This window comes from Carassius carassius, chromosome 50, assembly GCF_963082965.1.
Source record: "Carassius carassius chromosome 50, fCarCar2.1, whole genome shotgun sequence".
NCBI lineage: Eukaryota > Metazoa > Chordata > Actinopteri > Cypriniformes > Cyprinidae > Carassius > Carassius carassius.
In genome coordinates, this window is record NC_081804.1 from 12396901 (window position 1) to 12465144 (window position 68244).

At 40.5% G+C, this 68244-nt stretch overlaps 2 protein-coding genes and 1 pseudogene across 2 annotated transcripts; all 3 read left to right on the top strand.

Annotated features, from left to right (window-relative positions):
- The first annotated feature begins 12014 nt into the window (after positions 1-12014).
- Positions 12015-44317, top strand: LOC132133512 (proprotein convertase subtilisin/kexin type 5-like). The gene is made up of 16 exons (XM_059546368.1): positions 12015-12245; positions 16312-16515; positions 17687-17755; positions 17947-17989; positions 21566-21711; positions 22913-23107; positions 23380-23466; positions 23622-23817; positions 24727-24950; positions 25200-25442; positions 26474-26719; positions 26934-27132; positions 27453-27658; positions 28124-28224; positions 28409-28580; positions 43655-44317. The coding sequence occupies exons 1-16, from the start codon at positions 12071-12073 to the stop codon at positions 44053-44055; spliced, it is 2907 nt and encodes a 968-aa protein (XP_059402351.1). The 5' UTR covers positions 12015-12070; the 3' UTR covers positions 44056-44317.
- A 226-nt stretch (positions 44318-44543) lies between these two features.
- On the top strand, positions 44544-45724 carry LOC132133349 (beta-1,3-galactosyl-O-glycosyl-glycoprotein beta-1,6-N-acetylglucosaminyltransferase 3-like; annotated as a pseudogene).
- Positions 45725-50957: 5233 nt separating this feature from the next.
- On the top strand, positions 50958-52444 carry LOC132133401 (beta-1,3-galactosyl-O-glycosyl-glycoprotein beta-1,6-N-acetylglucosaminyltransferase 3-like). The gene has a single exon (XM_059546199.1). The coding sequence runs from the start codon at positions 51029-51031 to the stop codon at positions 52331-52333; it is 1305 nt and encodes a 434-aa protein (XP_059402182.1). The 5' UTR covers positions 50958-51028; the 3' UTR covers positions 52334-52444.
- The last annotated feature ends 15800 nt before the right edge of the window (positions 52445-68244 follow it).

Consider the following 68244-nt stretch of genomic DNA (forward strand, 5'->3'; position numbering starts at 1 on the left):
GAATTTTCACTGTCACTTATGTGTCTCAGCGTGGCTTTCTTCCAGATACAATTGACATTGTCTCACTCTTCCTTTAGAGAAGAGCCCAAACATCCTTATCCTTCACCCATCCTTCATCCTCCTCTTTTTCGCCCTTCCGTTCTCTTATGCTATTGAGAGATGCTTTCAGTCTCATCGGATTGTTTTAATTCATGTCCTACTTCTGCCTAGTTGAAGTATGCAGAAATCCTCCAAATGTAGTGGAATGGCCTACTTACTTCCAGTGAATATAATATAGAAAGAATATGAAGTTCACCCAACTGCTCCTCGCTCATTAGATCTGAATGCAGTTTTGCAGTACAGTATATTGATCTGTACTCTAGGCTGAATTCACTGAGAAATAAAGCTTGTCACCCTTGTTTTTTCCATTTTGAGGATATTCACAAAAATGCATTAATTTACAGGCTAAAATAAATGCAACGAAAAATGCAATATATGATATATTGCACTACTGTTAAAAAGTTGATGTATCTTTTAAAAAAAAAGAAAACAGTAATATTGTGAATTTTAATTAAAAAATAATTCCATTACTCTTTTTCAATTTCTTCTAGCCAATAACTCCAACCTTCAGTCTCATACAGTCCTTCATAACTCATTCTAATATGCTAGGATGTGATGTAAGCCGGTCCACAGCGATGTCATTTGTGCGCGCCATTCAACAACGTTAACAAATTAAGAAAAACATTAACAACAGGAGGATGGAGGACGCTGTGATCGGAGCTGTGTTTTTGTTGTGTCTCATGGATTTCACAATAATGGACATAGAATGTCAACGTATACTTAAAGTGATTTAAAGAACAGAAATGAGGACTAAGAATCTGCAACTGGCAACTGGCAAAAGTGTGCAGAGCGAGCTGTCGCCATCTTGGCAGCGCGTCAAAAAAAATCACTTATATTAAATACAGACCTTTTATTAACATAACGAATAAAAATACCACCATGTATAGGCTAAAAAAAAAAAAAATAAATAAAAAAAAAAAAAAAAACACGGCACACCGTGGACCCAAACAAAGAAGACCCATGAACATTTATTACCCAGCCAATATTAGAACATTTTTAAAATGAATAAGAAAATAAAATAGGCCTAAATAAATTACACAAAGTTTAAATAAGATAAAACCATATAAATAAGAAACAAATATAAAATAAAAACTTAAACTTACTAAATAAAAACACTATAAATTGGCATTTATTAACAGTGCTTTCAGAGTTTTTTTTCTTTTGGATTGTGGCTCGACGTCGGCTTCCTCCTCATTTGTTCTCCTTCTTCTCTCACGGGGTGCGTTGACTGCTCTTTCATACCGAGGATGACCATTTCTTGGTCTCTTCAACATTCGGGTCGCAGTCATCCCGGTAGCACGGGTCCAGGAATATTGTCTTGCGCATGAGCTGCCGGCTTGCTTCTGGCAGAGCTTCATATTTCTTGTCTAAAGGCGGTCACACACGGATGAGAAGCGATGTGCCGCATCTAGGACATCTCGAGGCATCGAACACCGGATGCGCAAATTCTATACGCACAAGCTCAATTTACAGCTAATTTAATATAAAACTTTGCAGATGGCGCTCTGTGGTGTGGCAGGTAGCTGGGCGCCGCAGACAGACGCTGAATGTCGCCGCCGGTGTGCATACACTAGTAGAAAGCAATGTGTATGAATTTTAAAGACGTAGTGCTGCGCTTCTCGTCTGGTGTGCGACCCACTTAAAATAGATATGATTCCAGCTTTCAGGTTGGCTGTCACTTGTCTGTCCTCATTCGATGGGGCCAATGTGTCGTCTTTAATGAGACGCAGCACAGGGAGAAGAGATGATGCAGTTATGCTGATCTGTGATGTGACTCTTGGCACGCAGCATTGTAGCTGCGTTCAGTTTTTAATTATTGTGTATGCTCTCTTTTAACTAAATTATTTATAATAATTATTATTTTTACTTAATTCAAATAAATATTTTAAGAAAAAAACTAATACTTAAAAAAATCAAAATGACAGTGAGGATGGTGTCACGGTGGGAAAGTAAACCGGTAACACTGTCAACACCGTCTATCGCGGCAAGCCTACTCAGGAGTAGGAGCTAATTTGGTTCTCAAAAAAGGCAGTCCGGTACTAAAATTGCACCTAGTTCCTGCGGTGCGAACACGCCCAAAAGTGGGTAGTTCCACAATTAGTTCTGGTACTATGAAAAGGTTCCTGCAGTGCGAAAGGCCATAATGTATTAAAGCTATGGAGACTCAGCCTTTGTTGTCTAAACTTTGCCACATGGACTGTTGGGTAATAGTACACAAGCATTCCAAAAAGACGAAATATGCATTTTCCAACTAGGGGGTGCTGTTGATCTGATCAGGCACAGAACTGCAGTATTACATCAAAAGATGTCCTATGACAAATTAATATTTTAACATTTATGAGTATTGCTAAGCACTTCAAAACTGAGTGAAAATTTAAAAATCACACATTCCATCCAACATGGCTGACTTCCTGTTGAGTGGAGTCAGATAAAACCTAAGGAATTTTTGCTACATGACGTCACCAATGCCAATACTGAATTTTGTCCACATTGGAGAAACTTCATCCCAACCACAGCCTGCATCTGGTGGCTCTATAGAGCCCCTTGACCAAGCCAAAGCATAAGCACTACATCATTTTCACATTTTTCACAGATCTGATGTGTCAGTTTCATGAGTTTTCAAGTAAGACAAAGGCCTCAAAAATGGGTGAAAATGAGAAAGATAATAATGAGAATAATAATAATAGTGAAAAAACGTGCCAAAACAATAGGGCTTTAGTAGAGGCCTGCACTGAAGCATTGAGTGTGAATTGAGCAAGCATAGTATGCATAGATGCCATAAAGGGGTCACTCATGAGCATCCTTCTGCAACAGAAAATGACAAATAGGACACCCCATGGTCTTCTGGAGGCCATTAGATAGCCATTAGCTAGTAAAAGTCAAGATAAATGATGTTCACAACTCAATTCCTTTCCAAAAATGTAGGAAAATGGCCATTACAAACTAGGATAGAGGTAAAATAAGGTGACCTCAACTGAAAGGGAAAGAGTAATTACATTTTGCTGGAATTTTCATTGCAATAACTTGCAACAATGACTCTTCCCAAAATTACACATTCATTTACCACAAAGGGCACATTTTAGCTGTCCTTTCAAAGATAATCTAACACCACCCCTTTGCAAACTTCAGCTATTATTCATAAAACAGATGAGCTGATGTCAAATAAAGACAAAAGTAAAAAACAGCCTCTTACAAAGTGCCTTTACTAATCCACATTTAGGAGACACACATAGAGTTGTTGATAATATAAGCACTGTTATTGCTAGCATGTGTGGCCATCACTTAAACCAAACGGAAACGTAGAGCAAGTTGCTTACTACATCGCAAAGTCTACTAAAGCTAGAGACAACAATCTAAATATGAACGACTATAGTAGCAAAATGGATGAAATTAAAGGTTCAACTTCTCAATTTTACTTTGGTAACTCTTTAACAGCTAGCACAACCCACTATTAACATAACGTAAGTGAATTTTATCTTTGAGACAAAGCAGCATGAAGACTAACTAACACATACTAAACCTCTTTGGCAACATAACAGAATTATTTAGTTCTGAAATCATTGGGAGTGAATGAAATAGCCTACTCCTTAAAATTCATGCTGATGTGATGACATATGCTAAAAACATTAATATTGCAACATCATGTAAAACACAGGGTCCACTTGTGACATCAAGTATTCAAAGTTCATTAATGGTAAGTTAAAAATCATTAAAGCCCCATTCATATTTTACTCCTGCAGCTGTTCCTGAAGTACAATGAAATCAATGCTAATTTTGTTTCATACACAAATGAAAACATCTTGTAGATTCCTGTAAATGCATCAGTGTTTGAGTCACACGAGTCAAATGAGAGTAAACTGTTGAACTGCAAAACCATCAGCAAGTTCATTTTCCAGATCCACACAGAATATAACATTTTCAAATTTTCTGGAGAAAAATCTGTTAATTATATTTACATAAGAAAAAAAAAACGTAAATTCTGAGAATTGCATTTTGCAAACGAGCTACAAATATTTACATTTGATTAAAATTTTAAATAAAATATTATAAAATATATTCAAACCATTATTTAAAACCTTTTGCAAAAACCCTTGCAATTATACGGAGGAAACGCAAACACAAATTATAAATGATGTTTAATTCTGTGTAAATTTGCATACCTTTGCAAATAAATATTTTTTTACAAATCTAAATATTTTAATATATCAAAATATTATTTAAAGGGCATGTGAAAATTAACCCTTTCTAAATGGAATTATTATGAGGAAATACACAATATAAATTGTAAATGAGAATTCAATTTTGATAATGCATATTTCTTCATTTAATTTTAGGTCAATCAAATTAAATGTATAATAAAATTTAAAAAAAAAATCTCACAATTCAAACCTTTTCTACTCACAATTCTGAGTTTATATCTCACAAATTCTGAAGTCAGAATTGCGAGATATAAACTCAGAACTGTGAGATAAAAAGTTGCAATTACCTTTTGGGGGGGTGGGGGTGCTCAAAATAAACCAAAACAAAAGTCAGAACTGCAATATTTAATCAATTCTGCGGAAGACATGAGAAATAAGCGAAGAGTTGTGAGGGGGAAAAAAGTCAGTTTATATCTTATGATTTTACTTTTTTTTTCAGAATTGGTTAGTTAAAAGGTTATATCAATTAATTTTTGTTTCTCTCAGAATTGTGAATTTAAATCTTTTTGTTCTTTCAGAATTACTAGAAACAAATTCTGAATCAGAAAGACATTATCATAAGAAGAAAAAAAAAATACAGCAGAAACTGGCTTCCATAAAAATGAGTGTACATTTTTTAGATCCATCAAAAAGCATCTACATCATCACAAGACACCAAACAAATTCATAACCTCTACCTTCAAAGGTCAAAGCATCTGGTCTCAGAACCGTGACCTTCAGTAACCCTGTCCTCATACCTCCATCATAAGAACTTCTCACCCTGTCCATCTCCAGCATGTTCTTCAGCCTCACGCCAGCCCGTCCTGACCTGACCCAGCTTCTTTAGGACTGAGGGGCATATTTAACTTGTCAGGTTCTCCATCTGATAGCTGCTGTTCCTGGTCCAGTCTCTGAGCTGTCAGCCAGATTCCTCACCACACTTTCTGTCTGTCTGACTTACTGACTGTCAGTCACATCTGAAGGTTGACTATCCCTTCGGCTTATGAGAACAAGCTGATCTTTCTTAAGGACATCTCTACTAGGTTTATATATATTTATCTATAATTGTATATATAATTCGTTTTTAGATTCTATTTTTTTTCATAGTGCATTACCTGCATTTTACTGTTGCATCATTGTCTGTGAATATTAGAAAGATATGTTAGTATTTCCATTTTGCACAAAGGCTTTTCCTAACCACAAATGAGTCTTCGTTATACTTCACCGACTCTTTTTTTCGTATTAGTGTTTTTTATTTTATTTTTATTTTTTTTATAGTAATAGGATAATTTCTAAAGAATATGTTCACCAGTCTTTTTGATACACTGAAAGTGAATGAGGACTGGGGTCGTCAAGCTCCAAAATGACATGCAATTTTAATTTTTGGTTGAACAATTCCTTTCACGAGATCTGCGTGTACTTGCTGATTTCCCCTGGGATGACGTGGGATTAAAAACACTGATGGAGGCCCTGCTCCAACTCGCTCTCAGAATTACCTCATTCAGGACATCCCATCGAAAGTTTTAGATTCAGTAACAAATACTTATACAAACAGATCAGTCTCAGATCAGATAGACTCTAAATTGATGCCTCCAATTATTTCCATAAATAGGAGTGAAAACAAGAATTTCATGCAATTAAGAACTATAAAATCATAAATCAAAGGTCCAATATCAACACTAAGCAGGTGCCAAATGAGTGTAAAATAAGCTTTATGATGAAGTTTCTGTGTTGCTTGTGGCCATGAAATTACACTGGCAAGCATTTTCTTGATTTGTCTGGAGTATCTGCATGGCCTGACTATCAGAATGAACGTTAACACCCGAGATTAGAGTCAAAGAATGTGAACGAGACAGATCTCAGGAAATTAAAGTCATCGCAGACTGACCCGTCCCATCTAGAAAAGCACTCTCTGACTTGCATAACCCTTTCTGATGTTCTCCCTCCTCCCGCTGTCTTTTCAATCCCTTCATTCCCTACTGGACAACAATCCCTTTCGCCCTCTGGGTGACCTCTTCTCTGCCTGTGGACAGACCACTTAACATCGCTTCCCCACCTGTGGAGCGGCAGAGGGAGTGGGGAACACTTCAAAGCCCCTTGCAGTGATTGAGCACTGATTGCTATGGGCCACTCATTTCACCTCATCTCAAGGACTAAAACTTCTGGAGAATGGATAAGATGGAATGCTGCGTAAAAAAACAGGCAGCTTCTACCTTTGATGGGATGAGCTTCCTTTGTAAGCCTATTTGAGCAATGCTGAAATGGTCCTGGCAACATTTACATAGCCAAACAATCAAAGAAAGAGGAAAATATATTACAGTTCTCCAAAAGTTAAATGCAGAATACAACTATATTTAACCTGCTTTCATGTTGATATTCTTAATATAGTCTAGTCTAAAAACGTGGAGGTTGTTATAGAATTACAGCTTAGGAAAAAAGCAGTATTGAGAGTGAGGAGTCACGTGCCGATTTGGGTTGATTTGGGAGGGGTCTGAGCCGGTCGGCCATGATGGTATGACACGCTATCGGTTGCCAGGGGCAACACCTTCAGAACTTCACAGAGGCGCGACTAAACATTCCAGAGCTCTTTAATTTTTGCGCATTTATCTACGAATATGAGAAAGAAAAGAAACAAAGTAAAGCAATGCAGAAAGATAAGGCGAAAGAAAGAGGACCTTACAGGAACAAGCTCACACCAGGCGCAAAACAGCGGTATTTGGAGAAGCTCTCAGGCATTAAAAATATCGACACATACGAGCTCCCTGCAGAGGCACAGAGACCTGGACCATTTACCTCCATGCACACATATGGAAATTGTGAATGATCTTGTTTACGGTGTAAGTCACCTTGCATTCACGCCGTTAATGGCTTTAATCTAACCAGGGCGTTTACATCTTGCAATCACACATTTAACTACCCTAGATAACCCAGAACTGGTTTGTCCACTTTGCAGTCCCCAACACAAAAACCTGGTACAGTATGTGTCATTGGGCAAAAATCAACTTATAACTAAACATACATAGCTTTAGCCTACATCAAAACATGTTGGAAAATTTGTGTACATTGAACATCTAGTTACAATCTAATGTTTACGAAACCGTCGTAGTTATTTAAGTTACTTTGTCATTTTGGTCAAGTGTCTGCTAAATGCAATGTGTAATTACAACACGCTAAAACGCATGTGAATAAACTTACTTTGGCCAGTACAATGCTGTTTTCACCACTTGGAGGCTTGTAGAGGACCACATTCTGCACTCAGCCACAGCAGAAAGCCTCGTAACTTTCCAAAGACTTGTGGCTTTTAAACTCCTGCATTGTGTAGTAACACACCAAAAACAAGATAATTCACAATGTCCATATATGTGCGTGGAGATAAATGGTCCAGGTCTCTGTGCCGCTGCAGAGAGCTTGTATGGGTCGATATTTTGGATGCCTGGGAGCTTCTCCAAATACTGCTGTTTTGCGCTTGGTTTAACCTAAAAAAAACTGTATTCCATTGTTCCTATGTTTTTCATATGTATCGTGTGAGGTACTGGAGCAGTTTTTAACGCAGCAGTAACTTCCAGGCATGGTAAAACAGTGCGGAATTGCGAGAACCTCCTCTACTACCGAGTTAACAACACACGTAAACAATCCTGTTTCGCCGCCGGTGTCCTGCCAACATGGCGGAGACTGTGATATCGAGGGGAGGGGCTCTGTGCTATGACGACAACTCCTCACTCTCAATACGAAATTTTCCCTCACTCTTGATTACATTTACATTTGTTATTGGCAGATTCTTCGCTACTGCAGGGACTTTTCTACTAAAGTGCATACAATGTGTTTATGCCAATTAGTAGTTCACCGAAAATAAAATTTGTCTTGATTCGCCAAGTTTGTCTATTTAAATGCAGGGAGAAATTAGGCCTGTTCACACCAAGGATGATAAATATAACAATAAACATGTAATCTTGAAAAAATGTTCTAAACATTAAAGAGTCCACTCCACAACTATAACAATAACGAACAACACAGAGGAACAATATCATTGGAACTACTTTCAAAATGTCTGTTTTTCCAGCTAATGAAAAGATAAAGAAAATTCCAGCTGATCATAATTCACAGGACTTTAAATAGTTTGAGCATTTAAAGCGACAGGTGACAAAACTTTACACTAAGGAAAATCGGTTATTTTAAGAACTGATCACTGAAAGATTCATTGTTCTTTCAAGAACAGTTCGCTAAAAGGTTCACCTCTGTCCACGTCCCACTAGATGTGACCCACCAGCCTTAAAAACCTCAAAAGCCATACAAAAATGTATCAAAGTCTGTGATCTCTTTTAAAATAATACTGAATTTTATGACTGATCTCAGTAACCTCAGCTCTGCTCATAAAAGTGCTTACAACATGGACAGAATTCCATGTAGCAACCGATCGTCACCACTGATAAGCTACTTCTAAATATTGTAGAAACTAAATTTTCTGTAAAGTTGCTTTGCAATGATTTGTATCGTAAAAAGCGCTATATACAAATAAACGTATTTATCGGTTGACAAATGTTGTCCCCTGATGCCCCGTCGCACATAGGCCCTCAGTGGCTTCACCGGCCGAGGTCTCTGCTTTGTTGCCTTGCCCTGAACATCCCATCTGTCTTTAAATCATCCACCTTTTTCTTGCAGACTGGGTCAATAGGTGCATGTAACATTGTATGACAGCAGCTGAAGCTATCAAGTCAAGGTCATACGTGTTCTTGAGTAACATTTAATAAGATGAAACGACCAAAAGAGAGGCAGTCTGCCTGAAAGAGTTTGGCTTGTATTATGTGAATGTGGAATGCTGTCGCATTTCTTGCGTTTCGGAGGGACCTGTTTGGCCTTTTCATAAATTTCTCCTCAGGGATCAATAAAATATCTCTCTGTCTATTAGCTATTTCCTCATGCTTTGAGTTTAACCTTAAGTACCTAGTGGGATTTATCTTGTGGGTGCCATTTGATGCTAAAACAATTGGACAAGTGATAGCCTCAACTGAAACTTCCTGACTAATGACCACAAGCACAAAGTTTAAGCTCTGTTACACAAGTCAGGGGTCAAATGTCAAAAATCAAAGATACAGTATCAGATTTTACAAACGTGATCTTTTAGCCTACTACAAACATGACCAAGCCACAATATCCCATAAGTCTGGCCTTTAAAGTGGTAAAGTGGCTTATTGTTATTAGTATTAGAAGCAGTAGTAGTAGTATAGCCCTGGTCATGTGATCTCAAATGGCCCGCACTGTGTTGATAAAATCAAGAGTTTTTGTTGGAAATGGATCTGAATAGAGTGGTGTTTCTCTTCCTTAAACGATTAAACAATATTTTAAACAATTCAACAATTCTCACAGCCTATATTTCCTATCTCAGGAATAAAAACAAAGTAGATCGGTTTCAATTTTAGGAGTACAATTCTGTAATTTAAATTGTGGAAGCGGAATGGTCTCTGTGAGATAATAAAAAATTAAAAAAAAATAAATAAATCCCAGAATATTTATTTATTTGGTAAATACTAAATAGCCACTATGTGACCTGAAACTAACTAACCATACATTATTCTTTATCTACCTTAATTTACTTTAAATCATTATGTCATCTAGAAGTTACATCCGCCTGGTTGAGAACCATGAATCTAGAGTATCTAGCTCATAATTTTACTGATATTTCCAAAACAGTGCATTTCTTAACATCTAAAACTAAATTACTGAGTGCACCTTTAAGCTCAATAAAAAAATAAATAAAAAACTGAGTCCATCAGCCTGGCTTGGGACCTAAACACACCATTGGTGGATAGCTAGTAGACTGTCTGCAGGTACCTTCAGCCCACACCATCTATAAAGTAGGCTACATATTAAAAGCATCTATAGACTGAATAACCAAACCAAATAACCTCTGACACACATAAACCAAGGCATGATGATTTCTGCTGGGGACTTGTGCATATAGAGGCAGTGAACAAGAAAGCATCCACCATCATCCTTCTCTCACATCAAATATTACATATTTGAACATTATTTTGCAATCCATAAACGGATTTTTCTGTTCAGCCTGTTACGCAACAGTCCCAGCCCATACTGATATATAGTCATATAATGTGTCTACAGACAAAGAAAATTCAATCCTCAATCATATCGCAATTCATTGGATGATTATGCGCCGACAAGACGCCCTTACCTCAAATCCACCAAAAGAATCGGCCATTTATTATCCCACCCAAGATCCTTTGTTCAAACTGGACTCGACTGGGAAAATAAATAAATAAATAAAAACACTGTATACCCGCTAGATGCGTCTTATAGCGGTCCGGACACGTACAGAAGACAGGTGCACCTGCCACGGGTGCGCAGCGATTCCTACAGCTTCTTGTTGCACACTGATGCTCCTTATGCAAGCAGGCTATCATTCAAGATGCGTCTTACCGTTTCTCAGTGAGCCCTTAGTGTATTCCTCATCGTCCATATAGCATACGTTCGAGAATGGCTTTAAAATCATATGCCCAGCCCGTTGTGTTCTTTCACATCCTCATGTCATTCACTGATGCAGCAGTGGCAGCGAAGACACGCCCACCTCATATCTTACCCCCTCTTGAATGACGTAAAGGAGCAACAGACTCCGCCCACAGCCTGCTCTCACGCCTATTGAAAGACGTTATAAATGAGCTACAGACTCCGCCCACGGTTGGAAATCACAGTCTGTTGGTGTCACACACTTTTTTTGTTTTGTTTTATATGCATGTCTATTATACGACATTGTTTTAGATGAAAACAAAAGGCTATCATAATACTGTTTTTAATATTTGTTACATAACATAAATAATATCGATAAACTGTTTTTTGATAAAAGATTTTTATTTATTTATTTATTGAATGTCAATCAACAGATTAGCATAGATTGGTTGATCATTTACATTGCAATTATTCAGTTGTGTCATTCTGATTAAAAATGTTCAATAAGAAGTAGCCTATCTGTTGGATAGTTTTATTATTATTATATGTTTTATTGTATCATTTCATTTATTACTTTAATAGCCTATTATTATTATTATTATTATTATTATTAGACATTCAGACTAAAAGTCATGTAAAAAAAAAAAAAAAAACAATATGGAAATTTTTCATAATGCCACGACGCTCGATTTAACCGGAACATATGGTATTTTCCCGAAAAACAGAAAATGCTATTTCTTCTAAAACAACGGAGTGCCTGTTGTTCGGACTGATATATAAGCAATAGCGCACACTCTGGCTCCCTCTGCTGCTCATTTGTCTTTATAGGTTTGCACAGAGCTCGCGAGACACTGTCAATCGGGATCCTTCAAAACATAGTTTTCTTTGAAATCCAGAGAATTGTTTTATTATTAACAAAAACACCATAATAATATCATAATTATATTTTACCACTGTATATAACGATGCACACATTATGAAATAATTTGCATTGATTACTGCTGTTCTTTGATAAATTATAGATATGCTTGATCAAAATGTTACGAGGTAGAATATAGCCTACGTATATAAGCACCAGATAACTTTTTTGCGTTTGTGCATTTGTGCATAACAGTACCCTTCTCCTTTGTATCACATGGAGCAGAGCAATAGGTGGACCCCGAAGGCCTGTTGACCAATCCCCTTATTGAAAGCAACTTGTTGGGCAAGTTTTGTTCTTTAGACGCTCGTTATCATTGGCAGCGCAGGACTGCGCCACTACACTGAATGAAATGTGTGTGTGAGTGTGTGCATGCATTGCGAATAGATGCACTGTATCTACAACATCGCGAACGATGTACTCTTTATTTTATTTGATCTTTATTGTCGGTGTTATTCAAGCCAGATCGCCTGTGGTGTCCTCCTGTCCCAGCGGACATTTCTTACTAAAAAATCAGTGCGTTTTCTGTCATCCCACCTGCACGGAGTGTAAGGGTCACGAGCTATTCGAGTGCACCGCTTGTGGTTTAGGTGAGTGGTAGTTCACTATCATAATCTGTAGTTTAACACTTTAAGTATCTATTGGATCAAACAGGTGCCTCCATTGTAACAAATCGTATCCCGCTGCCAGTGCGCATGCGCAGTAGAACAACTTTATAGCGATGTGATGTTTTCAGAAGGTTACGGAAATTATGAAATTCAAACTATAGCAAGATATATATCAGTAAAAAAAAAGCTTATGTGTGGAGTTGTTTGTAAGTCTGCATTGACGCTAAGAATGCTGTGAGTAAACAGGGACACTGCAAAAGAACCATTCAATCAGCTATGCGTTATTACGGCCTGGAAGTCAAAATACATCAAGCGTTTTCGCCTGTTTTGGTCATTGGGTGGTACGATTCTGTAGCAGCATTGTGCAGGATCACAAAGGGGTTTTCCGAGAGACAATTAGGAAGACATACCTCCCAGTCCTCCGTGCACAGCTGCCGCGGTGAAACAATGAAGCCGCTCACCCTATTCATCAATGTGACAAAGAGCGCTTCACCTCAAAAGAGAGTTTGTTTAGTGACATCAAACATGAAAGTGTCTTGCGCACTTTTAATTAGAGGAAGAGTTGAAATTAAGGTCCACTCCATAAATGAATCTGTTATGATTTTGAACAGTAATCGATGTCACTGGAGAAGCTGTAACAGTAGGCTAGACTTTGCCAAACATGCCAGTGGGAAAAGGTGAGACCACTTAACTAAAGTATGAAATCTTTTCTGTTGCTAACAAAAATATGTTCTAAGAACGTTTTGCTAACGTTCCCATTAAGGTTTAAAAACGTTATTTCTAAATGTTGTCTTTAAATGCTTTTCTTGGCTATTTCGAATTTTTGAGAATTTGACATTATGGGAGAGCTCCATTTGATCATTTTGCTAACTTTATGGAAATGTTACTTTTAAAAGTTTTCTGAAAGTTCTAAAACAAGTAGCCTCTGCAAGCATCTGCTGTGTACAAACATCTGATAAACGTCGGCATTTACATCTGCAAGACATATTTTTTAGAGTGTTATCTGCAATAGTCTATAGGACGATTCCTATCAGATGTCAAATAGACGTTTAGAAGATGTCTGTAAGATTTTTAGAATGTATGTAAAACTGATATCTTAGAGACATCTATCGGATGTTTGTACACAGCAGATGCTTTCCAGATGAAGCCATCTTTAACAGACATCTCGCAGACGTACCACACGTACACTATCTGGGGACGTTTAAATATTAGAGAAACTTGTAAATAAACTATCACAGAAAAATCGCTAAATGAATGATGTTTACATTTTTTGAGAACATTAAAGACTTGACAACTTCACACAAATGCTCTATTAAGGTTATGTGAAGAACAATTGTTTATTACTAAACCTTTTCAAACTTTGAAAGAACATTAGCCAAACATGTTATAAGGTCATTTTTTGTCATACAGCATCACAGTCCGATAACTTCTTCCCTTAACACTTGACGGTAGCCATTGACTTCCATAGCATGAAAAAATACTATGGAAGTCAATGGCTACTGCCAACTGTTTGTTTACCAACATTCTTTAAAATATCTTTTTTTGTGTGTGTGTCGAAACAGATTTGGAACAACTTGAGTGTGAGTAAGTGATTTTGGGGATGAACTGTCCCTTTAAAGTTAAGTGCAGGAAGTTTTCCTTCTTTGTTCCATCAGATAAATCAGTACATCATCTGGGGATTTGAAGAGCACTTCCTATTATTGGAATTTGTTTAGTGTGAACACACTACTACTACACTACTACTTTCTACTACAAAATGGTATAGGAAAGTTAAAAAAATATGTGAATTGGTATACACCTTGTCTGTATTATTATTATTATTTTTTGTGGAATTCTGGGAAGTTAAAGGGATAGTTCAACCGGAAATTAAAATCCATTTCATACAATGATGGTTCCAATTAACCTCATCTGTCAAGCTTCAAAGTAGAATGAATGAAACACTATAAAAATATCATGAAAATATTCCATATGTTAATTATTCACCAAACTAACATTCCACTGTCGCATATAAATAACAGCGTGCAGGTTTGGAATGGCATCAGAACCATTACTTCAGTAGAACAGAATAAGCAAACTCTGGTCTTCAGCAAACCAAGCCACTCTTTTGAATTCTGTTTAGTAGGCGTGTGTGGTTGCCATCCCTCCTTTTCAACCATCTCAAAGAAGAGAGCTGTAAATCTTAATCTCTCTCTCCGCAGCCCGAGGTGGTTGAACGGAGAGGCCTTGCATCCACCAGTGTGCGACAACTACAACACTGCCAAAAGTGCCTGTTCCCTCTCCGTAGCCCTTGTTTATAGGTCCCAGTCTTGGCAAAACCTGTCAGCCAGATCCCTGTTTCTATTTAAAGAAGATCTCATGATAGACACAAGCAGATGTTGATACCCAAGTTTCAGATTTAGTGATTGTTTGCGGAAAGAGTAATGTGGCTTCTAATCTTTCAGTGCATTTAACAAAACTTGCCAAGAGCAAGTCCTGGTTTTATTTCATGCCAAAATCATTTTCTTCAGTCAGAGCTTGTTTGGCTGTTGCAATGAAAAAGTAGTTTGGATTTATTTATTTGTTGAAAGATGCCTCTTATGTTCACAGAGGCTGCATTAATTTGATCCAAAATACACTATAACAGCAATATTGTGAAAAAGTATTTCAATTTAAAGTAAAAGTTTTTATAGAAAGAGCTATACATTTTTTTTCAGGATTCTTTGATGATAGAAAATGCAATAGAAATTTCAAAAGAACAGAATTTATTTGAAACATTTAGTTATTAAACTGTAATGCCTCATTGGTGAATGAAAGCATTAATTTCATAAAACAAACAAATAAATAAATGATTTATAAATACAGTATAGGTATGTGACCCTGGACCACATGTTTTTGGAAATTGCGATTTATACATCATCTTGAAAGCTGAATAAATAAGCTTTCCAGTTATGTAAGGTTTGTTAGGCAATATGACAATATTTGGCCGAGATACAACTATTTCAATATCTGGACTCTGGGGGTGCAAAAAAAAAATCTAAATATTGAGAAAATCACCTCTAAAATTGTCTAAATGAAGTTCTTAGCAATGCATATTACTAATCAAAAATTACGTTTTAATATATTTACAGTAGGAAATTTACTATAAAGATCTTTACTTAATATCCTAATGATTTTTGACATAAAAGAAAAGTCACACACACACACACACACACACACACACATTTATGTGTGTGTGTGTGTGTGTGTATATATATATATATATATATATTACAGTAGTGACAACTGGAATTTATTGTCATGAAAATAATTTCTAAATAAACATGCTTATGCTTTCATGACATTCACCCTTGGTTGCTATTGTTGGAATAACTCCAATGTCATAATATTACCTGCTTTGAAAACATGCTGTGATTTATTAAAAGGAAGTGAGTGATACATATAACCTGCAAGTTAGAAAGGACATATAAATAAATTCCTCGCAAACTGAACATTTTTGTACTCTTGGTTTGGTTTCTTATATATATATATATATATATATATTAGTACAGACCAAAAGTTTGGACACACCTTCTCATTCAAAGAGTTTTCTTTATTTTCATGACTATGAAAATTGTAGATTCACTGAAGGCATCAAAACTATGAATTAACACATGTGGAATTATATATGGAATTATATACATAACAAAAAAGTGTGAAACAACTGAAAATATGTCATATTCTAGGTTCTTCAAAGCAGCCACCTTTTGCTTTGATTACTGCTTTGCACACTCTTGGCATTCTCTTGATGAGCTTCAAGAGGTAGTCACCTGAAATGGTCTTCCAACAGTCTTGAAGGAGTTCCCCGAGAGATGCTTAGCACTTGTTGGCCCTTTTGCCTTCTGTCTGCGGTCCAGCTCACCCCTAAACCATCTCGATTGGGTTCAGGTCCGGTGACTGTGGAGGCCATGTCATCTGGCGCAGTAGAAGTTATCTCCTCTGTATATATGTATCTCCTCTGATCAGTGGAAAATTATTTAAATAAAGGTCATTTGGAGTCCCCATGCTAAATGCATTTTGTGTGTGATTTCAGATGAGGAGGGGAAGGAGCGTTTCCTGTATCAGGGTCACTGCAGACTACACTGCCCTCGAGAGTTTTATGCGGACCGAGAGCAATACACCTGCGTCCCATGTTTGCCTAACTGTGAGATCTGTGCTGATGCCAAAGTTTGTGCCAAGTGCAGAGAAGGCTACAATCTTCTGAGCGGCGTCTGTCTGGCAGTTTTGTGTGGCCTTGGTGAGTTTATCTTTCTATAAATTTATCGACAGGCTGGTTTATATTAAAGAATAAAGCGCTGCAGTGATGACATTTTTGTAGGCAGACCTGCTGTTGTCATCACCCTGGTTCCCTTTTAACAGGATTTTTCCATTACCTGTGAAACATGAACTCTTCCACCCACAAAAGTTTATGATTCTTATGGATTTCAGTCATAATCTTCACAAATGAACACAGCTTTTCTGAATGTTGAAGCACTAAAAAGGATATAAATGAACTTCATCAAGGTTGCATAACTTCAACATCTCCACCTTTAAGCCTCCATCAATGCTTTCAGTCTCTTTTAATAAATAAATAAATGAATTAATAAATCCCAAATACTTTTCTGAGAGTTTCTTGGTTTTGGCCTGTAAAAATATATGATCCCTGCAGCACTCCATGCATGTAACTACTTGAAAGAGCAGTCCGTGTTTTCAAGATGCAATTTTATGACGTGGTAGTCTGTCACCTTACATACAAACATACTTACTCTTCTTCTACTCACTCAAAACTATTTACTCCTTCTTCACAAAAAAAGTACATACTTTTAGGGCTTAGAATAATAGGCGAATTGAGATGCATTACAAGTGCAAGATGTAAAATTAAACTACCATGATTACAGTTAAATTAAATAAAAGACACATTTAATATAACCAAATTCTTCATATATTTACATATATATTAATACAATACACTGCAAAATCATTGTTTTTTTCATTAACTATTCAGTCTTGAGATTTTGAGCTATTTGTACTTGTAGAGTAGTGAAAAAAACATCCAAAATATACATTTAAGTGTTCATATTAACATTAAACTTGATTTGAGTATGTAAGTTTAATTAATGGACATTTTCACAAAAGAAATAAAAAATCTCCACTTAGATTTAGACTCCACTTTAAGATTTAGCGCTTACATATACTGTACCAAATGTTCCAGTTTTTTCCTGTGTATATTTGAAAATGTTTATATTGTTGTTTGCTCACCAATCATTTGCCTTATTCATGCAACACATGTATTAATAAAAAATATGGTAGTTATGAATGTATGCCTGTAACTATTGTATAACTTCTTAACAATCATGAAACATGCAAAGACACACACACACACACACACACACACACATGATACTTACAGACATTTTCTTGAACCACAGGTCAGGTTCAGGATCTGGATACGCGAGAATGTATAGACTGCGGTATTGGCTGTAAAACATGTTCTGCAGGTAAATTACAGATTATATGTTTCATTATTTTAGCAGTGCCATTTATTTATGTAATATTATGGTTGTTTGTTACTGTTTATTAATACTTGCAGCCAATTGTTTTCCAGTTGTTTGTTATGTACTTGTTTTATGCTTAGCAGTGACAAAAAAATTTGTTTTTATAGTCATTACCTGTTTTGTGTCCTCGACAGATGATCCAGAGGTTTGCCACAGCTGCACAGACGGCTACTTCTTGTAAGTCTGTACTGTATTTGAGGAATCGGTTCATTCCGATTGCTATAAAATTTAATTTGCTGAAAATGTACTCACTCTCAGGCCATCCAAGACGAAGAGGAGTTTCTTCATAGGAACAGATAGGAATAAATGTAGCATTACATCACTTGTTCACCAATGGATCCTCTTCAGTGAATGGGTGCCATCAGAATAAGAGTCCAAACAGCTGCTAAAAACACTGGGGAAAGCAATATTATGAACAGATGACTTGTATTTCAAGTTAAAAACTTCAGTGATGAATACAGCTTTTCAATTCACAAGATGTTAATTGATTGACTGGAGTGGAGCGGTGTGGATTATTGTGATGTTTTTATCAGCTGACTGGACTCTCATTTTGACGGCACCCATTCACCGCAGAGGATCCTTTGGTGAGCAAGTGATGTAATGCTAAATTCCTCCAAATCTGTTCCTATGAAGAAACAAACTCATCTACATATTGGATGGCCTGAATGGGAGTACATTTTCAGCAAACTTTCATTTTTAGCTGAACTATTCCTTTAAGGCTGTCTTTTGGAGCATATTGCAGAGATACTATGAAGAGAACAGAGGTTTGATTATGTGTTGTGGCCTCCAGCTATTGTGTGCATCAGATTTCACTTTTAGTTAAGTCTCACAGCCGGTTACCTGAGATTCACGCTGCTCTACATAGAGGCACCTCTTATGAGTTTTTCCCTCTACTCACCCAATCTGTCTTCTTTTTCTCTCTCCTCACTAATTTGAGCCTATCTCCTCTTCGCTCGGTTGAAACTGAAGGACTTTCTTTGCTCAGAGGTTTGGAGTGTCTTGTACGAGATTCCTGACTAATGAAAGTCCACTCAGAGAGGAAAAGAGCAATGTTAATCCCCTCCAAACATTCCTCATGCTTTCATTATGCCTGCGCTATTGCCATGGCAGCTGTTGTCCTCCGTCTCACTCAAACGTCTTGCTTAAGTGTTGAGTTCCAAAGTGAGGCACCTCTGTTTCTCAGATGGAGAACTTGATCAGCCATGCTTATCGACTGCTTAACTACAACAAGATATGGTTTACCATAGTGCAAACGTGCGATTTATGTAGTTTTATTCAATTTATCTTCACATTAAAATTGATTTATTTAGATTGTATTTATTATGACTTACGTTAAGATTGATTAACACCTGCAGTACTAGTTAGACATTTCAAGACACCTAGTTACTATTTTTGCTACTATGTTCCACAATTTAAAACCCTCAAAATACCTATCTCAAAATCTGTACTAGTTGTCCAGAATACAACTCGGCACACTCATCCTAAAGAAATAAAAAAAAATAACAAAAATAAAGTTAAAATACATTAAAATTTTAGTTTTGTACAGAAATTCATTCATAAGTTTTACTAATTTTAATGAGCAAACATTTGACTGTGACTGTATTAATAGCTTTTATATGTTTTATTTTCATGATTTTTTTTTTTTTTTTAATTTTTTACAAGGCTAGAGTGTAAAAGGGGACATTGAAATTATTTGAAATATGATTTGGGTAATATATGTGCTACCAGTCAAATGTTTTGGGGTTAGAATTTTTTTTTTAATGGTTTTAAAAGAACTCACAAAATGTATTGTTTACATGATTTATTTATTTATTTATTTTAAACATTCATTTAACAACAATTTTTTTACATTAAAAAACAGTAACATTGTAAAATATTGTTAAGATTTTACATAACTGTTCCCTTATACACACACACACACTCACACACACACACACACACACACACACACACACACACATATATATATATATATATATATATTTAATTCCGTAATGTCTTCTGTGTCACATGATCTTTCATAAATCATTATAATATGCTGATTTGATCAAGAATCATTTATTATATATATATATATATATATATATATATATATATATATATATATATATATATATATATATATACACACATATGCTTTTCAGGATTATTTGATGAATAGAAAAGGAAAAAATATATATTTTAAATAGATTTTTTTGTAACGTTATAAAGGTCTTTACTGTCATTTTAGATACTTTTAATGTGTGATTGCTGAGTAAAAGTCTTAAAAATATTTTTCTAATACACAGTATTTATTAAAAGTTTTTTTTTATTAAATGTAAGTTGCCAGTGAGTTAATTAATTTTGGTCTAAATACAGGACCAAACACTTTAGTCCAGTCTGAGTTTCTAACAATTTTTGATGGAAGGGAAAAATATAGAAAATATCTGTCCATATTGTGCCTGAAATATCAATTTGTCAGTTTTTATAACTTCTTCTCAAGCAGCTTTGATAGTGTTCTAAAGCTTATGCTGTCATTCCTGCAGTTGTTTAGCAACACAGCAGGAGTTTCTTCTTTTTGATAAGGAGAGACCAATGTGCCATTATATTATCTCTACAATTGTTCCTCATTTTCTCTCTTCCTTTAATATAAAAGCTCTCTTATAACTTTACTGGATAATTGTTAGTCAGTCCTCATAAACACTGCAGTCAATCAGAAATCAGAAGACTGTGTTACTCCCAAAAGGTCTAAACAACATTAAAAGAATCATGATAGAATTATGACAACAGACTGTAAACTGTTCTATTCCGAACTCATGATTTAACATATTGAATGCTGCAGGCAGGTGTGCTTTGGTTTTGGGATGGGTTTGATTCCTCTGTTGTGGTTTGGCTTCTCTGGTTACTCTTCACTCAGACTCTCTCTGTCAAAGCACTGAAACCAATTGCCCCGGGCTCACAGAATCTCAGCCGGCATTATATTCCTCACCTTGAAGCGGGAGCTTGTGACTCAGAGCGTATTTGATACAAAAGATGCTCTGAAGCTGCTCTAAAGTCTTTGTAAGCAAGTTTTCAAATAGCTCCAAGTGATAGGAAGGATATTGATATTGCTCCAAGTGATAGTGAGGCAACTAAAGAGTTTTGAACAAACACCTTTACAGTTCAGCCAGCTACTACATTTTCTAACTTTTCATTGTTGGATTTAAATTAATTCATTAGCTTTCAGTTAATTCATCATCATCACATTGTTTCCAGAGTTGAAAATTTCTGTGAAAAATATCATAATGTTGCAAAAATATTTAGCAAATTAAAAAGTGTCCACTGCATGTGTTAATGAGAATGAAACTGGCAGAGAAACTGGCACAAATCGAAATAAAAAAAGTGAGAGAATTGTGGCACTTTTAATAAACGTTTTTTTTCAGTGAACATTTATTTAATTTCAAGTAACATTTTTATTTATAGTTATAGTTTTAGTTACCAATAAGAATTAAAAAAAAAAATGGCTGCCAATGGTCCTGGCTGTACAATCTCAGCAAAGTACTTAGGATTTCAGTCTTTTTATGCTTTCTCCACAACCACACCCACAACTGACCTGCAAGACTGCATAAAGGCATCTGTTTGCCACATTACTTGGCTTGCATAATTCTTTTAGTGAACACAGAAAAAAGCTCAAATAGCTTCAAAGTTCTGTAATGACTCATCCAAGCATGTAAAACAGCCCTCAGTTTAGCCTCAATATGTGACAAGCCTATTGTATGTTATCTCTGTGTGAAGATACAGACAGCAGTGTCGTCAGCACTGTCCCCAGAGGACCTACGAGGACCGCGGGAAAGGACTGTGTATCAGCTGCCCAGAGCCGTGTGTGGACTGCTGGAGCGATAGTCTGTGTCTCACATGCCAGTCTGGATACTTCCTGAACAGTGCGTACACTACTTCCTCTGAACGCCTCGCTAAAGGTCACTATCATTTTCCTGTTAGCCATAGTGGTTTCAGTCTCATTACTTTGGTTTGTTAAGTCTAGGCTAAAGCTACAATTTAAATTGAATACTACTTTTTTAGATTTATCCAGTCGTAGAAAGCTAAATGATCTAGAGATGCTTGTGAAAACCCCCACAAAACTCTAATGGGTCACTTATAATGAAACTTAAATGTTTTGTTGTCATGCCAGTATTTATTAACCTATAAGTATTAGCAATTTTGAATATAATGTTTATAGGTGAAGTACTTTCCATAACACCATACATAAATGCAAAAAAAAAAAAAAAAAAAAAAAAAAAACCTTCCTTTGCCATTGGTTGACCAAACAGAAAAAAAGAAGAAAAAAAAACAAAACCTAGAATTGCTAGTTTCAGAATTATAAGAATTGCTTTTCAATGTCTTTAATCTCTGAATAGTGAGTTTAAACTCAGAATTGCAAGATAAATTCTGAATTGTGAGATGACAATCATTTATTTATATACAATTAACAACAACTAAAACCACACACAACAAAATCAAAACAAAGAGACAAAAACAATTAAAATTGTAGTCGAGTACCACAAAAGAAAGTGCTTCAGTATAATAAAAACAGTACTGTACAATGGAAAATTCTACAAGAATTAAATGCTTTATCAACAGATTTTTTTTTAAACTTGGATTTACTTAGATAAGGTCAAAATAAACGTTATTTTTTTATTTTAAATATCCACGAATTTACTGAAATTTTTAAATAAATATGTATATATCACAGAAAGGATATTGTGCAGAGAAGCACTGTTTCCCCTCAATCGTTTGAATGGGAAATAGAAATGCAAATATAGTTAATGCAAAACCTTGCACAGGTTAGCACTGTGATTCTGATCTGAGATCAGGTTCATTCATGCAAATTAATGTTCATGTTTTTGATTTATACACCTACTTATTCCTACTACATTAATATACTATGAAATATCACAGCTGTTTTATCACCTGTTAACAGCGACCGTTTTTTTGCATGTTCTCTAATGCTTAACAAGGCTGCATTTATTTGATCAAAAATAGAGTAAAAACAGTAATATTGTGAAATATTACAACTAAAAATAATTTGATGTAAATCACAACACTAAAGATAAGAGGATAAACACTTCTTTTTGCATGAAAAAGATGGCACCTGCGTGAAGGAGTGCCCAGCAGACACATTTAAAGACTCCAGAGGGTGGCGCTGTCTGGCCTGTCACAGCTCCTGTCTGACCTGCCACGGCCCTGGACTGAGGGACTGTGACAGATGCAGTGGCTGGAGCCGCCCAGTTTACGGGAAGTGCCCGGTGATCAGCTGCCCGGAAGGCCAATATGTTGATGGTGAGAATGCCTGCCATTTAATATAATAACAATAAACAAGATAAGTCTACCTTCTGTTGCAAACTTGCTGTTTAGGATTTGCTTATGTCTGTTATAGTTTGTGTAATACTGTCCTCTGGTGAATATGTGGTAGTAATACACACTTAAAACATTAATGACTTATGGCCTGCAATTGTGTGATTGTCTTTCAATCTCTGTAAAAACTGCTTTGGAACTCTAAATGAAAAGTTTAGATAAAATAATCATGTCTTTTATTTACATTTTTTTATTAGTGGAAAGTCGCACTTGCAGTTACTGTGATAGATCCTGCCTGACATGTTATGGTTCAGAGGCTCAGAACTGCATCACATGTGCTACTGGTAACGTATAGGTTAGCTTTCCTTTCCCTCCCACCTGATAAACAGACTGTCAAATTTCCCTTTTAATGAGTTCCTGCTTCAAAAGAACTTTCTGAATAAATAAGATATTTATCTCCTTAATAGGTTCTTCGCACCTCTGTTTGCTTTCTCAACAGGATACATGTTGGAGCAGGAGGCTGTGTGCGCAGAGCGCTGTCCTCTGGGATTCTATGGGAACAGCTCCAGTCTGCTGTGTGAGAGGTGTTCTGCTAACTGCGAGGCCTGTGAGAGCGGAGACGAGTGTGTGAGCTGTAAGACGGACACTTACCAGCTCTATCTGTTCCAGGGCAGCTGCTGGTCAGAGTGTCCAGAGTGAGTCAGCTATGGCTGGAACTCCAAAAACATGCTTTAGTGAGGACCCAAAAATATTTGGACATTTAAAATATATTTATAACATAATATAATTGACGGTATATACACTACTGGTCAAAGGTTTTGGGGTCAGATTTAAATTAATCAAAGAATTCTAAAAAAAAAAAAAATCATGGTTTCCACAAAAATATTAAGCTGCACAACATTTTCATCATGGCCAATATAAATAAATGTTACTTTATTTACATGATCTGAAAGATCATGTCACACTGAAGGCTGAAGTATGATGCTGAAAACTGAGCTTCGACATCACAGAAATAAATTACATTTTATATATATTAAAATATAATTGTATTTTGCTAAATTAATGCAGCACTGGTGAGCATAAGGGACTTTAAAAAAAGAAAGAAAGAAAGAAAGAAAGAAACAACCCCAATGATATATAAACTACTATATATATAATCAAATTAATATACATTAATACCTAGAAATACACCTAGAGATTTCAGTTTGAAATTTTATATTAAAAAATATTTATATTTTATGGATGCTAAATATTGCACCGGTTTGAGATTTGACTTTGAAACCTTTAATATTGTTGAAATATCTACTATGCAATAAATTAAAAAGTCTTGAATATGTGTAGATAAATAAGACAGAGGTAAATATAGATGACATCAATGATTATTTCTACTATTGATGTAAGAAAACATTGCTATATAGCATACGTTTATACATTTTTTGTTTAGTGTTTTTGAAATACGGAAAGACCATTTGAAAATGCATCCCTAAAAATGACTGTAAACTGACTTTCAAATGACTTTCAGTGGTTTTTAGTCCTGGCATTCATGAGGATATGTTAATGAACACAAGAGGGAAACAAACGTGTTTGTCTTGGGTTTCTTGCAGAGGGTATTTTGAGACAGAGCTGGGGACATGCGAACCCTGCGATGAACTCTGTTTGACCTGTGATGGTATAAGCACACAGTGCCTTTCGTGTCGAGAAGGCCTTCATCTGGCCAATGGCCAGTGCAAGCAAAACTGCACACCCATGAGCTACGTGGCAGAAGATGGCACATGCAGACGCTGTGCTCCTCACTGTGACGTGTGCATCGATTTGTCCACCTGTACAAGTGAGTGATTGTTACTGCTGGCATTGTTTAACTATTAACAGATACAGCTAAAGAGCACTGAAGACCTATCAGTGACACTAACAAGAAAAATATTGAATTTCTTTTCCCTGTTATATTATCTTGTGTACAATCTATTAATGAGGAAGTATGTGAGAACACATTCAAATTTGGATTAGTTTTGAATTTCAGTGGATAATTGATTACAGTGAATTTGTAATCTAATAGCATTGTGTAACTATGGTGTTTCAGGATGCAGTTTTCTCTATTTGCTTTTAAACGGGGCATGCAAGGCTGTCTGTCCGAAGGGCTACTTTGAAGACTTAGATCAGGGGGTCTGTGTGAGCTGCCATCACACCTGTGCCACCTGCTCTGGACCCCTCTCTGATGACTGCGAGACCTGCTCTGCCCTCAACCTAAAACTCTACGAGGGCACGTGCTTGGAGGAGTGCCCAGCGGGAACTTATTACCAGACCTCTGATAAGGAATGCCAGGGTGAAGTATTAACCACTAACACACAAAACCAGTATAATCCTGGACAGTATGGCCTGGGTTCACAAATGGGGCTTAGTTTAAGCATATCATTACATGTGTGCATCTTGACACAGAATTACGTCACTGACATATTTTAAGATATTTCGTAGTGAGATATTTTCAGTTGAGATGGCTCAAACATGTCTTGACTTGTCTGTGAAACCGGCGGTATAAGTTCCACATTCCAGTTTTGCACATAGTTTAGGGTTTGCGCATAGTGTGTGCCATTTAAATTTCACAGTATGTGCATAACCCAATTTTTCTAATCGTGCATACTTTGTTCCAGGGGTTCCCCTAGGGGGCACCAGCACCCATTAAGAAGGCATGTGTGTGAGCACCTCTTTATTCAGAATTGTACACTTGAGTAAACCACCTGTGAATGTGAGATTTTACAAATCTTTAGTAAAGAAGGGGCAATATGACTAGTCTCTCAGCTAATCAGGGGACCGACACAGATCCTCAGTGACTATGGTTACGGCAGACTTTAGTGAGATTGAGTTCCAGATTACCAGTGAAATGGTAGATATAGTGGGGTGCATATCCTACAACAGGGGTGTCAAAAACCAGAGCCCCTGCAAAGTTTAGATTAAGCACACCTGATCCAACTAATCTTCAGACTTATTTGAAAACTTACATGGGCTCCAGCTCTCCAGGAATAGAGTTTGACACCCCTGTCCTACAAGGTTGAAAACACTCAGGACTCAGCGAGTTAAAAGACACTTCACTCATAACTTCTAAAGATCACTCATAACTTCTGGAGACTGCAGACAGTGGACCAGGATGAAACTTTTTTTAATGCCCATGCACACTTTCATGCACAATTTCAAATGGAATATACTTTGAAAGGCTAAAAGCATACAATAAGAGTCTGCATCAAAAGTATACTTGTTATTTGATTATTTATTTGGTTAATAACTGAACACAGATTGATTATTGTGGCTGAAGAGTGAATATATTATGTGTCATTTATATGTCCCATATTGGCTCCGTAGAGTGTCACCAGACCTGTGCATACTGTGAGGGTCCAGATCCCATCCAGTGTCTGCAGTGTGAAAAGGGTCTGGTTCTGGATCCCAATACCATGATGTGTGGGGTTACTGGGGTTTCGGACTGCCCACCCAGAACATTCCTCCAAAACAACCAGTTCACTTGCCAAGCATGTCATCGGCTCTGCCAGTCCTGCGAAGGGCCGGGACCCTCTGACTGCCAGACCTGCGCCCTGCTCAACTACCTCCACAGTACGAAATGATCTGAACTCACATCAGTGCATTTCTTTTGTATACTTCTGCTGTTAAGAAAACAATGAAATTGATTGTGAGGTTTGTAATTATTAATACTGATTTAAAGTGTTCATCAGTTGTGGGTTATCTTTTAAATCCCTCTCTTGGTTCTAAAGCATTGTTGAAAGGGAAAACCTGTAACTGGTTTAATGGGAACCTGTTTGTATTCCAGACGGTTCGTGCGTAAGCAAATGTCCTGCGGGAACTTACAGTGCCCATGAGGAGGCTGATGGGGTAGAGCTGGGTTTCTGTATGCCCTGCGATCATGTGTGTGCCACTTGTTCCGGGGCGTCTCCCAGAGACTGTCTGAGCTGTGCACCAGGCTACCTTCATCTGCTCTCTCATCTTTGCGTTAGCCACTGTCCCACAGGGTAAGATCTTCCTACACACACACACACACACACACACACACACACACACACGGACACACATTATCCATTGGTAATCAAGAGCTTAGTTAATAGAAAAGCACTAGTGTTTGATAAAACTGTAGCTTCCCAAACTTCTCTTAAAATAGTCAAAGACCTGAGTATATTTAACAAGGGTCAAATTTAATGTCCAGATGAAATGGCAAGGCCTGTGGTGCGCGGTCAGCAGAAGTAATAACTACAGATCCATTACCAGTAATTTACTGTCTTCTCTTCACTGTCTGTAATAACAAGACATGCATTTATTTCACTTGATGTGCCAGGTACTACAGCACAGGGGAGCGCTGCGAGAAGTGTGACCGCTCCTGTGAGCAGTGCTCAGGTCCAGGGCCGGACACCTGCAGGGTGTGCACACCTCCTCTGCTAGACCTGCAGGGTACCAGGCAGTGTGTGGATCAATGTCCGCAGCACTTTTATGAGAGCGGGCACAGCTGCAGACAGTGCCACACCAGCTGCAAGTCCTGCACAGGTGCTTCTGTTATCATTTTTTTCTTCTTCACATTTTATAAGCTTCCGTAATATTGTTGTTTCATCATTCTAGTCATTATAGGCCTCCCTTGTTTTATCATGAAATGTTATTGCAGACAAATATATTTGGTTCTGTTTGCTGACTGATCAATATAATGCTTCGCTGCTTCATCTAAAATCCATGGTATGAGATAGCAATGAAATAACATCTGTTGACTTGGCTGCCAAGGAGGTATATAATAAATCTCTAAGGAAGTTGTCTGGCTGGCACAGGATTCCCGGAGAAACACAATTTGAAATCTAGTATTAAGTAGGCCCCTGATGTTAATTTAATTCCAATCCAAAAGGAATATTCTGGGTTCAATACAAATAAAGATCAAACAGAAAAGGCAAAACGTTGATCTCTTTGAAAGAAACAGTTGGTGCCTCACCCTTTCTCATCTGAAAGTCTCTGTTTTTTTTGCAGATAACACTCCCCAGGGCTGTGTGACGTGTGACTGGGGCAGTGTCCTGCAGGATGGGGTGTGTTACCCTCGCTGTGAAGAGAGCCGATATTACTCACAGGGTGTAAGTACTGATGACAGTGTGTGTGTGTGTGTGTGGAAGTTTGTGCTGTTATTTATAGTAGCACCTGATCAGTTACTGCTATTTTTGTCAAACATTAACATTATTAATATTTCGGTCCAAATGTTCATTCAGTAGTGTAAACAGCAAGATTTCACTTTGCATGTGTCTTTGTCAATGGCATTAGGGAGTTTGTGAACCCTGTGACGAGTCCTGTAAACATTGTTCTGGTGCCGGACCCCAGAGCTGTCTCACCTGTCACCCAGGTTTCGCCCTACATGCCCCTGAGAGTCAGTGCTTGCTCTGCTGCCAGTCTGGGGAGAGGAACAGGAAGTGTTGTCTTTGTGATTCAGCCTCAGGTAGTTTTTACTTTAAGCCTTCAAATGGGTTCTATACATTCAATGAGACATATTTTTGAAGGATAGCTTACCCAAAAATGTAAATTTGCAGAAAATATGCACAATCTCAGCCATCCAGATGTAGATGAGTTTGTTTCTTCATCAGAGCAGATTTGGAGAAATGTAACATCACATCACTTTCTCACCAATGGATCCTCAGAAGTGAATGGGTGCCGTTAGAATGAGAGACTAAAGAACTGATAAAAACATCACAATAATCCACACGACTCCAGTCCATCCATTAACTCTAAATCTTATGAAGTAAAAAGCTGCTTGTTTGGATTACTTGTGGATTATTGTGATGTTTTTATCAGCTGTTTGGACTCTCATTCTGACGGAACCCATTCACTGCACTGGATAAATTGGTGATCAAGAGATATAATTCTACATTTCTCCAAATCAGTTCTGATGAAGAAACAAACTCATCTACAGTAAATATTGGATGGCCTGATGGCAATGTGCCTAATGTTGTTGTTGTTTTTTTTTCTTGCTGGGCAAAACTTTTCTCTATTGGGTGGACATTTTGGCCACCTGACCAAAACGTTATGTATACCAGACCTGTACAGCTCACACACACAAAAATTGTGTAACTTTTAACATTAATGTACAATTGTCTTTGATTTGACCCTTGATGTAACTAAACAATGCACATTTTAGGTTACCTGACGATAAAAAAAAAAACTACAGCGTCTCATTTGCCTCACATAGACATTTGCCTGTATTTGGTAATGTGATATATAACAGTAATGAATATGCACAATTAGGGCTGTCGTGGTTATGAAATTTCCCCTGCGGTTATTATGGTTGGCTCAATAGCGCGATATGCGGTATTACCGCCATTTTTTTTTTACATACCTAATTTATCCTGATTTTGCTGCATACAAAGCTCTATCGTTGAGTTATGTAGCATATATTGTTGCTTTTTTAAACTGACAGAGAGACACGTTTTAAAACATTTTTGTTTATTGTTAAATGCCAAACAGCAACAAGATGCGTTTTCCAATATTTTTTTTTAAAGAAATCAAAGAGTTCTAACATGTAGGCTATTACACGTATTTGCGCGTGACTTTGGACAGCAGCGGAAATCTAGACTGATTATCGTGCCACCACTGGCCCACCAGGACAGTGGATTCACGTTGGAGTCGATGCACTCCTCATGCAGATAGCATGTGAGCTCGTTATCTGCTCACGCTCTCTTGGGTATGGGCACTGACGCGGAGGTTGTCCGTGACTTCAGCAGGTATGCTTGTTACTTTCACGGCTGTATTTTACAGATTTCGCAAAGGCTTCAGCTACTCCTAACTGTCGGCCGGTCTCAGCTGTTCTTTTTGATGTTGCTCCGCGACCTGATGCTTGAGGGGGCAGCTGCGCTGGATGACAGGGGACACTCTAAAACACTTACCGTGAAAAACGCTTAACATGGCTTAATGTACTAAGACAGTGATATTAACAGACCAAACTCACTAAAAATCATACTAATAAAGTTGCTATCTATAAAAAAAAAAATCAGATGATCCCTGAATATGAATGCAACTCGTTTAATAACATACTGTAAAGTATTTTCCTCCCATAGAAAACCGTTATAAGAAAACGCTTAATGTACTAAGACAGTGATTTTTAAAAACCAAACTCACTAAACATTATAATAATAAAGTATACGATGTACAAAAACAAAAAAACAAAAAAAAAAACAGGTGATCCCTGAATATGGGTTGGAATATGAATGCAAGTCGTTTAATAACATGTTAAGCCTTATGGTTTTCTGTGAGAGGAAAAGGCTTAACGTGTTATTAAACGCGTTGAATTCATATTCAGGGATCATCTGATTTTTTGTAGATAGAATACTTTATTAATATGATGTTTAGTGAGTATGGTCTGTTAATATCACTGTATTAGTACATTAAACCACGTTAAGCATTTTTCACGTTAAGCGTTTTAGAATGTCCCGATGACATCAAATTAGATGTATTACCGCGTCACAGGAACCTTTTTGCAGCAAATTTTGCATATTGCCTCATCTATATTCGCTGGCTCGCACTTTTCATTGGCTTGAAAGCCAAAATGTTCCCATACTGGCGACGTGACATTAGGTTTTGGGACCAGATCGAGCGCCCCCCCTAGCACGCGAGAAAATTACAGTCGTAACCATATTGTATCATTAATTTATTTAACATTGAATGCACAGTGACAAATTGAAAAAAACAAGAAGGCCACAGCCTCATAAAAAAATAAAAAACACTGAACATGCAGTTGCCATGGTTTCTGCGGTTGCTATCTTTCCTCTGCAGTTTGCTTGTCAATAGCGCGGTATTACAATATTGCGGTTATCGCGACAGCCCTATGCACAATATTGTTATTGTGGGCGCTTCTAGAAACCATGTATAGTTATACATTATAAGTTATTCAGAATTTGGGATGCATTTTAAGAATTCTTTTACCATCAAGTGGTCAAAATGCACAACAAGCTGTATGCTGCTTGAAAGAGTGTGTGTGTTCTGATGTAAACACATTAAAGCACATTTACTCTCTGTCAGCAGATGGCGCTAAACTGCAGAAAATGCAGCCGTTACCCTGAAACCCCATAAATAAAGCAGCTGCTACTTTCTAGTATTTAAATTATTTAAATAGCCGTTCAGATTTGTGCATTTGCTGTGGAGTTCATTCTACTGAAATATTTAGACTTAATAGGATATTTATTTTCAAACTTTTTTTTTACATTTTAATCTGGACTACAGCATGCCCTAGATATTGTTTGAAAGTGTTTTGATTCTTTATTTTTCGTTCACACTTTACATTAGCGCTTCATTAGTTAACATTAGTTAATTCATTATAATATAAATTGCCAATGAAAATTTCTTCTGAACATTCATAAATCTTAGGTATTCCAAATATATTTAAAGGGTTAGTTCGCCCAATTTGTAAAATTATGTCATTAATAACTCACCCTCATGTTGTTCCAAACCCGTAAGACCTCAGTTTATTTTTGGAATACAGTTTAAGATATTTTAGATTAAGTCCCTCCATTGAAGCTGTGTGTACGGTATACTGTCCATGTCCAGAAAGGTAAGAAAAACATCATCAAAGTAGTCCATGTGACATCAGAGGGTCAGTTAGAATTTTTTGAAGCATCGAAAATACATTTTGGTCCAAAACTAGCAAAAACTACAACATTATTCAGCATTGTCTTCTCTTCCGTGTCTGTTGTAAGACAGTTCAAAACAAAGCAGTTTGTCATATCTGGTTCGCGAATGAATCATTCGATGTAACCGGATCTTTTTGAGCCAGTTCACCAAATCGAACTGAATCATTTTAAACGGTTCGTGTCTCCAATACACATTAATCCACAAATGACTTAAGCTGTTAATTTGTTTAATGTGACTGACACTCCCTCTGAGTTAAAACAAACCAATATCCCGGAGTAATTCATGGAAGTTCTCTTAGAGAGTTCTCTCGTACTGCGTCTTAGCTAAGACGCTACGGGAAAAGTCTCTTTTCACGAAATACTTCGCGCCCATCATGCCACTTCCCGCCGAAACGGGTGTGGCTCAACCCTATAAAAGGAGCTCGAAAAGGCTGACTCCCCTGATTTTTCATCTCTTCAGCGAAGCTCACGCATCGCTGGATCACGGAGGAAGCAAGCGCCGTCTGAGAGGCATATCAGCGGGACGAGCCATTCTGAAGCTGCTTGCCTTCACCGCCCTTCCACTGCCGTTCCTGCTGCGCTGTCCGGCGCCTATATCCTTTCAATTCTGTTATATCCAGCTGTTCTTTATGCGTGTGTGTGTGTTCGCCCTGCGACACACACTCGTAAAAGAGCTTGCGCCTTTTTTAAGATGCCTTCCTGCGGCTCGTCAGAGCCCCACTCAGCGAGGGAGACCGGTACGTCATCTGTGTCTCTTGCCTGGGTGAAGATCATGCAGCGCTCGCGCTCGCTGACGGCGGATGCCCTCACTGCGAGCTGTTGCCATGGTGACTCTGAGGACTCGCTTGGCCTTTTCTCTGAGCCTGCATTCTCCGCTGCGCTGAGGCGCCGCACTCTGCTAGCTTCGGGCAGTGATGGCTGGGCGAGCTCCGAGGATCTCGCACCTTCTGCTCAGAAGCCCAGCAAACGAGCTGACATCGAGAAGGAGCCGAGGCGAGTGCTCACGCTGGCCGCGACGAGTCTCGGCCTCGAGTGGTCTGCACCAACGCCCCCCCTCTTGTTCCCGGCTGGATGGTAGTTTACTTTCGGATGAGCGTACTTCTCAAAGCCCGCCTCATTTCTTCCTGAGCTTCACGAAGAGGTGGCGAAGGCTTGGAACGCTCCATATTCAGCGCGAACTCGTTCGTCTGTCTCACTAGCATTCTCCACACTGGATGATGCTAAAAACAGGAATTACCAGTCACTTCCGCCGGTGGATAAGGCGATAGCGACGAACCTTTGTCCGCCCTCTGCTGGACGGCGGACGAAAGCGGTGTTGCCATCTAAAGCCTGCTGCATGACGTCACCTCTGCTCACGCGAATCTTCTGCTGCTGAGCAGGCTGCGTCTGCACTGCACATGATGGCTGCTTCATCGAAGCGCCGGTGTACTAGTTCCGCTGTGGCCGAGCTCTCACACAAGCGCGCCGCTGTTTTAGTTCCAGGAATTGTGACTGTCTCAGCGTTTTCTGCAACGCGCAAGCCTGCACAGTTGCCCGCTTGCCTGCACACAAAAGCCGTTATCACAACAGCTTCAGCAACGCAGCTCGAGACCCCCGTTCTCGCTCTACCGGCCGTCGCCCCGCGCCGCGGGGACCGCGGCAGAGGATTACGGTGAGGCCGGGAGCCCCGAAGCCATCCTAGGAAAGCGCCGGTGTACGAGTCGCCGCGGCCGAACTCTCACCTAAGCGCGCCGCTGTTTCAGTTCCAGGGATTGTGACTGTTTCAGCGTCTTTTGCAATGTGCAAGCCTGTACGGTGGCCAGATATTTCCAGATAACCAGATATTTCCCGAAAAAGGTGTAATTTCTGGTGTCCCGGCCACGGCCGATGGTGCTATAAATGTAGTGATGATGCCCACTGCTCAGTGCCCATCTCCACATATAAGCACAGCCCTTCACACAGGGCTCGCGCCCATGAAAGCGACTCAATTCGATCGTGCGCACTGCATAGTAAACGTGCCCACTCCTCAGTGCCCACAATCACTATGTCACACGCGTCATGTGGTTTCTGTAAAAACCAAACCCGTGCACGTTCGTCCGGCCATGGCCGATGGTGCTATAAATGTAGTGACGATGCCCACTGCTCAGTGCCCATCTCCACATATAAGCACAGCCCTTCACAGGGCTCGCGCCCATAAAAGCGACTCAGGTCGATCGCGCGCACTGCATAGTAAACGTGCCCACTCCTCAGTGCCCACAATCACTATGTCACACGCGTCATGTGGTTTCTGTTAAAACGAAACCCGTGCACGTTCGTCCGGCCACAGCCGATGGTGCTATAAATGTAGTGACGATGCCCACTCCTCAGTGCCCATCTCCGCATGTAAGCACAGCCCTGCACACAGGGCTCGCACCTATAAGATCGACTCAGATCGGTCACGCGCTCCACATAGTAAACGTGCCCACTCCTCAGTGCCCACAAACACTATGTTACACACGGCGCGTGGTTTCTGTAAAAACGAAACACGTTCACGTACACTCTGCCCAGGCAGACAGCGAGTCAAAAGCAGTAAATGTGCACACTTGCAGCCCACAGTTACTCGCAGACCCGCTCAGCCCTCCCTCCCTCGAGAAACTCGGTCTCAGTGTCAACTGGACGAAGAGTTACTGAACCCCAGTCAGACGATACTGTTTTGGGTTTAGTTCTGGACTCACGTTCCATGACGGCGCGGCTGTCACCACAGCGCGCGTTGGGCATTCAGCGCGCGGCGAGTTCTCTCCGCTTAGGCGCGACCGTTTCGCTCAGAGAATGTCAGAGGATGCTGGGTCTCATGGCCTCAGCATCTCCGGTTCTGCAGTTGGGCCTGCTCCGCATGCGCCCCCTGAAGCTCTGGCTGAAAGTGCAGGTACCGCGTCGACTGCGTCTCAGGGTCAATCAGGGCTGTGTTACAGCCCTGAAACCCTGGACAGCAAACGAACGGTACCAATCAGGTGTAAGCCTGGGGACTTCCTCGAAAGTGAAGATGGTGTCGACGGACGCCTCCACTTCGGGATGGGGAGTGCTGCTCGAGGGCAGACCGTCCTTTGGCCTGTGGTCAGAACGGGAAAGGCTCCAACATATCAACTGTCTGGAAATGCTGGCAGTGGAGAACGCGCTGATGCGCTTTTGTCCCCGAATCAAGGGACACCACGTCTTAGTCCGTTCGGACAACATGTCTGTGGTGTCCTACAGAAATCGCCAGGGCGGTCTCGGGTCCCGAAACAGACAGGCAGACAGGCTGTCCAGAACCAACATTCCCACGGGCAAATGGTCTCTACACCCGCAAACACTCCGGCTGTTGTGGGAGAGATTTGGCAGGGCGGAGGTGGACCTCTTCGCGTCCCACGAAAACGCTCACTGCCCCGCGTTCTTTTCCAAGGACGAAAGCGCGCTGTCACGGAGATGGCCGTGCTGCCCGCTTTATGCTTTCCCTCCCGTCTCCCTCCTTCCGCAGGTGATAGAACGGGTGAGAGAAACGAGATGTTCAATACTGCTTGTAGCACCTTTTTGGAAGAACCAACCATGGTTCCCAGATTTGATGCAATTAGCAGACATCACCCGTGGCCAGTGCCGTTGAGGAGGGACCTCCTCTCGCAGGCCAGGGGCTTGATTTGGCACCCATCAACCAGAGTTGTGGTCCCTCCATGTGTGGGCGCTCAACGGTTACCCGCTGATCTCTCAGTGGGAGTGCTAAATACCATCACTCAGGCTAGAGCTCCGTCGACACGACGGCTGTATGCCTCAAAGTGGTCGGTGTTCTCCAGCTGGTGCACGGCTCGGGGATGTTCACCCCTTAGTTGTGAGGTGACGGAGGTTCTCTCCTTCCTACAGGAGCTGTTGGATAAGGGCAGAGCCCCATCCACGCTCAAAGTTTATGTGGGGGCCATCGCAGCGTTTTCTGAACAGCGCTCGGTCAGTCAATAGGAAGGAACGGTTTGGTCATCCGCTTCCTTAGAGGAGCTAGGAGGCTGAATCCTCCCAGACCTCCGTCAGTCCCTATATGGGACCTCGCGGCGGTTTTGGAGGCCATAAAGGGTCCCCCTTCTGAGCCCATCCAATCGATTAGCCTCCAGCATCTGTCGTTCAAGACAGTATTCTTGTTGGCCCTCGCTTCAGTGAAGCGTGTGGGTGACCTGCAAGCGCTCTCGGTGAGCCTGTCGTGCTTGGAGTTTGGGCCTAATGACTCAAGGGCCATACTCAAACCTAGGCACGGTTATGTGCCGAAGTCCCTCAACACGCCGTTTCGGGCTCAGGTTATTGCCTTGTCTGCCCTGTCGGTGTCAGGAGAGGATGGAGACTCGAGTCTTCTTTGCCCTGTTAGGGTTTTAAGAGCTTATGTGTCTCGCTCCGCTGTCTTTCGACAGACTGAGCAGCTGTTTGTCTCGTTCAGTGGACGTTCCAAGGGAATGGCTGTTTCGAGACAGACTCTATCCAGATGGATAGTTGACGCCATAGCGTTAGCTTACGCTTCCAGGGGCCTTCAGTGCCCACTGGGCGTCAGAGAACACTCCACAAGGGGCGTCGCCTCGTCGTGGGCGTGGTCTACTGGGATCTCCTTGTAGGATATATGTATGGCGGCAGGTTGGGCCTCGCCGTCTGCATTTATCAGGTTCTATAACCTGGAGGTTCCCGCCTTGCAAGCAAGGCTGCTGTCGGTATAGCCGAATCAGGGCCCTGATGGGAATTCTGAGTTTGTGAGCATTATGCGCTGCCGACTGTTATATGGGCAGTATTGCGTAAGACCCGCATTGCCACATTGGTCAGGCCTTGCCTCGACTGTGTGATGTTATATTGCCGCATCTACGGGTGCTGCTAGATATGGGACGGAGGGCTCCTCCCCTTTCCTGTCCTAGACTCTCTGTGAGTCCCTCGGGTGACTGTGCACTGTAAATACTGGGCGATGCTTCAGGTTTATTGGTGTGTGATCCCTGCGCGCACGGCGTTTTACATGGGGTTCCCGTAGCGCCTTAGCTAAGACGCAGTACGAGAGAACTCTCGTAAGAGAACGTACTCGGTTACTAACGTAACCTCAGTTTTCTCTAGAAGAGGGAACGAGTACTGCGTTCTCTGCCGTGCGTACGATTCACTCTGGTTCACTTCGGCGATGAAATAAATCAGGTGAGTCCGCCTTTTCGAGCTCCTTTTATAGGGTTGAGCCACACCTGTTTCGGCGGGAAGTGGCGTGATGGGCGCGAAGCGTCCTAATTGGTCTGATATTGCATCAGCCTGCGCTCGATAGGCTGTGCACTTGCTGCAGAGCAGCCAATGAGCGAGCGAGCCGTTTCGCCTATGGCTGTGTACTGCTGCAAATGCGCTTTACAAAAATTCAAAATTAAGGATAATTTTTTGCTTCAGTATTTCGTGAAAAGAGACTTTTCCCGTAGCGTCTTAGCTAAGACGCAGTACTCGTTCCCTCTTCTAGAGAGAACCGAGGTTACGTTAGTAACCGAGTACGTTTTTTTAAACATTAGTTTCTTATTTAATTGGTTCATTGGTTTAATTTTTTATTTATTTAAACTTTTTGTCATTTATTTATTTTATTTGACATCAAGGTGTATGCCATCCCTCCAAGCTTTTTTACTCGTTTTGCTAAAAAACATTCTAGGTTTCTTATTTATTTTGTTATACATTATACATGTTTAATTAGGTATACAAAATGGAAATAATGTAAGTTATTTGTTATTTTATACTAGGCATAGCCTGCCCTATAGCATGGTATATTTTATTTGTTTTGTTAATAGAACTACTATGTTTTATATATAGGCTAAAGTAAGTTTGACGTTGTATTTTGTTGTTGCATGCAAATTAATTGACAACGAATTGCCGCTATTTGAAAATGAATTTCAATGTGCACGCTGCTTTTACAAGCTATTTAAAAGCGAAGAAAAGCCTCACTGTCACAACCCTAGTGCTAGACATATTATTTCTTTTGCATGGTTGCAATGTAAGAAATGCGAGGCCGCACTCACAAGCAGCTTAGAGGGAACATTGAGGGTGAACCATTCCTTAATTAACATTAACAACTGTAAGATAAATCACATAAATCATCAAGTTGTCGGGTCTCGGGGCTAATCACCTGCCTTTTTGGTGTGTGTGTGTGTGTGTGTTGGGATGTTTGACAGCTCACCGTGTCTGCCTGTTTGTGTTTTCCCCGCCTCCCTTGTTTCCCCGTTGTTAACCTTAATTGTTCACCACCTGTTCTCCATGTCCTTCTAATTTTTCCCCTTTATTCTTCCCTGTGTTTGTCTGACTATTGTCAGACTGTTGTTACTCGTACCAATAGCTCCGATCATCTAGCAGCTCTTTGTACTCACCTTGTCGTGTCTTGTCCTCAGGCTCCAGTGTGTTTAGCTGATTTCTCTGCCCTTGTTCTTACAAGCCCAGAGCTCCTAGTAGCTTCCAGCTGTCATCCCTCTGGTTCGGCAGTTATACGTACTTCTGTGGAACATTACTCATCTGCGTTGACTCATCTGTTGCTCATCCTGTCACTGCGAGTTAAACCTGTGAAACGTGACTCATCTGCTACTCATCCTGTCACTGCGAGTGATACCTGTGAACCGTGACTCATCTTCTCTGTCTCCTCTGTTTGAATAAAGCCTTGAGTTTACCCGCATCTGAATCCAGCCTGCTTTCTCCTGACAGAACAGTCTGACCAGATTATGGATTCAGCGGGATCTGATCCGCTTCGCTCGCTTCAACAGGGAGTTTTGTTAGGGCAGCATGCCACCCAGCTCAACACCACCGCGCAGGATGTGGACGTTCTCAGTGCCCGAGTCTCCGAACTCCTCACACGGGTGGACGATCTTCAGCGAGAGGCAACGAGCCGGGGGCCCGTTCCTCACACTGGTATGTCACATGAGTCCGAACCCCATGCCAACAACCCGCCGGTCTACGATGGCGATCCTAACGCCTGTCAAGCGTTTCTCTCCCAATGCTCGCTGGTGTTTTCTCTGCAGCCCCGGCGTTACGCAAATGAAGAGACCAAGGTGGCTTACGTCCTTACACTCCTCTCAGGCCGTGCCCGCGAATGGGGAATCGCCGTATGGAGATCGCGGGCTCTCTGTTGTGCCACCTTCGCGGATTTCAGTCTAGAGATGGCCAAATTGTTTGATCGCTCTGCTCAGGGTGACGAGGCGGCGGCCCAGTTATCACGACTGTCACAGGGGAGGAGCTTCGTCACTGACTATGCTATCCAGTTCCAGACTTTAGCTGCGGCATGCGGCTGGAATGAGAGCGCGCTGCGCGCTCGTTTTCTTGAGGGGTTGGATTTCGCCATTTCGGATGAACTCGCGGCCATAGAGCTCCCGTGGGAATTGGATAAACTCATTAATCTCGCGCTCCGTATTGAGGGTCGTCTCAGCCGGCGCCACAAACGATGGCAAACACCCGCCCCGTGGCGCCACCTAGAGTCCTCCTCTGCCAGTTCAGCCGGCCGACAGCCCTCGGAGGAGGAAACCCATGCAGTTGGGTCATCTACGGCTTACACCACGGCAGAAGCAGGAGCGTCTGTCGTCGGGGGCGTGTCTATACTGTGGCAAGGGAGGCCACTTCGCCCTTCAGTGCCCATTAAAAGCCAGGGCCCACCAGTGAGGCGGAGAGTCCTGGTGGGCAGGGTTCTCAGCTCAAGCTCTCCTGCAGCACGCACTCAGCTGCCGTTCCAACTCTCCTTCCAGAGTCGTTTACACACTGGACTCGCCCTTGTGGACTCAGGGGGTGAGGGGAACTTCCTTGATGCTGCCTCTGCTCAACGTTGGAGAATACCGCTTATCCCTTTGGTTAGTCCCGTATCAGCATGGTCATTAGCTGGCCGTCCCCTTACCACAATCACCCACGTCACTCCCAAGATAGATCTTCATATTGCTGGCAGCCATCATGAGCGGATTGAACTGTTTATTATTGATTCCCCTAAGGCTCCTTTAATTCTGGGACACCCATGGTTGCACAAGCACAATCCCCACATTGATTGGGTCAGTAATTCTGTTTTAGCCTGGAGTCAGTCTTGTCACGTGTCATGTTTGGGTGCTGCTTTTTGTCCTGTCTCTGTGTCTTGTGTTCCTCAGGAGGATCCCTCTGACCTGACTGGTGTTCCGGCAGAGTACCATGATCTTCGGGCGGTCTTCAGTAAGGCCCGGGCCACCTCGCTACCTCCGCATCGCCCTTACGACTGTGCCATTGATCTCCTCCCGGGCTCTTCTCTGCCTAAGGGTCGTTTATATTCCCTTTCAGGTCCTGAGAGAGAGGCCATGGACAAGTACATACGTGAGTCACTTCAGGCTGGGCTCATCCGCCATTCCTCCTCTCCCGCTGGTGCAGGGTTTTTCTTTGTTTAGAAGAAGGACGGCTCCCTGCGCCCCTGTATTGATTACAGAGGTTTGAATGACATTACTATCAAGAACAGGTACCCCCTACCTTTAATGTCTTCTGCTTTTGAATTATTGCAGGGAGCTCGGGTCTTCACCAAGTTAGACCTGCGCAACGCCTACCACTTGGTGCGCATTCGGGAGGGGGATGAGTGGAAGACGGCATTTAACACCCCTTCGGGACACTACGAGTACTTGGTTCTTCCGTTTGGTCTTACCAATGCTCCAGCCGTTTTCCAGGGACTCGTCAACAGCGTGTTGGGTGACATGATTAATCAATTTGTCTTTGTGTATTTGGATGATATTTTGATTTTCTCCTCTTCTCTCCAATTACACACCCAGCATGTCAGACGGGTTCTCCAGCGGTTACTAGAGAACCAGTTGTTTGTCAAGGCGGAGAAGTGCGAATTCCACGCTGAGTCAGTTACGTTCCTTGGCCACATTATTTCTACGGAGGGGATCAAGCCTGATCCCGCTAAGATTGAAGCTGTCGCCCAGTGGCCGGTCCCTGACTACCGGAAGGCTCTGCAGCGTTTTCTGGGTTTTGCCAACTTCTACCGGCGATACATCCGGAATTTTGGTCAGATCACTGCACCGCTGACAGCCTTAACCTCCACTAAGGTGTCCTTCATGTGGAACCGGGAGGCGCAGGTAGCCTTTGACATTTTAAAGTCCCGTTTTGTCTCTGCACCTGTTCTGATGGTTCCAGATCCGGAGGCCCAGTTCATTGTCGAGGTTGATGCTTCGGACGTTGGGGTTGGCGCAGTTCTATCTCAGCGTTCCCTCCATGATGGGAAGGTTCATCCTTGTGCATTCTTCTCTCGTCGTCTCAGCCCTGCAGAACGTAACTATGACATCGGCAACAGAGAGCTGCTGGTGGTATGATTGGCCTTGGGTGAGTGGCGTCATTGGTTGGAGGGGTCAGCGCAGCCCTTCTTGGTCTGGACGGATCACAAGAACCTGGAATACATCCGTTCGGCCAAGAGGCTGAGCTCACGTCAGGCCCGCTGGGCGCTCTTCTTTGCCAGATTCAACTTCACCCTCTCGTACCGGCCGGGATCTAAGAACACCAAGCCCGATGCCCTCTCTCGCCTGTTCGGTGCTACGGGGGGGGGAGTTTGCGGCCGAGGCCATCCTTCTTGAGGGGGTGGTTGTCGGGGCTCTTTCGTGGGGTATCGAGCAGCGAGTTGAGGAGGCCGGTCGAGGGATGCAGGTGTCGGGAGAGTGCCCGGCGGGCAGGTTGCCGGTGCCGGCTGCGCTGCGCTCTGAGGTCCTTGAGTGGGGTCACTCATCCAGGTTAGTCTGCCATCCAGGTATTCGGAGAACGTTGTCTGCCATCCGACAGCGTTTTTGGTGGCCTACTATGGCCGCAGATGTTAGACAGTTTGTGTTGGCCTGCCCCACATGTGCCCAAAGTAAGCCTGTCAATCGCCCTCCTGATGGTCTACTGCATCCTCTCCCTATCCCTTCCCGTCCTTGGTCACACATTGCCCTTGATTTCGTCTCTGGGCTTCCTCCGTCGAAGGGAAACACTGTAGTTCTCACGGTGGTGGATCGCTTTTCCAAAGCGGTTCATTTTATTCCCCTGCCCAAGCTGCCTTCCGCCCGGGAGACCGCCCAACTGGTGGTGGATCACGTCTTCCGTCTCCACGGGTTACCGGTGGATGTGGTTTCAGATAGGGGTCCCCAGTTCGTCTCCCGGTTCTGGAGGGAATTTTGTAGACAGATTGGGGCCTCTGCATGTCTGTCTTCTGGTTTTTATCCCCAGACCAATGGGCAGTGTGAGTGAGCCAACCAGGATCTAGGAAGAATGCTCCGCTGTCTAGCATCCAACAATCCGAGTTCCTGGTGCCAGCAGCTCTCCTGGGCAGAATACGATCATAACACCCTTCCTGCGGCCGCGTCAGGTATGTCCCCTTTTGAGTGTGCTGTTGGTTATAATCCACCTCTGTTCCCATCACAGGAACCCGATGCAGCGGTTCCATCCGCCCTGGCTTTCGTCCAGCGCTGCCGTCGCACCTGGGAGAAAGTCAGGAGGATTTTGATCCAAACCTCTGGCAGAACCAAGGCTGCAGCTGATCGTCGCCGGTCCTCTCCTCCTGCCTATGTGTGTGGTCAACGGGTTTGGCTTTCTACCAAGGATCTGCCTCTCCGGGCGCCTTCTCGTAAGCTGGCACCCAGATTCATTGGGCCATTCCGCATCACCAAGGTGGTTAGTCCGGTGGCGATCAGGCTCAAGCTCCCTCCTACTCTTGGTCGGGTTAACCCGGTGTTTCATGTTTCCAGGGTCAAGCCTGTGTTCTCTTCCCCCCTTAATCCTGCTTGCAGTCGCCCCACCCCCCCACCCCCTCGTCTTGTGGATGGATCTCCTACCTATACGGTTAAGAGATTACTCGATGAGCGGCGCCGCGGCAGGGGGTTTCAGTATCTTGTGGACTGGGAGGGGTATGGTCCAGAGGAGAGGTGTTGGGTGCCATCCCGGGACATTCTGGACCGCTCGTTGATTGAGGACTTCCGGCGGCATCGAGGTAGGCCCCTTCCTAGAGCGCCAGGTGACGCTCCTGGGAGGGGGGTACTGTCGGGTCTCGGGGCTAATCACCTGCCTTTTTGGTGTGTGTGTGTGTGTTGGGATGTTTGACAGCTCACCGCGTCTGCCTGTTTGTGTTTTCCCCGCCTCCCTTGTTTCCCCGTTGTTAACCTTAATTGTTCGCCACCTGTTCTCCATATCCCTCTAATTGTTTCCCCTTTATTATTCCCTGTGTTTCTCTGTCTATTGTCAGACTGTTGTTACTCGTACCAATAGCTCCGATCATCTAGCAGCTCTTTGTACTCACCTTGTCGTGTCTTGTCCTCAGGCTCCAGTGTGTTTAGCTGATTTCTCTGCCCTTGTTCTTACAAGGCCAGAGCTCCTAGTAGCTTCCAGCTGTCATCCCTCCGGTTCGGCGGTTATACGTACTTCTGTGGAACATTACTCATCTGCTGCTCATCCTGTCACTGCGAGTTAAACCTGTGAAACGTGACTCATCTGCTACTCATCCTGTCACTGCGAGTGATACCTGTGAACCGTGACTCATCTTCTCTGTCTCCTCTGTTTGAATAAAGCCTTGAGTTTACCCGCATCTGAATCCAGCCTGCTTTCTCCTGACACAAGTAGTTTCAATTGTTAACTTATTTTAAATAATGTAAGCATAGTCCAGTATTACTAAATATTTTCAAATTTTACTCAAATTTGCTGTTTTACAGTCACAAATGTACAATAGTGTGAAATCAGAATCAGTTTAATGAATCTTACATTTAAATAGTAAATACGCTCGTCCAATAAATCAATTGTCCCTTCACAAACATACACTGCATTTCCGTGTTTTCTTTTTTTTTTTTTACCAGTGATTTTGCAAAACTGTATATTATGTAGGTGAGGGAAAACTGCTTTGCCAAGAATTTAATAGGTTTTTACAGTGAAAGTCACTTTAATGTAACTTTTTTGTGTGTTGTTGTTTTTTTTTTTTTTTTTACAGCATTGTGTCTTGAGGCGCCTGTACCAAGTATAAGTCAGGATGATGTTATTCTGAGATCCCAAGTGGTACAGCATGCATCTGCAGCTTTGCCTGCCGCTTTGTTGCTAGCTGTAGTGTTAGCACTAGTTATGTTTGCTCTGGTACAGGCGAGGGCCAAAAAGAGGTTATGCTGGAAACGGAGCTATGAACGACTGAGCGGGGTGGCTAGAGAACAGCCCAGCCCTCGGCCCATGCCACATGGAGTACCAGAACCAGAGGACAGTGGAGACGAGGTGGACGTGGTCTACACCAGTCGAGATGGATCTGTGTATCGCCGCTGCGCCTTCATTCATGAGCCAGACACAGAGGAGGAGCAGGACGAGGAGGACGCTAACAAGAACACGCGCCTCAGTAGAGCCTAAAATATGGTCACTAATGAGTTAAATTCTACTAATTCTTTATATGCACACTTTTATTGTCAGAACTCACTGGATTGAAAAATGGTAATGATTAATGTAAATCAATACATGATAGCATCTTTATATGTGCTTTCTTGATACATTTATTCTTATATATTGTATATATTTCAGAATATTGCTGCCAATGTCTATGTAGATTACTGTTATGTTTTTGTAATATAACCCTTTTCATAATGTAATGTAATGTTTGTTAATGTTATCAATGACAGTTTTAGGGGGGGTGATTAAAAGGTGACAGATAGAGTATTCATATTTTCTTAATAAAGAATATTCAATAAATTTCAGAAAAGCCCTTTCCTGTCTCTTTATTAGAAGTTTTGCTGAACTATAAGTCTTGAAGAAGCTGTCACAATGGAGCAAGATTCAGGGACCTAGTTTTTCAAATGTTGTGTATAAACCATTCTACATTTGATCATACTATCATTTCTCAAATGTCCGTACGTGATTCAGAGAACGAATGTACACACAAAAAAACATGTCTCAGCCCCTCTTTCAGATGTGAAATTTATAAATCAAACAAAACAGCCTAAATCTATAAACTGTTGCAACTTTTTCCAAAATGCTTGGAAAAGACAATGTCACATAATATTAGAAATAATGTTAATAACCATCTTCATCCAAATAGTATTTGTTTTAGGAATTTTTCTGAATAATATCAATGTTGCTTTGTAAATATCAATACTGATCTTTTAGTATGCTTTTTTCAGTTGATGCAAGTAAAAGTTTCAGTTTCATAGTAAAAGTCATGTTACTTTTGGTAAAACATAGTCTCAGCTTTCAGACTCTCATTAAATGATGAATGTCCTTTTGATGCCATTAAATGTGGTGCGACTGGCTTAGTACACAAACAGACAGTGCTGGGTGGTAACTGATTACATGCAAAAATAATTAGGGATAATTATTAAATTATGTATAACTAACTGGTCTCCTGAAATCTTTAAACAAGCAGTAAGCATTGTGTCCTGCCTGACCAACGTGTTTGTGGCCAGCAAACTGGAGAGTTTGATTTACACCTCCTGGTCTCGAGTTCAAGCAGACATCTTCTACATGCAGGACCTGCTCAAGTCACCTGTCCAGTGGAAGTATCTGCTCAACACCTGTGGTACTGATTTTCCCATTAAAACCAATGCAGAAATTGTTCAGTGTCGAAAAGTTGCCTCCACCAATACAGAGCCCCATGTTCTCTGGAAATGCTTACTTTGTGGTTTCAAGAGAGTTTGTGGAGCACATCTTCAAGAGCAAAGAGATTCAAAACTTCATGGAATGGGAGAAAGACACATACATTCCAGATGAGCACATGTGGGCAATGTTACAGCAGATACCTTCAGTACCAGGATCCAGTCCTCCAAACATCAAGTACCAACAATCGGACATGAACGTGATTGCTCGTCTGGTGAAGTGGAGCTACCTTGAAGGAGATCTAAACAGTGGAGCTCCCTATCCATCATGCACTGGGACACACAGACGGCCAGTTTGTGTCTATGGAGCCGGAGACTTGAAATGGATTGTGCAGCAACACCATCTTTTGGCAAACAAATTTGATCCAGAAGTAGATGATATAGCAATCGAATAGGTGCAAAACTATTTGTGGTCGATCATTACTAACAGTTAAAAAATCTGACATTCTTTTATGACATTTTTAATAATGGGTACAATATTATGGAGCCCTAAAAAGTAGGCTAAATCATGCGCACGATTTACTGTTTAGTTCCCTGGATTTATAAATTGTCCGCACGATATACTAATTTCTTCCCTCTATTTGCTAAATCGTGCACACGATTTATAAATTGACAGAACAAATTAATAAATTGTGCTGACGATTTAGCAATTCTCTGCAATCTATTTCTGTTTCTACCTGTAGGTTGGGATAAGATGAACCAAACAGTGATCAGAGTGCCCCAACGCTGCTCATGGAACAGAATGATATGCATCTTTTATTGTGGTGTAAGGAAATATAAGCTCATTTATTTTGAGAAGAATTAAATCTAAAGATTCAAATTGCTTTTATTGAACTGATTCCAAATTTAATTTTAATTAGTTTATACTTTATCAACGGTTCGTCCAGCAAACGTTAAAATCACTATATCTTAACAATTCTGTTTATATTTCTTCATCGATAATGAGAATACAAACAGAATGATCATTTATACGTTACGAGCTAGGTAGCTCAGGATCTGGGCAAATTTTAATCTTAAAATACACCACACAAGATGATACTTCTTTATAAATGAAACAAGAATTTATTGAGCTACTCTATTACATGGATCTAAAACCTAATGGACAAACACACAAATACATACACACATACATACATACACACACAGTTACTGAAGAGAATGATAACGGATTTGAATGTCCCAGGAGTAAGTTATTCGTTAGATCGCACCAAGAAAATCACAAAAGCAGAGATGTGTCTTATCTTTACTGCTTAAGATCAATTTCCTCATATTTCAGCAAGAAATTAAGTTTGTTTGTTTTACTTGTGTTTGCGCTGAAAGCGGAGTTGGAGATTTACTTGTTGCCTCGCCTCCACACGACACTCTGTTTACATTCTTAACCTCAGTCAGTGTCCTTGTATCCCTTTGTGTTTATGTTTTATTTTTTTTCTTTCTCTGTGTGTTTTTCCTTTTCGTCCCTTACTATAATTCCGCAACGTACTTACACACACAACACGATACCTGACACTACACCCGACACACAAATTAGTTCAAGCATTGGGTTTTATCCAAGCAGATTTGGTCCATCCCTTGATGGGATCTTCCAATGGGATGTTGTTGCAGAGCTTAGACATGCCCCGTACTGTTTCTCGTTGTACACTGATTAAACATCATCTGACATTGTCATGTGAGCTATAACTTTGGTTAATACCTTATCAAGTTTAAGCCAATAACGTAAGCTTTCGTTCAATACTAAACGTTTCATATCTTACACACATTTAATAGCACTAAATGTTAAAAGGTTATTTAACATTAGTTAAAGTTGCACAGATTACCTTGAGCACATCAAACATATATAAAACATAAAACACATTATTTGTGAATATCGTTAAACCTTCAGATTTCTCAGTGGTTGTTCTTTTGCGATTGTTTGTTGAAAAGTTCAGTTCGTAGAAAGAGTCACAAACAAGCAGGAAGCAGAGTCAAGGGATGGATCCTGTATGGGTCCTTTGTGTTGAGGTCCATTAATTATTAATGTTTCCTGTGGTGTCCTGTAGGGTTTTTTTTAGCAGATCTCCTTGACAGGAAACGGGTCCAGACAGTCTAAGCATTGTCCATCTTCAGCTAATCATTAACTGGGTTCAGATCGCAGATGGGAGTAAGTAGTCTCTTATAATTCCTTTGGCAGAAGTAGCCGATTCTGCATTTATTGGCGTGACTGTTCACCGAGGTCCTACAGTGGTGTAACAGAGATCTAATATATTACTGCCTCTGGTGGGACATGTGATGTGCTGTCTGTATTTTGGCAGTTCACGGGAGAGATTTGCTTTATTAAAGTCCCCGAGAATGATTAAAACAGAGTCCGGGTGTTGTTGTTCTGTCTCTGAAGAATGTTTCTAGATCTGAACAGCACATCTTCTTTAACACTGTTACATCTGTACTCCACCTTTCATTGATGTAAAAGCATTCAACATGTAATACAACATGTCTCTTTCAGTGATGTTGGTGGATTTGTGAACCCTATGACAAGCCCTGTAAACATTCAACATTCAAGGGCCAGGGCCCAGACCTGTCTCACCTGTCATGCAAGTTTCGCCACACGTTACGGACAGTTCTGGGTTCTTTTGCAGAGATACATATTTCCTGAATTACTTTGTCATCTTAATTTTTGCTAGTACAGTTTGTACAGAGTAATAATTAAGTTGACATATTTAGGCTACCTACAGTTTTAATCATCATTTAGTTATCATCCTGTCGTTCCAACCCAGTACAAATGACTTCCTTTCTTGAATGTTTAGCTGAATGTCACAAAATGAGAAAACAGAACCATAAATGTATTTTTTATTTTATTATTATTATTATTTTTTGTGAGGAATAGATGGATTGGGGAAAAAAATAACTCAAAACTTGAGAGAAAAAAAACACCTGAAAATACCTTTAATTATATCTGTCAGTATGAGACATATCGTTGCTATTGCTTTACTATAGATTGTCCGTGTCCTAAACTAGCTCAAATTTCATTGGACAATGTATTGTGTGACTTTTATTCCAAGTCTGATTCATAAATTGATTAAAAACTACGTAGCCACTGTCTGTTAAAAATGCTGTCTTGTTTTTTTTGTGTGTGTTTAAACAAACAAATGAGAAATGGCTAAAATGAAAGATATAACTCTCTGCAAGTCCCTGTTTGTTTATGTTTATTCTGCAGTCATCCATGAGGGGCTGCCATTCACTTTTTTGTTTATTTGTTTATTTTGTACTTTAAATTTGTTTGCTGGTTCCCGCCTCATTCTTCCCTTGACATTGAACAGTGTTACAGTCACAAAACACACAATTATATTGTGTGCACTAATTTACTGCCGAAAAGTTAAACATTCTTGATATGTTTATTCTTAAACACAGTATACCTTTATCTGACATTGTAGAATACTGCTGACAGTGTCTATGGTACGGAGCCCCGCACATGACATTCAAGGATAAAAATAAATATATAGGTGCACACGATTTACTAATTCGCTCCTTCGATTTAATAAAACGTGCACACGATTACTATTTAATTCCCTCAATTTGCTAAATTTTGCGGACAATTTATAAATCGAGGGAATGAAATAGTAAACCGTGCGCACAATTTAGCCTACTTTTCCTGCAAGCCATGTGCGGGGCTCCATACTATGGTTATGCTTACACTGGCAAAAATAAATAAATAACATGTGACAGATCGTATATTTTCTGCACACATGTAAACAAAAATGTTCCACACAGGATCAGTTTTCTTCCATCCGTTCTGAGCCACTTCCAAATGTGGTTTCAAATCAGATATATATCTGATATCTCGACACCTGGCTACGTCTGAACTAGGTTTGCTGCAGTAGGCCAACTCTGTGTTACCGATACAGGTGACACAATGGCAGAAGATCCATGAGAAATGCACTGTCAGTGTTAGCAAATGTAGTTTTAAAATTCATTTTGAGAAGCCTGTCGACTTTTGCTGTTTACCAGACATTACGCTACATTGTGTAAGATATTTAGATTTTTGATTTATTTGGTTCCACGTAGTTTGCTAAACATTGTAAACATAATCTTAATAAATATTTAAGTTTTTTATTAGTTTGTCATTGTACCGTTTTATTGTTGTCGTGCTTTTTGTTAAGAATAATAAAGAATCCATCTGTAAAGCGTTCATTTCAGTTTTAGTGAAAGGTGTAAAGATGTAAGCACAAAGACAATGATCTTCTCTTGCGTGACACCAGGATTGTGAATTCTAAAAATAAAGCATTTAAACCCCCAGTCCTGGTGTTACTGGTAATACTGGTTTTGTTTCAAGATTAAATACCAGTGTGAGACTTCTTCACAGTGACATCCCAGTGTTTCCCAAACATTGATTTATTTGTGGCTTTGACTGTTGAATAAACATGAGAACTTAACGATTCAAATTCAAAACGTGAGGGGTCGTTTTTATATAAATGTATCTTTGAAAGCAACTGACTGTCTTCAGAAAAGTTTTAATACAATGCAAAAAATAAAATAAAAATGGTGATGCATGGAAAAGTCAGCCATGACTTCATGGAACATCACAATATCTACCAGAGTTCTGCACCACGACTCAACATCCCACTTATTGATGAGAGATGATGCACCTACATTTTGTCTGCATCCGTTATGGAAGCCTCATCACATACGTTAGTACCCAATAGTTTAGTTATGTCTGGACACACTGACCTGTTTTGCTCATTTGCTTCTAAACAACAGATATAAAACGGTTACCATGGTTACCCATGTAAAAAAGCAGCGCTGTGAATATAAACACTATTTTATTAGTAATAAAGGGAAAATGTGAAAAAATGTTTACGAAACCTTACTGAAGAAAGACAGTTACTGTTCATCCATTATGCTTCCCCGTCTAAAGTTTTAAATACACTCCCACTCCTTGCTCTTCTTTCAAGCGGACATTTCTCTGAGTTAGCAGTGAGTGACACAAAGAGAATAAAAAAAGCATTCAAGATCTGACAGAATGAAATGAATTTGTTTTCCTAGAAGGACACAGAAGACTCTGGGTGGTTAACAAATGTACATACAATCCTGATGTATTAATTTCTAGTTTTGCAGTTTAAAACAAGGCTGAAAGCTTAACTTGGGCAGCATCTTTGTACAACAAAAGTAGGACACAGAACAACACAATTGCAAACTCAAGTTAGACAGCAAGTTTATAATGCATTACATAAGTAAATTAGCTAATTTAATTAAAGTTTTTGCGTCCCCATATTTGATGTAGAAATAAAAAAAAATGTATTATGCAGAAATGCTAATAAACTGCAAACAGAGTGACATAAGAGAGTGGCAAAAGGTTCTAACCTTCAATACAAAGTCAACACATACTTTAAAGCATTAGTCTCAAACTCAATTCCTGGAGGGCCACAGCTCTGCACAGTTCAGCTCCAACCCTAATCAAACACCCGATCCAGCTAATCAAGGTTTTCAGGATTTATTGAAATGTCCAAGAAGGTGTGATTTTCTTGTTTTTACCTTTTTTGTATACAAAGGTATACAGAAAATCAAACCCTCTAGAAAGAAAAAAGCCACACCTCTACTGTGTATAATTATTATAGTCAGCCCTTCCCTTCTGTTCATGACTCTCTCTCTTTCAGTTCCTGCCACATTCTTCTGGTATTTTAACAAAAGAGGCTGTTTCATACCTTACTGACACAGGTTTCTTCTCCAGGTACTTGTTTTTGGCAGGCTATAATCTTAAAGAACTCAACATGGGAATTAACAATCAGAGGATAATGAAAATAATCTCCATCCTTTCTGTGAGTATAACCATGTTTGTCATCATGCTGAACTATCAAGAACAAGGGATAAATTGCCCTCATAAGGAAGAGCTGGTCTTCAATAACTTACTAAAGCAAGATGCTGGAGAATTACAAGCTTGTTCTGCTTTTTTCCAAGGAGACATGGATGGAGTGGACAAGGAGGCTTTCAGGAAACTCCTGGCCTCTAAAAAAAGAAAAACCCAGCTATCAGAGTCATTCTATCTCGACGCAACCAAGGATTGTCCATCCTACATCAGAGACAGAGGATTTCTGACTGTTTCTCTCAGTAAAGAGGAGAAAGATTTCCCCATTGCTTACTCCATGGTGATCCATGAGAAGATTGAGATGTTTGAAAGGCTCCTGACAGCCATTTACACTCCTCACAATGTTTACTGTGTTCACGTGGACCAGAAGTCTCCTGAGATCTTTAAACAAGCAGTAAGAGCCATTGCATCCTGCCTGACCAATGTATTTGTGGCCAGCAAACTGGAGAGTGTGATTTATGCCTCCTGGTCTCGAGTTCAAGCGGACATCAACTGCATGCAAGATCTGCTCAAGTCACCTGTCCAGTGGAAGTATCTGCTCAACACCTGTGGTACGGATTTCCCCATTAAAACCAATGCAGAAATGGTCCAGTCTCTAAAACACCTGAATGGAAAGAACAGTTTGGAGTCCGAGGATGTAAAGGGCAAACATTGGCGCTGGCAGTATCATCACAATGTTACGAACGTTGTGACTCGGACAGATGTAAAAAAGTTACCTCCACCAATAAAGAGCCCCATGTTCTCAGGAAATGCTTACTTTGTGGTTTCAAGAGAGTTTGTGGAGCACATCTTCAAAAGCAAAGAGATTCAAAACTTCATGGAATGGGAGAAAGACACATACAGTCCAGATGAGCACATGTGGGCAACGTTACAGCGGATGCCTTCAGTACCAGGATCCAATCCTCCAAACATCAAATACCAACAATCGGACATGAACGCGATTGCTCGTCTGGTGAAGTGGAGCTACCTTGAAGGAGATCTAAACAGTGGAGCTCCCTACCCACCATGCACTGGGATACATAGACGGGCAGTTTGTGTCTATGGAGCTGGAGACTTGAAATGGATTGTGCAGCAACACCATCTTTTGGCTAACAAGTTTGATCCAGAAGTAGATGATATAGCAATCAAATGTATGGAGGCATTTTTAAGGTACAAAGCTATTTATGGTCGATCATTACTAACAGTTCAAAAATCTGACATTATTTTATGATGTTTTTATGCATATGTTTTTTGTTTATATAATATAATAACTTTTCTATGCAGGTCAATGTTTAATGTTAATATAATATATGTTCTATGCAGGTCATATTGTTTTTAGGATGTTGCAAATTGTTAAATAAAATTAATGAACTATTTGTACCCTTCAGAGAAGCTCTCTTTTTGTTATGCATACTATTTCATATAAACCAACCAATTTGCTAATAACTTGAAGGTTTGAAATTTGTTGTAGTGTGCCCTATGAAAAAAGGAGGTTTTTAAAAACAATGACTAACAATGAATGTGACCCATAATGTACCAAAAGATCTATGTTTATACCAGTATGTGCCTGCAGTATGTGCTAATCACTTTTAGAAGTGTTGCTGAAGAGAAGTTGCATTTGTACAGTCTTTATACAACAAAGATGACAACATTTACTCGGTTGCTGTTCTGCATCAAAATATAAAGGGCAATTGTGTTTTACACCATACAAGGAATGAATGACAATTACTCTACTCTCTGCATTGACAAAACTCGAGTAGTGCATTGTTTGTTTAAGTTTGAGCAATGATTGTGGTGGGTTCTTGGACTGGAATTGAGATATTAATATTAAAATTCCTTTAATATGAGAGGAATTCGTAAGCTGCTCTCTGCATACATTCTCAATACAGCAGCAATCAGAGTGGGCATAATGTGTTACACAGTAACACATTACTGTAATCTAATTACTTTTCCTGGTAATGCAGTAATGTGTTACATTTTAAATTTATGCAGTTTGATTACAGTTACTTATGCCAATAAAATTACATTACTTAAGTTAAAATGCAGTGTTAAAAATTATGAAGTAAAAATAATGTCTTGCGCGTCAGTATGCCCTACAATAAATCACTGGAGAATATGAGCTAAAATGCAGACTTACAACATTTAGATGCAATAAAAGTTTGTATTTCAATTCGTATGAATCATATTTCAATATGTTGCATTTGACATATTTTAGTCTGGCATTATAGTTTGGGAAAATTTCAACAAGTGAATGTATACAAGTTTATGTCACCAGAGGCGTCGTGCCCATTCAAAGTGAGGGGGCACGTGCCCCCTCAGATTTCTGAGCCAAGTGGATTTTAAATGCAGCTTCCAAACGAAAAAAAAAAAAATTGCAGAATAATATTTTTTATATATTTGATACAATCACAGCGGTGTGATTAGATCGTTCAGTGCACAGCATCAGCTGCTAAATTCAAATCTGCGTTTGCTGGCTGGCGCTGAGCCAGAGACAGACGCGTTCGTACAACGCTACATGATAACCAATCAGAAACTATTCTGTTGCGCTTATGGATGCAATGGCCAATGAGAGACGTCCAGAAGAGTCATCACTGAAACGCGGTGTTTTGTTCACTTGCTCGCTGACTGAATTATTTAGCGAATTCTCTCATCAGAAACAACAAAAAGTGCAGATGTGCGTACGAATGTAAGTAAGATATTCGTTTCATAATGTAAAGTGCTTCAGTGATTTTAATGGGAGTTTTTGAGAGTGCCTGAACTCTGGCTAGACTGAATGAAAATGTTTTTTGATAATGTAAATGTTCTTTACTCTCTGTAAAATGAAAGTGTTAAAATAAGTATCTTACAATATTGTTATTAAAATTTACATTAAATGCAAATTCAGTCGTATTAAAAATATTTTATGGCATGATATGACACTTAAGTAAAAAGTCAGGTTTTTATGTGTAGTAAATAGATTACACTACATTTCCATATATTGATCAAATAACAATCTATAAAGGTGCAAAACGTGTTTACCTACACATATTTGAGAAACGAGATATTTCCTGATATATAAAGCATGTTTGGAATTGTTTTGAATAAAAAGGAAAAAAAATAATAAAAAAATAAGCCTATATCAGTTATACAGTGCTTTCGTAGAATGACTTATACTCCCGACCCCCCCCCCCCCCCCCCAAATGTGCCCCCTCAAAAATCATGAATGCATGACGCCCCTGTATGTCACAGTAACACTAATGTAAGTAAAAAATAAATGACTCATTAGAATGAGATCATCTGCTGCATTAAGCTGCGTCGGCATCACAATTCAAGTCTTATTCCTCACAGCACGTCTTCTTCCAAAAAAGAAAAGTAGTCGAGATGAACTTGAATCTTTCTTCATATATGGAGGTGATGTGGATATTTACATGTTCGTGCATCACAAGCCTGGTTTTGCTTAGATGATTATCTTATAGCCCGAAATGCGCAGACAGGAAAGACTGTACCTCGCGTTTGTGATGCAGAGTCAGAGACGTTCGGATCCATTTGCAGTTTTTTTTTGCGGAAGGTCAGACAGGCAGAAATTAGACAACAGCGTCAAGTATGTAACAGGAAATCCAGAATCAGAAACAATACTGGCAGAGGTCGGGGCAGGCGGCAGACGAAGAATCAGGAGTCAATAAACAAGGTCAGACACCAGGAAATCAAAAAGATAGATAAACACTTGGAAATGTTAGCTGAGATAAGTATTTGCAATGTGTAAGAGTCCGGAAGCAGTTTATATAGAGGGGTAAAGTGGAAACACCTGTGCAGGTGATTAGACCTAGGTACTGTGCTGATGGGATATGTAGTTCATGGAATTCAATACTCAGGTGACTGTGTCCTTTGGTGATCGGAGAGAGCCACAGAGGCTCGATCTATGACAGCATTGGTTTCATATGGATTATTTTATCAGAAAAAATATTTTTCGACATGACTTCATTTAATAATAGACACTTCGAGCTTTCTTTAGATACAATTTATTTCTCAGGTCATTTTCATTCATTTAGTGACTCGTTTCAGGAAGATATTCATAGAAACTGAATGCAGAAAATGCACCCTATTTCTACAAATAAAAATGTTTTGTACATATTGGGAGTGTAGGCTATAAAAATAATAGGCTACTTATGTATTTTTACAGTCATTATTAAATTAATTAAAGAAATACAAGTTACTCTTTGTAGTGTTTTTTGTAGGCTTCAAATCACATCGCGTCTGCTCTATAAGTGAGCAGAATGCTGGACAGTTGACACAGGAATTGTTACTTGCACTATCGAGACAGTGTCACATCGTCACAAAATTTTATAAATTGCATTTTTTCTTTTTAGTTCTTGCCAGTGTTTAAACTATTCAAAACTATTCAACTATTCAAGCTCTTCTGACTCTAAGTCTATTACATTATTATAAAATAACAGCTCATTTTTTGTGGTAAATATGAACATGCATTGACACAAAAATGTAGCAATTGTCACGGTTGGTGGATTCGCTGTCTCTTTTCTCATTTCATGTTGTGAGTGTCTGATGGGGCGTGGTCGCTATTCACGGCTGCTGATCTGCTTGCCAGCTGACTCCGATCAGTGCGCCAGCTGCAACGGATCAGCGTACCCTTCGTACTGACCCTGCTTTCAGGACGAGCGGCTTTGTGGGGAACGGTGGTATGGGAGAACCAACATCAGTGCTGTTCCTCGTTCCAGGCACTCTCTGATGAAATGAAATGAGTATTCAATCGAGCAGTGGCAGGACGGGTGGCAGCCCGTCAACTCAATGACCTTCGCCAAGGAACTTGGTCTGTATCGGATTACTCGATTGACTTCCGTACCCTGGCTGCCGAGTGCTACTGGAACGAGGAGGTGCAGTGGGACATATTCCTGCATGGGTTGGCTGACTGCATCCAAAAGGAGATCTTCACCCTGGAACTGCCTAAGAAGCTTGACTGACTCATTGATCTAGCACTGAAGGTGGATACTCGCTTACATCGATTAGAACAGTGGACCAGAACGACCTTGCTTCTCATTTTCGATCACGAGCCCATGCAGGTGGGTAGGGCTCAGCTGTCCCGGGAGGAGGCAAGGGGACTTTGCCTTTACTGCAGTGGAGCGGGACACCTCTTGAACACCTGCCCGGTAAAAGAAATAGCTCGGCAGTAAACAAGAGGTTACTGTCGGGCAGGATCTCCATGGGCAAGACCTCATCCTCCACTTTCCTTCCGGTGAGACTGCTTTGGACAACCAGGTCATACCATTGTCAAGCACTTCTGGACTCAGGAGCGGACGTTAATTTCATGGACTACACTTTAGCTTAAAAACTCAGGATACCCATCACTTCTCTTAAGAATCATGTTCTGCTTCTCTACCTCTGCATCGTCCCTATGACTGTGCTATAGAGTTACTCCCAGGTAAGTCTCTACCTAGAGGCAAACTTTACTCACTTTCAGTTCCTGAAAGGGAGGCCAATGAGAAATATCTTTCTGATTCTCTAGCATCCGGATTCATCTGTCCTTCCTATTCTCCAGCGGGTGTGGGGTTCTTTTTTCTAGAAAAGAAGGATGGTTCCCTGCGACCTTGTATTGATTACCGAGAGTTGAACAAGATCACAGTAAAGAATACCTATCCTTTGCAGTTGATGTCTTCATCTTTCGAGAGGTTGCAGGGAGCATCTGTCTTCACGAAACTGGACTTGCATAATGCATATCATTTGGTTCGCATCAGGAAGGGGGGTGAATGGAAAACCACGTTCAATACCCCCAGGGGCCACGTTGAATATTTGGTAATGCCCTTCAGGCTATCCAACTCCCCGGTGGTTTTCAGGCACTCGTCAATGACGTGTTCAACATTCAACACGTCAGACGAGTGCTTCAGAGGTTGCTAGAGAATGGGCTTTTTGTCAAGGCGGAGAAATGCATTTTTCATGCACAATCTGTTTATTTTCTAGGTTTCATCATCTCTTCTGAGGGAGTGCATATGGATCCTGACAAGGTTAAGGCTGTGATAGATCGGCCAAGTCCAGATTCCCATAAGTCCCTACAGCAGTTTCTGGGTTTTGCCAATTTCTATCGGAGCTTAATTCGCAACTTCAGCCAACTAGCCATGCCTCTGACTGCCTTGACCTGCATTTCCTGCATCATCTTCCTTGCCTCTTCTCCAGATGGATCGGGATGTCCTCAGCAGTCCTGTGCTGACAAGGGCTCACACCAGAGTGCTTCCTACATCTGATCTTCTCTCAATAAAGTCACGTTATATTTGCTCTTGAATCCTTGAATTTATCATTACAGTAATTACACCATAATTAAATGTAATTAAAGCCTACTGTGTTTCACAGCCAACAGGTAGGCTATTGTTGTTCCTGTGGCTCAGAGGTGGAGCATTGCTTTAGCAGCGCAAAAGGTTGTGGGTTCGATTCCTAGGGAACACACATACTGGTATTAAAAAAAAATGTTAGCGTCTGTTAAATGCACAAATGTAAATGTTACTATTATTAATACTACTTTTTTTTGGCTAGGTTTAAAGGAAAAGAGCACTTTTACATAAACAAGGCAATCATTTTAAAGTTCTTAATTAAAGTTCTTTATGAACCGCAGGATAGCTTGTAATAAAGATTTAAATGCAAAAGAAATGGCAGAAGAGTTGATGTTTCCGTCAATGGCAAGTTTTAATTTAGAATGTTTGTGATAACATAAGAAAAGGAGTTTAAATGTTTTTAAGCAACTTAATATATAATAAATCTAAAATAAAAAAAAAATTAAAGTGCAAAAGTAAAAAGCACTGAATCATTTATGAAATATTGTATTACTGTACTGTGTAAAAAGAAGAATCAATGTTGAAAAAGCATTTTAAGTAACAATGTTTGGATTTAAAATCAAAATAACTGATAAATGTTGTGTTTGTAAGAATTACCTCGGACACTTTGATCTTATGAGACATACAATAGACACACAGTGCATTAACATATAGACATCTGTTCCCATACCTCACTGAGAGAAAATGCAGTAAAATCATCTCTCATGCACTGGTTCCTCCTCATCCCCTTCCTTCCCCTCACCCATCCTTCCCTTCACCCAGCTTACTCAGAATGGTCAATAGCAGAATATAATGTTCTACATGAATGCAAGTGCTATTTACAGTCATGTTTGGTGTTATTTGAATTGTCTCAGGGCGACTGGTTCAATGGTCTCAATTTTACAAGAAGTAGACTAAAAGGTGATAAAGATCCTAAGAGTTAAGAGATATTTTGCTCACTGTAGAGGGTGTGCCATTTCCCAGTGTCTTTCATGCAAAATGCCTTTTGTCTCAAGAGGTGATAACATGATCAATGCAAATTCCTATTGTTTCTTCCTGTCTTTATCTCGGGGGATTTTTAAGGTACTTAAAGGTCCCATGACATGGATTATTTCCTTTCCTTTAAATGCTTTTTAATGTTTCCTTAGGTGTACTTATATTGTTAGTATGATTTTTACATTTAAAATTTAGAAATAAAAAGCATTTTGATATCCTGATATTAGCCCTCTGGCTTGAATGCTCTGTTTGAAGGGGCGTGTTTGCTGTGAGACTCAGAGTAAACGACAACTGTTGTGATTGGCTGACATCTTTGCATTCGAAATGCGTATTACATGTGGAACCACTCTCAAATATATATATATAGATAATTCCAAGATGGTTGCGCAGTCGGACACAGCGTCTACTCCGGGTCCCCAAAACTGTGTTTTTATGTCTGTTAGTCTCGTTTTCTCATCTTCGAACAGTCTCACCTTATCGCAAAATCATCAGATAAACACTCAGAAACACATCTATGATTGACAGAGCCTTTTGGAAAATAGCCAGTGTGAACAAACCACAGCTTTCGGCGGAGACTACTGAGAAGCTAAGGGCCCTCTGTCTGATGCTGAAGCCAAACCTTGAGACCGCGGCCTCGCCTACTGATGGTACCCGCACAAAGCGGCAATGATGGTGGTGCGAGAGAGGACAGAAGAGCGGCAAGCATGGAGGCACATGAGCTAGGCTAAGGGATAACCCCATTAGACCAGCAATTCCATCACTCATGCTCTCAAAAGTTCGCTCTCTGGAAAATAAACTGGACTTCATTCAACTCAGTCTGTCTATACAACATGAGACAAGGGATTGCTGAAACATGGCTGAACAACATCTTCTCAGACTTGTGAATTTGCCTGCTATTGATTACAAACTGTCTGGTACGGCTCGCTGAGGTGGATTGTGTGTGTATGACAACAAAGAGTCGTGTAATAATGCTGTGGTAGTTGCAAAAAACAGTTAATCACTGGTGGAGTTTATGTTTGTGAAGTGTCGACGTTCAGGCGATTCAGACCATCACAGACTTCAAGACCCCACCACAGGCTTGTGATGATGACACATCCCTCCGGGATGCACTCAACCACTTTTATTCACAGTTTGACATGCAGATTGACACACCAGCACAAAAACTGCCCACACCTCCCAACGACCAGGTGCTCTGTCTGTCTCCAGTCGATGTTAGGAAGACCCTATCTAGGATTAACCCACGCAGGGCTGCAGGTCCTGTTGACATACCTGGCCATGTACTGAAAGACTGTACTGCACAGCTGACAGATGTCCTAACAGATATCTTCAAAATGTCGCTGAGCCAGGCAGTTGTCCCCACATGTTTCAAATCCACAACCATCACACCAGTACCAAAGAAGTCACCTGTGTCCTGTTTAAATGACTACCGTTCCATAGCACTGACTCCAATCGTGATGAAGTGCTTTGAGAGGTTAGTCATGCACAACATAAAAACCAGCCTCCCCAACACACTCGATCTGCTCCAGTTTGCATACCGTCCAAACGGCTCTACAGACGATGCAATTTCCTCCACCCTACACCTGGCTCTTACCCACCTAGAAAATAAAGACTCCTATGTCAGAATGCTGTTCATTCACTTCAGCCCTAAATATCTCCCTCTGTAATTGGATCCTGTACTATCTAACTGGAAGACCTCAATCAGTCTGTGTCGTCCACAACACCTCAAGCACTACCACAATGAGCACAGGTGCTCCACAAGGCTGTCTGCTCAGCCCACTGCTCTTCATGATGCTGACCCACGACTGCACTGCCAAGTTTAGCTCCAACCACATCATGTTTGCGGATGACACAACGGTGATGGGTCTTATCAGCAACAGCGATGAAACACACTACAGAGAGGAAGTTGCACAGCTGGCTGAATGGTGTTGCACTAACAAACTGTCCATCAATGTGAGGAAGACAAAGAAGGTTGTGATGGACTTCAGGAGAAATTCTGTTGACTACCCCCCACTGATCATTAACAGCTCGACTGGAGAGAGTCCACTGTGCAAAAATATTGTCACCCTTGATAAATATGATCAAAGATGGCTGTGAAAATTAATCTGCATTGTTAACCCTTTTGATCTTTTATTTTAAAAAATTCACAAAAATAGATCCTTTCATTGGATAATAAGAATTTAAAATGGGGGGAAATATCATTATGAAATATATTTTTTTCTCAAATACTCGTTGGGACACAATTATTGGCACCCCAATAAATTCTTATGAGTAATATGATACATGATAGGTCAAAATTGATAGCCTGAATGCACGGTAAGTCGCTTTGGATAAAAGCATCTGCTAAATGCATAAAGTTAATTTAATTTAATTTAATGTATCTCTGAAGTTTATTTGCATTCATATTCACAATTTTGAGCACTCCAGTGTGATTATAAACATGAAATTATCCAACTATGGTATCCTGTTTCACAGAAATATAAAGAGGAGGGAAAACAAAACCCAAATTCCCTTAACCATCCATCCAAATGAGAAAAACCAAAGAATATATTTCTGATGTGCAGCATAAGATAATTGAACTTCACAAATTAGTGAAGTGACTTTAAGAAAAGAGCTAGAGCAACATAAAATGTTATGAAACTGCCTGGAAGAGGATTTGTGTCTACATCGTCCTAATGCACAGTGAGAAGGGGAGTTTGAGTGGCTCTCCAAGGATCACAGCTGGAGAACTGCAGAAAATAGTTGAGTCTCTGGTTCAGAAAACCTTAAAAAAAATTGTCAAACATGCTTGACTTTAGTTAAATATTATTGGAGTATTAGCATGGTTTGGGCATATTTAGTAGTACTAGAAATGTAGACAGAAATGTTAATAGGTTTGAAACAACTTGAAGGTGAAAAATATATATATATATATATTTTTTTTGGGTGAATGATCCCTTGAAGTATTTATTTGAGGAGTATAATGGTGGAACTTTAAAATTCAACACACTTTCAAAGAAAACCTTTCTTAAATAAATGTAGAATGTATTTTTTATTAAATTAGTTATGCTGTTATTGTTCTTATTGTGTAACAATTGTTTTTTTTTGGGGGGGGGGGGGGTCTTATGAAGTATTAGATTTTTAGTTTCAGATTTTGCTTTTATACGGGGTTGTATTATACTTTAACAAATGCATTTCAAACAAATGAGCTATGTCTGTAACATGTCTCATGTATATTTGTAATCTGTATGTATTGTTGTGTACTATTGAAAAAATTGTTACAAGAAATGTTTCTTCTTATTGCCTTACTTAAAAATATTCAATATTAGGGTGCTAAAATGCTTTGATTTATTTAAGAAGTAGTACTTTCAGTTTACCATAGCTTTTTTTATTCTGTTATTAATTTTATCTGGATTTATTGTACATTTTATCATATTTATTGAATTTATTGAAACACAAATGCATATAGTGGATAAAGCTTTCATTTAAACAAAAATTATGTTAAATCAAGAGGTACGTGGCAGAAAAAGAATAAAAATAACATTAAAAAAAAATCGTGTTCATTTGACAAACATAAGTTGGGTAACATAAACATAGATAAATTAAGTAGAGGGAACATAATAAAAATAGGCCTATATTCACTCTTTGTTCACCTGCTGTCCGCTTAGAATAATTTGACTCAACTGTTCCCGCTAAATTTAGATCTCACTTCCAGCATGTCATATTTAAATTTCCACTTCTGAAAGAGAGAGAGATAACAAAGGAAAATGTAGTCTGCACAAAAATTGTATTTGTTATTTTATTCATCTTGTGCAAAATCAAATTAGTTTTACATTCTGCTGTCAACACAATACAAAACATTGTCGCAGAAAGATCGCCAAACCCTAGCCCAGTGAGGTGTGCTGTGGAAAATCCAAACTTCGTTATTATTGTTTTAAATCATTGCTATTGGTCTTCCTTATAACTTTTTGAGGGATTTTACAAATATTTAACCAATAAAAAACATTCAAAAGAGCTTATATATATTTAAAATATATATTATTAATACAGAGCAGTATTCCACTGTATTGCATAGATAGGTATAACATAATAATCAGCCAAATACAAGTCTTCATGATCTCACACACACACACGTATTCACCTGTTTATGGTCCACACACAAAATTTTACTGTTTGCATTTCTAGGACAACCCTCTTTCCTTAGCTCAAGTATGCAAACCTTGCACTGGAAAATATATTACACTGAAAGTTAAATTTTCAAATAAAATGACAACATGATTGTTTTATAAAGTATGCATTCACATGTGCTTAATTTTCACTGAAGGAAACACCTGTGTGAACTAGTGCTGTCACAGTACCAAAATTTCTGTTTTCAGTACCGATACCAGTGAAACCCCACGATTCTTGGTACCAATTTCGGTACCAAAGCAAAACACAAAAACATGCTAATTCATTTTTTTTTTTTTTACTATACTTTAAATTGATCCAAACTGTGTAGGCTACATATTTAATTTTAAAGGGCTTTTGAATTTTAAAGCCAAGAATAACAACTAAGTTAGCTAATAATAAAAAATAAAAAAACTTTTGTGACTGATATGACACAATGTTAAGCATTTGTACATTCTTTAACACACATATTTTAGATTCAGAATTTCTGTAAAAGCCTCTGATGTGTAAAAATAGTAAATATCATCATGTCTTACTGTTTTTTTACCATAATCAAAGCTATAGGAGCATTAAATCGTTAATAAAGAAACTTCATTCGTATGCTCATTATATGAGCGTTAGCCACACGTATGCTAACAATGAACTAGTTTAATAACAGCGTTAATTTTAATCCGCTGTTCGAATTTAAATATTTTATAATATTCATAACAGAAGCGGTGTTTCACACAGCCTTGCATCTGTTTGTGGCAGCATGTATATGCAAATTCATTCTCTGCAGCGGGAGGCGCTTAGAGCATGAGACAGAGAGGTTTCCCCGGTAACGGCTGTAATCAAATAACCGCTGAGCCTGCGATCACAAAGGCTGGTCAGGCATTACAGGCAAGATGAAATGAAAATGACAGCCATTATTAAGACAGTCTAAAGACAGTATAAAAACGCACCTGCACCAGGTTTCGACTTTGACATGTGCAGTGCTCATGTTTATTCACCGAAGTCAAAGCCTTTTTGAAAATCTATTTGTGGCGGTCAGTTTTTGGCAGGCGCCACAAATAAAGAAATGTATGGGAAACACAATAAAACTTATTTGCTCGAACTCCCTCATTTGATTTGGGTGTCTGTCTTTAAAGTGTTTTGTTAGTTTGGTGTGTTTCCTTTTTTTGATGTCACCACATCTCAGTGCTTTTATGAAGAGAGCGCATCTGCGCACCTTTCAGATAGCGCATCAAGAACTGGGTTGACCACTCGTTACTTAAAAAAAATTATGGTTTCGTAACGTTTACATTTTTTTTAGTACCTACTTGGTACTGAAGAACCGGGTCTTTTGACAACACTAGGTGGCAGCAATGCACTTATAAGTCTCAGATCCACCATAAAGCAAGAAGAAGACGCCTCACGCAATGCTTGAGAACGCACCCAGGAGAGTTCTAACAATTCAGACATTGTGTGAATCAGAGGCAAAAAATGACATAAATACGGTTCAGTTTCTTGCACAGACCGATCGTTTTGTGTCTACGCATTAATGTATAGACACTGCTGTATAGACAAGCTGTAGGGTTTTATTTTTTTTTTTATGTTTTAGCCGTGATTCCCATCCACTTACATTATAAAAGTGATAGACTTCAACGGTTTGAGCTAAAAATCTTGGTTTGTGTTCTACTGAAGAAAAAAAACCCTATATCTTGAAATGCCCCGGGGTAAGCAGATAAACATCAAATTTTCATTTTTGGGTGAAATATCCCTTTAATACAACATCCCTTATGCACTAGTTTATTGAACCTGGTACTGCCCCGCACTAAACCATTATAAAAGAAGGTATAGGGGGTGCTACATGTGTACACAAAGCCTTTCAATTGATCAAATATAGCAACAATGCACTGGAACTGTCAAAAATGATAAATACATGTTATCCAACATGTCTCTTTCAGTGGTGTTGGTGTATTTGTAAACCCTATGAAAAGCCCTGTAAACACTGTTCAAGGGCCAGGGCCCAGTCCTGTCTCACCTGTAATGCAAGTTTCACCACAAATGTCACTGACAGTTCTGGGTTCTTTTGCAGAGATACATATTTCCTGATTTACTTTGTCATCTTAATTTGTGCTAGTACAGTATGTACAGAGTAATAATTAAATTTACATATTTAGGCTGCCTACAGTTTTAATCATCATTTAGTTATTATCATCATGTCATTCCAACCCAGTACAAATTACTTCCTTTCTTGAAGACGTTTAGCTGAATGTCACAAAATGAGAAAACAGAACCATAAAAGTAGTTTAGTTTTTTGTGAGGAATAGATGGATTGAGGTGAAATGGGAAAAAATAACTCAAAACTTGGAAAAATTACTTAAAAACAACAACAAAAAATCTGTCAGTCTGAGACATCATTGCCATTGCTTTACTATAGATTGTCTGTGTCTTAAACTAGCTCAAATTTCATTGGACAATGTAAAGACTTGTATTCCAAGTCTGATTCATAAATTGACTGAAAACTACGTAGCCACTATCTGTTAAAAACACTCATCCACATCTACACAGGATCTTTTTTTTCTCAGCCATTCTGAGCCACTTCCAAATGTGGTTTCAAATCAGATATATATCTGATATCTCGACACCTGGCTACGTCTGAACTAGGTTTGCTGCAGTAGGCCAACTCTGTGTTTCCGATACAGGTGACACAATGGCAGAAGATCCATGAGAAATGCTAGCACTGTCCCCCTTAACCAATGTAGTTTTAAATTTATTTTGTTTTCATTTTGAGAAGCCTGTCAACTTTTGCTGTTTACCTGACATTAGTGGAAGACATTTTGTTTTTTATTTATCTGGTTCCATAGAGTTTGCTAAACATTGTAAACAAAATCTTTATAAATATTTTTGTTAATAAAAATAAGCTAGTTTGTCATTGTACTGTTATATTGTTGTTGTGCTCTTCGCCAAAATAAAAAAGAATCCATCTGTAAAGCATTCATTTCAGTTTTAGTGAAAGGTTTAAAGATGTAAACACAACAAGACAATGATCTCTCGAGAGGGCTGCTTGCGAGGATTGTGAGAGATTGCCAATCCGTGTGCTGCGCTCCCGCCTGGCCGTTTCAGTGAGGATGGCCAGGCTCGCGAGCCCCGTGATGCGGGACAACGCTCTTCATGGGGCTCGCAGATGGATCTGGCGGGGAATCTCGAGACTGCCGAGGCACGCTCTCGCGATTCATCTGCTAGTTCCGATGCTCTCCCGCCTCGCGCGGAAGCCCACCCCGCTGCTTCCTCCGCATGTGTGGAGAGACCGGTGCTTGAGCTGTCTGCTTCCAAGGAAGTAGACGTGCTCAGCATCGAAGGCGGGGATTTTGGGGATGACTCGCCAACCCGTGTCCCCGCATATGAGGAGCTGGTGGAGGTTGTCTCTCATGCAGTGGCCCGTCTTAATATCAGTTGGCCACATGGGCAGGAAACTCTTATTAAAAGCAAGTTGGACGAGCGTTTCCTGCAGCACAGAGAGCAACCTCGTCATCGAGTTGTGTAAATCATGGAACAAACCACAATCATATCGCGTGTCCAACCACAGGGGTGTTAAACTATAGTAATATCTTGGGGGGGAGGGTGGCGAGAGAACGGTTATGGGATGATGCATCGGGTGGAACAGCCACTTGCCACCTATTTAGCCCCCGGGTCGGCATCATCCCTAAAAACCCTGGTGCTGCTCACTAAACCGTGTCGTGATACATCTGCGTTAGTGGGCAGGGCTTATATGGCTGCGGGTCGGGCTGGCGCTAATCTGCATACAATGGCAATACTACAAGCGTACCAGGCCGACCTTCTTAAAGATATTGATGAGGGCGAGGGTCCAACTCCGGAAATTATTGCGGAGTTGAGGAAGGCTGCAGATCTGTCACTCCGAGTCACCAAGGAAACGGCCCGTGCTATCGGCTGTTCCATGGCGGCAATGGTGGTCTCGGAGAGACATTTATGGTTAAATCTGTCAGGCATCAAGGGCTTTCCTCCTTGATGCCCCGATTTCGCCTTCTGGCCTATTCGGCGACTCAGTTAATGTCGTCTTCGTCAGGTTTCAGGAGACAAAGCAGTCTGCAGCTTCCTCAGAGCCCGCAGGAAATTGATGTCGACTTCCCGCCGTTAAGTGCGCTTCGGGACGCATCGGTCTCCAGCAAACATGCCCTGCACTGTCCACCCCACAGGCTTGCGGCCAAGCAGCATTCACGTCAGCACATCGAGAATCGTTTTCGGTCGAACCCTGCCGGAGATCCACTTCAGGGGGCCAAGAACAAATCCCGATTAAAACCTCGGGAGGCTGGTCCCCTTAGTAGAGTATTTCGATGCATGGAAAAATCTCATGAATATTTCTCCTTGGGCTCTGCTCACCATTCAAAAGGGGTACAACAAAGTTTGCTCCAGGCGACATCAAAGCCATCCTACTTCCTAGGCCAGACTATTTGCCCAAGGTGCCGTCTAATGTGGCACGGCCTATGGTTCTGCAGGCTTTTCATCCTCTGTCCCATCATCGTGAACCAATTCAATCCGAGGATTGGTTTGTCATGATAGATCTGAAGGACGTATACTTCCACGTTTCCATCCTTCCATCTCACAGGAAGTTCCTGAGGTTCGCCTTCAGGGCCAAGGCGTACCAATATTGGGTTCTTCCATTTGGCCTAGCTCTCTCCCCTTGCACATTTACAAAATGTATGGATGCAGCTCTAGCACCGCTGAGGCTTCAGGGTCTCAGGGTTCTCAATTATATCGACGACTGGCTGATTCTAGCCCAGTCACAAGAGCTGGCAGTTTGGCATCGAGATGTTGTCCTCGCCCACATCCAGAGCCTGGGGTTGAGACTCAACATGAAAAAGAGCGTGTTCGCACCAGCCCAGAGAACCACGTTCCTGGGAGTGGTGAGGGATTCGGTCATGATGCGGGCATAATTGTCTCCTGCACGGATCGAATCCATCCTGGCCACGGTGATCAGGATAAAGCTAGGCCAGGCCATCACTGTAAAACATTTCCAGAGAGCGTTAGGTCTCATGGCAGCAGCATCCAATGTCATTCCTTTCGGTCTCCTGCACATGAGGCCCTTGCAGTGGTGGTTGAAAACCAAGGTGTTCGCCCCGAGGGGAAACACATTTCGCATGATCAGGGTTACATGCAGATTCCTTCGTTCCCTATCTATGTGGAAGAGAGCCCGGATTCTGTCCCAAGGTCCCGTGCTGGGAGCGCCATGTCGCTGGAAAGCCCTTTTGACAGACGCCTCCCTCACGGGCTGGGGCGCGGTCATGGACGGCCGCTTTACGAGAGGTCTATGGCAGGACCATCATTCCTCCCGGCATATAAACTGCCTGGAAATGTTGGCAGTGTTCCGAGCTCTGAGGAGCTTCCTGCCAGATCTCAAGGGTCATCACGTCCCTGTGAGGGCGGACAATATATCGGTGGTGGCCTATATAAACCATCAAGGGGCTCTGAGGTCTCGCCCTCTATGCAGACTGGCGCATCAGATCCTCTTGTGGTCCCAGGGGAAATTGTTGTCTCTCAGAGCAACATACATCCCAGGGAATCAGAATCAGGGAGCAGACATCCTGTCGAGGCAGGGGCTGAGGCCCGGGGAATGGAGACTCCATCCCGAGGTGGTGGAGTCAATATGTCAGAGGTTCGGCCCAGTGGAAGTGGATCTATTCGCGTCTTGAGACGACTCACTGTCCACTGTGGTTCCCCCTCACACATC

Bases quoted from the DNA above. Each gene is read 5' to 3' on its own strand.
- LOC132133512 (XM_059546368.1), top strand. From the start codon at position 12,071: ATGTACTCTTTATTTTATTTGATCTTTATTGTCGGTGTTATTCAAGCC. The intron at 23,818-24,726 runs GTGAGTCAGCTA...GGTTTCTTGCAG, and splicing joins TGCTGGTCAGAGTGTCCAGA to AGGGTATTTTGAGACAGAGC. The intron at 28,225-28,408 runs GTAAGTACTGAT...CAATGGCATTAG, and splicing joins GCCGATATTACTCACAGGGT to GGAGTTTGTGAACCCTGTGA.
- LOC132133401 (XM_059546199.1), top strand. From the start codon at position 51,029: ATGGGAATTAACAATCAGAGGATAATGAAAATAATCTCCATCCTTTCT.